The 60,948-nt window shown below is 43.4% G+C and overlaps 1 protein-coding gene across 1 annotated transcript; it reads left to right on the top strand.

Annotated features, from left to right (window-relative positions):
- Positions 1 to 29,846: 29,846 nt before the first annotated feature.
- On the top strand, positions 29,847 to 60,706 carry MMP2 (matrix metallopeptidase 2). The gene is made up of 13 exons (XM_035119444.2): positions 29,847 to 30,258; positions 36,543 to 36,769; positions 38,781 to 38,929; positions 40,963 to 41,091; positions 41,658 to 41,831; positions 46,592 to 46,765; positions 47,259 to 47,432; positions 49,715 to 49,870; positions 50,685 to 50,814; positions 53,514 to 53,650; positions 56,804 to 56,963; positions 57,783 to 57,892; positions 59,138 to 60,706. Exons 1-13 carry the CDS (start codon positions 30,055 to 30,057, stop codon positions 59,239 to 59,241), a joined length of 2,028 nt encoding a protein of 675 aa, XP_034975335.2. The 5' UTR covers positions 29,847 to 30,054; the 3' UTR covers positions 59,242 to 60,706.
- The last annotated feature ends 242 nt before the right edge of the window (positions 60,707 to 60,948 follow it).

Genomic DNA, 60,948 nt, shown 5'->3' on the forward strand with positions numbered 1-60,948 from the left:
CTGCTCTTTAGTGCTCAGTTGGAGCAAACAGCAATTTGGGTTTCCCCCGGTTTGCCATTTGCTCTGGTCTATGTATTATTTTCCCTTGTAAAGGGACAGAACAAGAGGGAGGCCACTCAGACCCTTCCTTTTTAGGCACAGCACAAGCAGAAGTCTGAATGAGCCCTTGTTGTTGTTTAGTCGTTTAGTCGTGTCCGACTCTTCGTGACCCCATGGACCATAGCACGCCAGGCACTCCTGTCTTGCACTGCCTCCCGCAATTTGGTCAAACTCATGTTCGTAGCTTCGAGAACACTGTCCAACCATCTTGTCCTCTGTCGTCCCCTTCTCCTAGTGCCCTCAATCTTTCCCAACATCAGGGTCTTTTCCAAGGATTCTTCTCTTCTCATGAGGTGGCCAAAGTATTGGAGCCTGAGCTTCACGATCTGTCCTTCCAGGGAGCACTCAGGGCTGATTTCCTTAAGAATGGATAGGTTTGATCTTCTTGCAGTCCATGGGACTCCCAAGAGTCTCCTCCAGCACCATAATTCAAAAGCATCAATTCTTCGGCGATCAGCCTTCTTTATGGTCCAGCTCTCACTTCCATACATCACTACTGGGAAAACCATATCTTTAACTATACGGACCTTTGTCGGCAAGGTGATGTCTCTGCTTTTTAAGATGCTGTCTAGGTTTGTCATTGCTTTTCTCCCAAGAAGCAGGCGTCTTTTAATTTCGTGACTGCTGTCACCATCTGCAGTGATCAAGGAGCCCAAGAAAGTAAAATCTCTCACTGCCTCCATTTCTTCCCCTTCTATTTGCCAGGAGGTGATGGGACCAGTGGCCATGATCTTGGTTTTTTTGATGTTGAGCTTCAGACCATATTTTGCGCTCTCCTCTTTCACCCTCATTAAAAGGTTCTTTAATTCCTCCTCGCTTTCTGCCATCAAGGTTGTGTCATCTGCATATATGAGGTTGTTGATATTTCTTCCGGCAATCTTAATTCCGGCTTGGGATTCATCTAGTCCAGCCTTTCGCATGATGAATTCTGCATATAAGTTAAATAAGCAGGGAGACAATATACAACCTTGTCGTACTCCTTTCCCAATTTTGAACCAATCAGTTGTTCCATATCCAGTTCTAACTGTAGCTTCTTGTCCCACATAGAGATTTCTCAGGAGACAGATGAGGTGATCAGGCACTCCCATTTCTTTAAGGCACTCCCATTTCTTTATGAGAATGAGCCCTAAGTTTGGTTAATTTCAATGGGGCTATTCTGAATAAAACTTAGTTGAATACCACCCTATGCTTTCTTTTGTGTGTGTGTTTGTTATGTTTTATTTATTTATTTTAAAAAAGACAAACATAGAAATGGGCCCCAATGATGTGGTTTGCAATATATTATTGAACATGGGGCCTCAAGGTCTACAAATCAGCTAAGGTTTGGCACGAGGAACCAAAAGGAAGCTGGCATATCTCTCCACCAGGAAAGAGTGTGAATGCTGTAAAAAGCCAAGGCAAAGATGACCCATATCCAATTTGCAACAAAGCACTGGAACTCTGGCAAATGGCTGATGCCAGATCAAAGATGGCTGGCAAGGACCAGTGCAACTCACATAGAGCTATGGGGGGGGGGAATAGAGGGTAGAGAGACCAGAGGATCAAAATATTGGCAGCTATTTCCTTGATGTTTTTCCTTTCCAAATCAACTGGGCAAATGGCAAGGAAGCCTTTCCCGTCCAATCTCTGCTCCCTGATGATCAGTGTTCTGTAGCTGTAATTACAGCCTTACATTTGTATATCAACTGACTAATATACTGGGCACATTCTATTGCATTGGGAAAACATTTGCATGAATACCAGGCTCCAAAACCCACACACAGCCATAGAGTGCTCAGAGTGCAGTCCACCCCCACCCACCCCCAATAGCTGGCCTGAAAAAACTGCTGACTGCCAGGAGATGTTTGTCAGTGAAACCTTGGAAGTGGACACCTCACTTTTTAAGAAGGAAAGATGGTGAAGAGGGTTTCATCAATCCTGCATTTGTTCATTTATTTTCCCTTGCTGCTTTCTAACTCCTCTGATTCACCTCACCTTAATTTCCGTAGGTTCTCAATGGTGACATCTGCTAGGAGCAGGCAAATTCCCAGCCATCAATCCTGAACTAGTACTAGCATTGGTGCTGCTACAGCTAAGTAGCTATTGGCGGAGGTTGACCTGATGCTGTTGCAAAATGGGTGCTGCCTGTGCTCTTGCTCCTGAACCTCTCTAACATTTGTCCAGCTTATGCATCTCTAAAGGAGCACATTATAAAGACTCAGGGTTGTATCCAACGCTAGTCCAACTCAAAAGCAGACCCATGGAAGGTGATGGACATGACTCGCTTGGTTTCATTAATTCAATGGGTCAACTTGGAGGATAATGTAGTTGGGTGCAATGTAGAGCACATCTCTAGTGATTCAGCCAAAAAAAAGGTCATTGACTCTGGAAAGAATAGCCTTCCACTTTGAACCATTCAGTGAAGAGTCAGCACAAAACATTGGGAGAAATGTAGTAGACACAGTTAAAGGAAACCAGCCAGTCATTTGCCTTTCCAAGGGGCTGGTGTGGTATTCAGCAGAGAACATTTCTTTTCCTGAGAGCTTAGTCCACCAAAGGCCATTAGAATGGGAAATCATGGGTCTAGTTTTCCAAACTAGTTAATCTATGGGTGGTGTGTTCTGAGTCCTTTGGGCTTTGTGGAAACACACACTATTCTCCAAAGGACTCCTACAATGTCACGTTATATAACCTGGATGAATCCCAACTTAATTAAATTGCCCAGGGACCAACTCCCTGTGTCAATATAATATTGGGACAGGCTGGGGGGAAGCTCTCCATTTATGTGGATGTGTCATGGCTCAGTGGCTGCTGTTCTGTCAAGCATCTGGCAGAGTCGTCTCATCCGATTCATAGGAACAAGCTCTGCTTTTGCATTTTGGAATTCGACAAAAGATCACCCAGCTGCCAGTGGACCATCAAAGCCTAAAGACCAAATAAGTGCCTGGACTGTCTCCAACAGCCCTTTTGCAGGCCTTATTATTACTGACAATGGAGTCAGAATCACAAAAGCGGCAAGACTGCAAACGTAACCGTGTGCCAGGGCTTTGAACATCGTCGGCAGCTGTTGCGACAGGAGTTTTTGCAGGCAGGAACAGCCACGATGGTGGGCAGCATCTCCAAGCAGATGCCTGCAAAAACCTGACCCCATTTTAGAGCTGCAGGACAAATCTTTCTCTCTCTTTCATATTCTTACTGGAATGTGAAATATGAACAGTGAAAGATGCCGAAGGGCTCTCCAAATCCGGAAGAGGATTTGTGCTTCCATGCATAAGCTGTGGCTGCACAACTTCTTCTCTCTTGCCTGGCAAGAAGCAGGGCAAATCCTAGCAACAGCCTGACTCAGAATGACTTCCTATGGGAAGGGTGGGGAGTCTCAGGCCTGGAGGCCATACACAGCCCACCAGGTCTCTCTTTATCCCCAGGGCCAGGCGACTGACTAGGCCCCTTTTATCTGGCCCCTGAGTCTCTCCACAAGCCACACCCTATCCCTGGCCCTATTTGGTGCCTTCCTCAGTTACTTTTGTTTGACTGGATTGTGATCTTGAACTGATGTAATGCCTCCTGTTTGATGGGATGGGGGACTCTAACTTTCCACAGCTGAAAGAAAGTACATCAGTTGCCCGACCCACGTCTCCCATTGGCATGTGGTCCCCAGAAGATTGCTCATGAGGGAATGAGGTCTTTGAGCTGAGAAAATTTTCCTCAGCCCTTCAATTGGTGACTGACCAGATATTGTGAAGTGGTCCATTGGTGCAACACACGTTCTTACCTTTTGTTCCTGCATTGCAGGGTATTGGGGTGCAGTCCAACTCTTGGGGTGCAGTCCAACTCTAAAATTCTAAGATTCTGTATTCATAGAACCTAGCAGTTCAAATTCTATATTCATTTCTATATTCATAGAACCTAGAATTATAGAACCTATAGAATTATACCTATAGAACCTATTGAATTCTATATTCATAGAACCTAGCAGTTCGAAAGCACATCAAAGTGCAAGTCGATAAATAGGTACTGCTACATTGGGAAGGTAAACGGTATTTCCGTGTGCTGCTCTGGTTTGCCAGAAGCAGCTTAGTCATGCTGGCCACATGAGCTGGAAGCTGTACGCTGGCTCCCTCAGCCAATAAAGTGAGATGAGCGCCGCAACCCCAGAGTCGGTCACGACTGGACCTAATAGTCAGGGGTCCCTTTACCTTTACCTATATTCACTACCTGCCATCTTTGTTGAATGCTGTTTGTCTCTCCCCATGCTGCTCTTCCAGTTCTCTCTCCACCCAGCTCAGAAACTCTCCATTGACTGAAATCAATCACACTCTATGCTGCCTAGCATGTAAATGCATTATTTTTCCCTTTCATCCCCCTTCCCCCACATTTAATAAGAGAAAACAGAGCCTGTGGACTGTTTTGGCATAGTTTATATGACCCCTGAACCACACCACATGCGAGGTAGCAAAAATTGCAAGCAAAAATTGCAACCCCTTTAAAACATGGCCAGAAATGTGCACTTTGCAGTGTGTGTGTGTGTGTGTGTGTCCGTGTGTGTCCGTGTCCCCACCCCCCATTTCTCTATCTCTCAATCTCTAGCTCTTATTTTAAAAAAGGAAATACAGCCTTTCCTCAAAGTTTACACTATCTGTGTAATTTTGCAACTAAGGATTAGAAAGGATTAAGTCATTGCTAGACTGTGTCTCCCAGGGAGTGTTGGCAAAGATATTTCTTTCACACATTTCCAAGATGAGTCAAGGCTTTGGACTGGTTTCAATAGAGGTTGCTTTGTATACAGTATCATAAAGGAGAGTGTGGCCCAAAATTGTAAATCTAGTTTCACAGTTTGCCCATCCTTACTCTTTTAAGGGGGGGGGGGGACCATTGTGGAAATCATCAGTGGAAAACAATCTCCCTTTCGCACATAGAACATATCGCATCCATTAAAAAGATATATATTCTGCGTGTATTGTATAAATAAGATAGTAAACCTAGACACAAATAACACCTCAGAGCCTGCTCTAGCTACCCTTTCCTTTACTCCCGCTGGATCATTTACCATCAATATCCTGCAGGAAGCATCCCAGCAGAGCAGGGATAGTCAATATGGTGCAACTCTCATAATTGTCAACCATTGGTCATGTCGGTTGGGGCCAGGGATGCCATAAAGCCACATCATCACCATGACAAGCCTCCTCCACTAATATGTCATGTTTATTTCATTTATTTGATTCATAAATTTTATGTATTTGATTTGTAAAAAGACCAAACCTTTAAGCAAAACATACCCAATAAAATTATGAATAAAAACAGTTAAAAACAACAATTTAAAAGCCTACCTTGAAAAAATATTAATCAAATGATAAGCTAAAAACCAGATTAAAAGACATCAACATTCTACGTTTGTAGGCTTGCCTAAATGAAAGTGTTTTTTATCAGGTGCCTAAAAGAGTACAGTGAATATGCCTGCCTGATGTCAATAAGCAGGGAGTTCCAAAGGGCGGATGCTGCTACACCAACAAATCAATTTCTTGCAAATGCAGAATGAATATTACATGATGCTTGTAACAGTGTCAGTTCTGCAGACTGAGAGCAGCTGAGTTAGCACATATGGAGTAAGACGATCTTGCAGGTAAGCTGGTTAGGGGCTCTTTTGTTAATCCAATGCATTTTTATTTATTTATTTAATTGAAAGTGATTTGGATCCATAGCAAACATTTCTTCTGTTCATCCTAGAATACCCACTGTCCCTGCCTCCTGCTTCCCTCCACTTTTGAAACTGCAAAATGTGACTTTGCTCTTGAAAGCCATTAAGGAGAGATAATATTTCATTCAGGTGAGCAATGCCTTTCCGCTTGAAGGGGGCGGGGGACCACCATTGTGAGCTTAGTACAGAATTTAATTTGATGTATATCTGCAGGAAGTAAGCCTGACATTAAAAAAAAATATTATTTTTTAAAAAGTAAGAGCTCACAGCTGGGTTCAATATGGGATTTGACACTGTTTTCCTCTAAGCTCTTTACCAAATGGGTACACTTTCTGAAATAGCCACATGTCCAACTTATTATGATCTTTCCTGGGGGGGGGAAACAACCCCAGAAATACCTTTAATCTGAAATATGACATTCACACGCTTACTTTGCGAAAGAGCTGACAAAATACGAACGGTTTTATTTACCGTGTGTGCACGGTTTTATTAAAAGCCGGGCTTCTCGTCAAAGCACCGCTGTTAAGTCATGCACCATCAGTGCGCCCTGCTCTTCATGAAGACAGGCAGGATATCAAAGCAAAATGCATACAAACACAGAAATGGAGAGGAATTTGAGGGCTGAGCTGTAATCTGCACCATGGCAGTGGCTAAGGATCACCACCAGTGATAAAGGAATTCAAATCTGGGCCGCAGAACCAGAACAAGCTCTTGGTGGCTCAAGCAGCAGGGTTGAAAAAGTTTCCTCTAGCCATTAGCTCTCATGCAGCCACAGAGGGTTGTGTGGGGAAACAGCTTTCCATGCATGCAGCTTCTGGTTAAGCGACAGGCGAAGCAAGAGGCAAGGAGGAATTGTAGGCAGATAGGCAGGATTTAAAAGACTCTGGTGCACAGCTCTGTTCATAGTGTTTGCATGTGGTTGTTTCTAGAGATCTAGAGATGCTCCTGGGGAATTCAAAGGAATGGTTGGGATCTCATCGGCATGGGGCTCTGCTGGATTCCCTAACAACACCCCGTGGAATGCCGTGCAGGAGAGAGAGGAGGGTAGAAGAGCAGCAATGGATGGGCTCCATCCCCTCTCTGTACCTCACATAGAAAAGCAGCTGGCTGCTGCAGGAGGCACATTAGAAGGCCCATCTAATCCAGTACCCTGTTCTCAAAGTGGCTGACCAGATGGCCCTGGGAAGCCCACACACAGCACCTGAGGCAACAGCACTCTCTCCACGTGCGTCTTCTAGCAACTTGTATCGTGCCTCCAACAGTGCAGGTACAACAAACACTCCACTCTTCTACCATCTCCCAGCAGGCTGGTAACCTGTGTGGACTTACTTAAAAGGCTTCTGTAGCCTTGGCTGCACATATCCCTATTTAGGTCAGGTGTGCATCCTGCTCCCTTCATCTTCCAGTTGCTTTGCTTCATTAGGTAAAGGGACCCCTGACCATTAGGTCCAGTCGCAGACGACTCTAGGGTTGCGGCGCTCATCTCACGTTATTGGCCGAGGGAGCCGGCATACAGCTTCCAGGTCATGTGGCCAGCATGACAAAGCCGCTTCTGGCGAACTAGAGCAGCGCACGGAAACGCTGTTTACCTTCCCGCCAGAGCGGTACCTATTTATATACTTGCACTTTGACGTGCTTTCGAACTGCTAGGTTGGCAGGAGCTGGGACCGAGCAACGGGAGCTCACCCCGCCCCAGGGATTCGAACCGCCGACCTTCTGATCAGCAAGCCCTAGGCTCTGCGGTTTAACCCACAGCGCCACCTGCGTCACCTTTTGCTTCATTAGAGTCACCCAGAAACAACCACAACAATATGCTAGTGAGCTTTGCTGTTGTTTTTCTTTTCAAACCTACAGATATAAACCCATATGCCAAGTTATACCTATTTGATTGGTCAGTCAGTTGACTGATATTGCTTTAATCAGCTGACAGCCCTAGTAATAACAGGGGTGGGGAATAGAGAGACCGTTTGTTTGACTTTGCATGATTTTTCATGCCTGCTTTAACCATGAGTGTTTGAAGTGGGCTGGGATGAATGGCCACAATCATGCATATCCAGCCAAACAAGCCAGCCAGCTGTGGACACACTGGGATATTTCTTGTTGGTTATGGGAAGATGTGCCATAGGCCAGTTTATAGAGCTGGTATGGGGTCAGTGTGCTCCCCACCCCCACCCCCACATTCCCATCATCCTCCAGCTTGCAAAATCCAAGAAATATATCTCCAGAACACAAACTGATTCTGTCATTTGGAATTCTGTTTCAGTGACTCTATCCGGTACAACAGAGCCTCACAGTCTGGCTTAAAATCTGGCAGAAATGGATTTTGTCAGTATATCTACCCAGTATGTGATGCCCTCTTGAAGATGCAGTGAGCACCCCAAACATCAGCCATAGTAAGCATTACGCCTGGTTAGGCCAACATTTAAGAACAGGCCTACAAAGGCCTCCTGTTCCCATCTGGCTGACGTCTTATGGGCCTTTTCCATAGAGTTCTTTATCCACCCCTTATCCGCCCCTTATCCCTTTCAAACATCTGGTGCTTGAGCTCCATCAGTGGCTCCTGCCTCCTGCCTCAGTTGTTTTCATGCCAGAGCATTGAACATCTTGTAGTATCAAGGAGGACACCAGCCAAAGCACCAGCTTCCAGAGGGGACACCGATCCAGTTTTCCCATTGTCAGCACAATTCCTCCAAGCGAGCGGTAATCCAGTGACACGCTTGTCTGATGGGCTTCTTGCCATCCGTGTACATAGCCAGAGGCATGACCTGAGGCTCTGGGCCATCCCAAGTGGTACTAACGAAACCTTCCTAGCCAGAACTCTACCAGGCAACTCTGGGCATTGTTTGGGTCTGTAGAGCCAGGAAAGAGAAGCTTCTGCAAAATCATTATCCAGGAAAGCTAACAGCAGGGGCCAAACAAAGCATTAGTGGAGATCCGAAGCAGCTAGTAAAGTATTTTAAAAATGGAAGACGAACCTAAACTTTTCCAGAAAAAATGGTGTCGACCAAAACAGTATTCATCATATAATCAAACTGGCGTGTCTGGATGGGTTATTCCTCCCATTCTCCAAACTGGGCATGAGACAGGACCAGCCAAAAATTGTGCCTCCTCATTCCATGCACAGGAGAGGCTTTTGCTCAGTGGTAGAGTATCTGCAGGGTAATGCCAGCTGTAAGGAAGGGGAAATGGCACAACAGAGGTTTTTTGGGGGGGGGCTATTGAAGGGTGTAGGGCATATATCAGCGCTATAGGACTGCTTGGGGGCAGCATAGGGTTTTTTAAAAAATAAAGATTTGCCCTAAGGCTTCCGATAAGGAGTTTGCAAGGGGATTGACTGGACTTTATCCCACCTCCTCAGGCGGTCACTACCCAACCTTCCCCTTGACTCTCTGAACCCTCTATAAACACCAATGGGGTCTCTCAATAGACCTTAGGAAAGGGTCCCAATGGATTTTGGGTTCTGTGCTATTTCCAAGTGCTCACCTAAAATATATTCATGTGATTCCTTTAAGGCTGAAACGATCAAATTAAACCAGCACTCATTAACACTTACCACTCTAGGCACAATTCCAGGCTCTCCAGATCCACGTCTGAGCTGTTGCTGTTCTTATTGTTTGTCCTGGGTTTTATCACTGGGTTGCTGTTTGCTCCAATTTCGTGGTAAAATGTGGGTTTCCCTGGGAAAATGCTGCCAGGACAACACACACACACACACACACACACACACACCCCTGCTTGGAAACAGACCTGGAAAGTCTGGACCTGCCCCTCAAAAGCATGGAGCAAAAGTAAGGGCTTATCAACACTTACCTTTCCTATACTCTTTCCAGGCATGGTCCACAATTTAAAGCTCTCTGTTCAAGTACTTTTTATTTTTTTCGCACTAGAGCTTTCCTGGCAAAAAACCCACTCTTTAAAGCTCAATCGGAGCAAACATCAATCTGAGGAAAATCTGAATTGATGTTTGCTCCGATTCAGCTTTAATGAGCAGGTTTTTGTGGGGGAATCTCTGGGCAAAAAGAAAAAGAAAAACCCACATGCAGGGCATAAGGTAAGTGCGGATATGCCCTAAATGTGAATGAATCCATAGTTCATTAGTTCAGCTGTTTCATTCTTTGTGTCCACTAGATGGCATGAGGAAATCATTCTCTTCGTAAGAATGCATTCCCGACTTCATGCTTTGACTGCCTTGCAAATCTGCAGACTTTTTAAAGACAGATTGAGTATGAATAGAACAATCTATCTATTTTGCCTTTCAACATTTTAATTTGTTTCCCTGAAAACTAAGGTTCCCCAACAAATTATGAACAAAATGATCACATGAGGTATGATTATATGCAACACATAACATCTAAAGCTGTTTATGCTGAGTGTATATTGACATGTGCAAGAATAAGGGCAATTATCCAATGAAATAAAAGGTGATTTAACTCATTAATCTATCAGCTGCATTTGCATACATCTAAAAAAAAAAGACTCTGTGGCAGGGGAACTGCTTTTCATGTGTAAATTCCCAGGTTCAATCCCTTGTCAGCTGGACTTCTGTAGAGAAGGGCATCCCAATGCTGTATCCCATTTGTGGACCACACAATCTTGAGATCCTTTCCCCTATTGCAAATCCAAGAGTGATACCAACAGAAATGTTATTGGCAGGTGGTGTTGATGAAAACGACAGATGCTCTTTCTCTCATTTCCCCTTTGAAAAATCCCTAGCTTACCAGCTCAAGAAGAAAACCTAGTACAATTGAATTAAGTAACACTGGCAATTTCCTTTTGGACTTTTACAAGGACATATTTAATAATAGAAATAACATTTTAAATAAAAAAAAGTAAGCTCTTCAACAACAACAGTTTTGACCAAGTATCTGTGAGTAATAGCCTGGATTCAAAAACAGAGTTACATAAACTTAAACCTTTGCTTCAGGTGTATTGAATATACTAGGGCTAAGACTAGGGACCCAGGTGGCTCTGTGGGTTAAACCACAGAGTCTAGGGCTTGCTGATCAGAAGGTCGGCGGTTCGAATCCCTGCAACGGGGTGAGCTCCCGTTGCTCGGTCCCAGCTCCTGCCAACCTAGCAGTTCGAAAGCATCTCAAAGTGCAAGTAGATAAATAGGGACCGCTCCGGCGGGAAGGTAAACGGCGTTTCCGTGCGCTGCTCTGGTTCGCCAGAAGCAGCTTTGTCATGCTGGCCACATGACCCGGAAGCTGTCTGCGGACAAACGCCGGCTCCCTAGGCCTATAGAGCGAGATGAGCGCCGCAACCCCAGAGTCGGACACGACTGGACCTGATGGTCAGGGGCCCCTTTACCTTTACCTTTAGGGCTAAGACTGCATCATAAATGTACACAAGTACTCAATGTGCTTTGCTTTTTAATACTAGAAAATGAAAGAGGATAAAAAGGAGGAGAACTCCTTTAGATCAGACCAAACCTCCACCTAATACAGGATCCTACTCCAATATTTTATGGAAGTCCTTGAGGTCAAGACCTCTCTCTCATTGCTTGCCACCTCTAGCAACTGGTGATAAGAAGGCTGCTGCCTCTTAAGGTGTTATTGGCGCCAATTGGACCCACCCTACAGGAACCTTCATGATCCCCAATTGCAGATTTTGTATATATTGGAAACATTTATACATCACCTTTTATAGTGAATGTTAAATAGTGCTGGGCCTCATTTAGATCCTTTTGTGTGTGTGGGGGGGTGTCATCTTTGGGTTGCATTATTCTAAACAGGATTAGATGATGACAATGATGCAATGAAACAACAGAAATCTAAGCTGCCACCAGAGGGCACTTCATACTAAGTTGTCACTTCATATTACTAAATTTTTTTTTTTTTTTTAAAATAATTTTTATTCAATTTCCAATTTATCCGATTAAAATAATAAAAAAAACATTCTTTTATACACAACATTATAAATTTTCATCTAACATTTTGCTCTGCCGAGCTACGACTTCCCCCCCTCCCTTCATGCGGGTTTCTTGTTTACTACATTTTTGCAGTTCCTTTTTGACTGTTTGGTCAATTCATAGGATTTATTTCAATCCTGCAAGTGTTTTTAAAGATCTACAGTTTTTCTCCATATAATCCACATATTTACTCCAGTCTTTTTGAAACCTTGTCTCCCCCTGGTCGCGGATCTTGCAAGTCATCCTTGCGAGTTCAGCATAGTCCATCATTTTAATCTGCCACTCCTCAATCGTTGGAATTTCTTGTAATTTCCATTTTTGGGCTAACAAAGTCCTAGCCGCGGTTGTCGCATACATAAACAATACTTGATCTTCTTTTCTAATCTCTCCTCCCATTATTCCTAATAAAAATGCTTCAGGTTTTTTTGGGAAAGTATATCTAAACATCTTTTTCAACTCATTATATAACATCTCCCAAAATCTTTTTACCTTATCGCATGTCCACCACATATGATAAAATTCACCATCTCTCTCTTTACATTTCCAGCAAGTTTTGTCACTCATTCTATACATTTTGGCTAATTTAACTGGTGTTAAATACCATCTATACATCATCTTATACACATTTTCTTTCAAAGCAGTACATGCTGTAAATCTCAACGTTTGAGTCCATAATTTCAACCACGCGTCATAATCAATATTGTGCCCAAAATCTTTTGCCCACTTGATCATCACTTCTTTTGTCAACTCATCCTTCGTATACCATTCTAATAACAAATTGTACATTTTTGACAGAAGCTTTGTTTTGCCTTCTAGCACTTCTATTTGGAATTTGGACCTTTTGTCCTCAAAACCTATTTTCCTGTCTTCCCTAAGAACATCATTTATTTGATGATATTGTATCCATCCTGTTAAAACTCCTTTAATTTCTTCATAGGGTTTAAGTCTCCATCCTTTATCAGTTCTTATCAAAATTTCCTCATAAGTGGCCCACCTCCCCTCCATATTTACTTTCTTCACTGTTAATACCTCTGCTGGTGAAACCCACCATGGTTTTTTGGTCTCTAACAGCATTTTATTTCTTTCCCACACCTCGTACAGAGATCTTCTTATCACATGATTGGTAAACCCAGTATGAGACTTCTTTTTGTCATAACATAAATATGCATGCCACCCAAATCTATTGTTAAAACCTTCCAAATCTAGCAGGTCAGTATTCTTCAACGTTATCCACTCTTTAATCCAACACATACAAGACGCTTCATAATAAAGTCTTAAGTCTGGCAGGGAGAAACCACCTCTTTCTTTTCTGTCTACCAAAATTTTATGTTTTATTCTAGGTTTTTTCCCCTGCCAGAGAAATCTTGACAAAATCTTTTGCCATTCTTGAAATTGTCTTGTACCCTTCACCACAGGTATAGTTTGAAATAAGAATAACATTTTAGGTAGGATATTCATCTTAATTGCTGCTATTCTTCCTAAGAATGACATGTTCATATTAGTCCACCTTTCCAGGTCTTTCTTTATTTCTCTCCATACTAGTTCATAATTATCACTATATAAGTTAATGTTCTTTGCTGTCATCCATATTCCAAGGTATTTTACTTTTTTTGCCACATCGAACCCATATTTTAGGTGTAACTCTTGCTTTTCCTCTTTCGTCATATTCATTGCCATCACCTTTGTTTTCTGTCTATTTAATTTAAATCCTGCTAATTGTCCAAATTTCTCAATTTCTTCTATAGCCGCTGCAACACTTTCATTAGGATTTTCTAGAGTTAAGACCAAATCATCCGCGAAGGCTTTCACTTTAAATTGCTTTGCACCTACTTTAATTCCTCTAATAGTTGAAAGATCTCTTAATCTATTCAATAGTACTTCCAGGACCATGATGAATAATAAAGGGGATAAGGGACACCCCTGTCTAGTTCCTTTTGTAATGTCAAAATATTCCGTTAATGTGTTATTAATTATCAATCTTGCTTTTTGTTCTGAATATATTGCCTCAATCCCATTCAAAAAAGAATCTTTGCCAACCATTGCTTCCAGATTTTTCTTCATAAACTGCCAAGATATATTGTCAAATGCTTTCTCCGCATCCACAAACATTAATACTGCTGGCTTATCTATCTTGGTTTCCAGATATTCTATTACATCTATTATATGTCTGACGTTGTCCTTTAACTGTCTACCAGGAAGAAAACCAGCTTGATCCTTATATATCATTTCATTCAAAACTTCTTTCAATCTCTTGGACATAATGTCTGCAAACAGCTTATAATCGTTGTTCAATAAAGAAATTGGTCTATAATTTCTGACTTCCAAGCCATCTGCTCCTGGTTTTGGAATCAATGTAATATACGCTTCCTTCCATGTATTTGGGATCTTTCCTCCTGCAAGAATATCATTCATCACTTCTTCTAAAATCGGTATCAGCTGTCCGTTTAAAACTTTATAATATTTTGCTGATAATCCATCTGGTCCTGGGGCTTTTCCTACTTTCATTCTCGTTATTGCCTGGTGTACTTCTTGCCTTGTTATCCTATTATTGAGTTTCTTTCTTTCCTCTTCTGGGATTTGTTTCAATCCATGTTTGCTTAAATAATCACTAATCTTCTTCTCCTCTTCTTTCTTTTTACAATACAACTCTTTGTAAAACTTTTGAAAGGCTTTCTTTATTTCCTTTGGCTCCTCAGTCACTTTTCCTTCCATATTTATCTTCATTATCATATTTTGATTTTGACGTTTCCTTAATTGCCATGCCAATAATTTTCCTGTTTTGTTCGCTAATTCAAATTTTTTTTGTCTCATCTGCTTTATTTTCCATTCTATCTCCTGACTGATCAACATGGAGAATTGTGTCTGTAGCATCTTTATGTTATGTTTGATTTGTTGATTCTCTGGTTTATCTATCAGGTTTTTCTCATTTTCCATGAGACACTTCAGGATTTCCTCCTTCTTCTTTTCTTTCTTTCGTTTCAGGAAACTATTTTGCTGTATTAGAAAGCCTCTCATTACTGCTTTACTTGCATCCCATACCATATCAAGTCCAGTGTCTTTATGTAGATTCCAATGAAAATAATCTTTCAGGATATTCTTAGCTTTTACTACCACCTCTTTATCTTCGAAAAGCTCCTCATTCATTCTCCACCTAAAGGAATTCTGGTCTTTGCTTTTCATTTCCATGAATATTGAATTGTGATCTGATAGTGTTCGTGGTATTATCTCTATTTTACTCACCCTGGGTACTAGTTCTTCATATTACTAAATTAAAGGGAAGGAGGGAAGGAAAGGAATGGGAATTGTGATTCTTCCGGGAAATGTTGGAAGGTATTCAATGCAAAGGTTACAGCATTTGCGGCTTTTTAGTTTGGGAAGAGGTGAGTAAGAGGTGCAAGGTGCGGAGCAAGTAAGCAGATAAAAGGGTTTTTCCCCCCTCCCTCCCTCCCTTCCTCATAATACATGAGGAACATCCATTTAAGCTGATGAAGTTGGAAGGATGAAGACAGATAAAATGCTTATTCACATAGTGCATAGTTTTGGAACTGGAGGCAGTGATGGCCAGCAAAATGGACAGCTTGAAAAAAGAATTGAACAGATTCGTGGAGGAAAAGGCTATCAATGGATACTAACCAAGATGTCTACGTTCTTCCTCCATTGCCAGAGGCAGTAGTCATTCTGAATATGAGCTGCTGGAAATTTCAGGAGCAGAGAGTGTGTTTCTGCTCAGATCCTGCTTACAGGTTTCCCACAGGCATCCAGCTGGCCCCTGCGAGAACATAATGATGGTCTAGGTGGACCTTAGGCCTGATCCAGCAAGACTGTTCTTGTGCTGTTATGATCTTACCAAGCAGCACTTTGTCATTTTAGCATGTTTATGAGCACATGCTAATGCAACCCAGAACTCTCTTGTTTCCTATGTTGCTATAGTACTGCAGACGTTTGTGCCATAAATTGAGCTGCACAGCTTCTCAAGCCAATGTGTTGTGGGCTTCGATGTTCCAGCAAGAAGCACTCAGCTGGCAGAGCACCAGGAATAATATGTACACTGAGGGTGGTGCTGCAGCCTTATGAAAGCCTTGGACCAGCGAGAGTTCTAGATGTATTTAAAAATAACATTAACGTGCATTGAACAACCACCAGAGACTGGCCTGGCTTTCAAAAAAGAAAAAAGAAAGAAAAAAGGTGGCTAGAGCTAACATAAATCTCTCTGCACATATTATTCAAGAGACTTTGTAACACCTCAGTTACTTGGCCCATGGCCCGCTGTTCAGTTGTTAGACACAAAGGAGTGAGGTATTTTCACCCTGGAATAGGACACGAGCTGATTCCTATTCCCCCAGCCTTGCTGGATCCATAGTGCAAACAGGAACAGAGAGTAACCGCAAATGCCAGGTGACTTGTCTTCAACTCTCCCTCCAAATAGATGACTTGGTGAGAAGCCGCCACCACCTCATTTTTCTCTTAACGAAACTGCAAGGAAACAGCTTTCTGATTTCCAGCTTACACCATAAAGCAACTGGCAGCTCTTGGATATGAAATCCTGTTTGGCTCTCTGGGTGCTATGCGCATACGTGTGAAGCCCTGAAGAGTTCTCAGGCTCCTTGTGTGAACCAAACCATCAATTTTGTAGTCACTTTCTCCTTCCAGGTGCTCTAAACATCGCTCTGCACCCTGTGACAGGGAGCTAAACTTCTGCCAAGGACACCCAAGGCAAGTTTGCACCCAAAGCTTTTAAAAACAGGCAAATGATTCTCAGCTGGCAGGCTTATGAAAAAGTCAGAAATTATTGGGTAAGAATGTGTTTAAAATATAGGGTCATCTCCAACTGAGGGGACCGACTGAAATTAATGCACCTAAATTTGTCATGTGTGCTCATTTCAATGAGTCTGCTTTGAGTATTGACTAACATCGGAGACAACACATAGAATATATGATCTGCTACTCCATAACTTTTAGACTATTTGAAATATGACAAGAACACTTTAACCCAGGGAAAATGAACGTTTTTTCAGCCTGAGGGCCACATTCCCTTCTGGATAACCTTCCAAGGGCCACATGGTTAGGGATGGAAAGACCAAAGGCAAAAGTGGGTGGAGCAATGAATGAAAATTTTGCCTTCGTATAGTAAGCTAGTATCTATCTCCCATGAAGACAAACAAGAATACATTCCAGCCACACAGAAATACTCTGGATGCAGAATATGGTAAGCAAAATGCCTGGCCTGGGAAGAGGATTATGGTCTGGGCCAGATAGAGAGGTTTTGGCTGTTTGCATAAATTAGACCTCAGTCTCACAAGGAAGTGGGTTTCAGACTAAAACTTTATTGTGAAAGCTCAATTGAAGGGTATACATTACATAAGAGAGCTAAGCAGAGAGTCTTGGGATCTAGAAAGAGGAAGCTGATGGAAAATGTGACAGGACGCAGGAAGTCTGATAAAAGAACTTTCACTTACTGCAAGCCACCTCATGTGAGCACACTTGGAACTCTATTTATTTATATTATTTTTATTTTGCTGAACAAAATTATAGCCCCCTGAATAATAATATAAATAGATAGAAGAGTATATACAATGTCCATAAGAAAATCTAGATAGAACCAACAGGCTCCAAAAACAAGTAGGGAATAAAATTTTGTTGTTGTTGTTTAGTCGTTTAGTCGTGTCTGACTCTTCGTGACCCCATGGACCATAGCACGCCAGGCACTCCTGTCTTGCACTGCCTCCCGCAGTTTGGTCAAACTCATGTTCGTAGCTTCGAGAACACTGTCCAACCATCTTGTCCTCTGACGTCCCCTTCTCCTAGTGCCCTCAATCTTTCCCAACATCAGGGTCTTTTCCAAGGATTCTTCTCTTCTCATGAGGTGGCCAAAGTATTGGAGCCTCAGCTTCACGATCTGTCCTTCCAGGGAGCACTCAGGGCTGATTTCCTTCAGAATGGATAGGTTTGATCTTCTTGCAGTCCATGGGACTCTCAAGAGTCTCCTCTCAAGAGTAAAATATATTATTAAAAATATAGATAAAGTCGACAGAGTTAACGAACCACTATGCACAATAAAATTATATGTCTGAGTTTGGGACTGCCGAAACAAAAAACCAAAAAAGAAAGATTTTTGCAGGCATTGAAAATAACACAATGAAAGTGCCTGCCTGGTATAAATAGGTCTTGCCACTAATCTAAAAGCAACAAGGACTTTATTTAATGAAACAAAACATATTTCCTCCTATTTGGGTAAGTATAAGATATCCCGGTCCACAGTTCTATAGAGTTTTAAAACAAATGTAATTCCCACCACATTCTTGAGTGAATACATCTCGGGGGGGGGGGGGAGGCAAAGCTTACATGCACACACATCCATGGCTGATACATTTCCAGATTTTTTTTGTTTTTTGTTTTTTCTTTTTCTTGTACTCTATACATATAAAATTAGGATGCAGGAAGATTTTACATGGAGGTTTTTAAAGGAGTAGAATGACCAGATTTGTCATCTTGAGACCCTTTATTGTACTGGGGGATTTAAAACACATGATTGCGGAAGCCCCAGACAGTATTTTATGGATTATAAAGTTCCCCTTCATAAAAATAAAAAATGGGGAAATGTGTGTAGTTAATGTTTGATCAAAGGTGATGGAAACTCAGTTTTCATGATTTTGTTTCAGAAATTACTGCCCTTGATATGAGCACTCATCAATTTTTATTCTGTAAGTTGAATGGCTTTAAAACTGAATCTTACAAATGTCGTGAAGATGAAGATGAAGCCATGCTTTGATCCACCTCTTTGTTATAATATGTTCTATGAATTCATTTGGATGACCTTGATTTCTTTCATCTCCAGAGAGGGCAGATATATTCCCCCACCCCCCAGATCTGCCAAAACTCAGTTTTCCTTTCTGACACTTTCTGAATTTGGAATTTTCTGCAGCAGAGGTATTATGAACTGGATGTGGGCAGATGTGGGCAAATTTCAAACATTGGGACTCCCTCCCATTGCCCCAACCCCCAAGACCACAAAACACAGCCAGGTGCAAAATTGTGTTGGGTGTGTGTTTGTGCAGAAGCCCAGTGTCAGATGCTGTTGGTATCTGTGCACAGCTTCCCTGTGTGTTGAGCCACTGAACTAGGGTTGCCAGACTCAATAGTGGACAGGACTTCTGTGCCTTTAATTGCCCTGCTCTCTTTTGAGTCTGGAAACCTTGAAGAAAAACCAGCAGACCCTTTGCTTGGAAATTAAACAAAGGGTCTGCTGGTTTCTCTTTAAGGTTTCCAGACTCAAAAGAGAGCAGGGCAATTAAAGGCACAGAAGTTCTGTCCTCTATTGAGTCTGGCACCCCTACACTGAACTGTAGGCAGAAACTTCTTGGTGAAGTACTCTCAGGCCCTGGTCTGGCTCCATCCATCCTGGTCACTGGCTCCTCCTGGGATGGACAGTTGGTTGGCTTCCTGTTCCAGCTGAGCCTTGCTTAAGCAGCCAAGTCTTATTGAGCTCTTGTGTTCCCCTGTATCATTTGTTGTCCTTCATTCATAGTAATAGAAATAGTAATGCCCTTCAGGATCAAATCAAATTAATGGTCCAGCATTCCTTTCTCACAGTGGCCAACTGGATACCTCTGGGAAGCCAACAAGCACCACTCTCCTGCTTAGGACCTCCAATAGTTGGTATTCAGAGGCACATTACCTTTCATACTGGGTTTAGTTCACAGTCATCCTGGCTAGTAGCTGTTGATAGCCAATTCATCTAATCTTTTTTTAAAGCCCTCTAACTTGGTGGCCATCACTACACCTTGTGATAGAGTGACCACCAACTCGGATGGCTTTAAAAAGGGATGAGACAAGTCCTGGTTCTTCATGGCTAAACTGGGATTTGAACTCTGGTCTTCCAGGTCCTAGTTCAGCTCTCTAACACCACACCAGCTTCAGCCATTCTTGATATTCAGGCTAATATCTCTGGATGTACCAGACTTTCTTGAATGTAAAATTTTTAAAAAATAAAATCAGAAAGACTACAGTGACTGGGTTTTTCAAATGTTGAAATGATATGATGCAATCTTATGGCTGACTCAGTGAACAACTATGTCTGACACAGGATTAAATGGGATCTAGGCTCTTGGATTTGACTGCTGCATTAAAAGTCAATTTTGCTGAGGTGCAGGATTTATATTTCCTTAGAAACATGCATATATTGTTAATTAAAAGCACCCGTGTCCTAACAGAAGCCAAGAAGGAAAAAAGTCTGAGAGGAACATTTGGTAGAGTGTAGCCTTCTGCATTCACCTTTATTATATTTACTCACAGGAAAGCACTGTATATATTTAATGAATGAGAATATAAAGGTGAATGTAGAATGGGGAGAATTATTGATAAGTATCACACAATGTTTTTGGAACATCTGAATGGTTATATCAATACTATGTTGTATTTGCCAGGAAATTATAAAAGGGAAGCAGAGCCTGCAACAAAATGTTGCAGTGTGGAGTGCTCCTGTTCAGAGTTTCATGCCCCTTTCCAGGAAACTCCATTCCATTTTTCCTTTCATTGAGTTTATGTTCCCAGCCCTCTTCCCAGCAGTCATTCAGCAATCCACCACTGCTAAGCATGCTCAGTCCTCATTGAACAGTTCCCACCCCACAAACACACATATCTAAAGAATTTGGGGTTTTGTCGTTCTCCAAATTTTGTGATTCCCCAAGCTTCTGCATTAATGGTTCTGTCTTGGCTACATAAGGATTAGCTATTATTATTATTATTATTATTATTCTAGTCTATATATATACTGTATTTGAAACTGATTTTATATATTATTTGTTTTAATTACTTTTATATGTGCAATTTCATTTACATGTGATATGTGTGTGTGTGTATCTATCTATCTATCTATCTATCTATCTATCATCTATCTATCTATCTATCATCTATCTATCTATCTATATCATCACTTTGTGATGCTTCATAGGAAGTAATTAATAAATGGCATTATTATTATTATCAATGAATGAATGAATGAATGAATCACCATTCTCAAGGCAATTTACAATCCTAAACTTTAAAAAAAAAACAGCCAAAGATGGGTTTTAAAAGAATACAAATAAACATCCAAGCCAGAGATCTAAAAGCAAAACAAAAAACCCAAGTTTCCACCCAGCTGGAATAGTTTGTCAGAACAATAACGTGTTCCATGTTATGCTTTGCTTTGCTTTTTTTAAGTACAGAGAGTGGGAGCCTGTTGTTTGATATTAACCTATATGTTATATTGAATACAGAGATGGGTGGAGCCACTATTTTCGGCTTTGTAAAAAGTTCCCCCGCAGATCTGGATTTCCCATCTGAATTCCTTGCTACATCTCTGCTACTCATTCCCGGAAGCCAACTCAAACCCATGCCTGAAAGCTGCTCATTTTGCACAGAACTATAAGCTGTCCTCTGTTCAGGGCACATGAGGCTAAAGACCAACTTGCCGCCAGCAGACGGGCAGACCAGAAGGCTGACCACAAGAAAGATAAGAAATGAGTTGTTTTGAATCAAACTATCGGTCCACCCCCCCCCCCTGCACATTCTGACACTGAGCAGAGTGTAGCACAGCAGCAGAGCACATGCTTTTCATGCCAGAAAACCACAGGTTCAGTCTGTGCCCTCTCCAAATGAAAAACGAAACAAAACGAAACAATAAAATATTGGGTGGCGGGCAAGACTTTGGGGCCAAGATCCCAGAGAGCTGCTGCCTATCAGAGTAGGCAGGGCTGGGCTGGATTATCCAGCTTCCTCCAACTAATAACTTGGGAATAACTTTCCAACAGCAATAGTTGTTTGACCCTGGAACTGACTACCTTGGCCATGGTCTCCCCATCACTGGAGGTTTTTAAACAAAAGCTGCCTGGTCATCTGCCAGGGACTCCAGCTTCGATTCCTGCATTGCACGAGGTTGAACTAGATGACACCTGGAATCCCTTCCAACTCTACACTTCTATTATTCTTTGATTCTATGTGAAAGAAATTGGTTCAGATCACTTCTTAATTTGAATGTACTGGATTCCTACTGCCCGAAGCAGCATGTGAATGTAAGCACGTCCTTTAGAATTCACACTCCGCATTCACATTCACATTTTGCAATGCAGTTCTCCAAGACCAGCACCCCTAAAAATGCATCACAAAAAAGAGATGTATATCAAAATGCATAATTTTGTGAAAGCAACATTTAAAAATGTATCAGTTTAGGAGAAATTGCTTGCAATGGGCAAAACTGCATGCAAAATACAGTGGTATCTCAGTTTACGAATTTAATCTGTTCCAGAAGTCCGTTCTTCAACCGAAACCATTTTTAAACTGAAGCACACTTTCCCTAATGAGGCCTTCCACTGCCGGTGCCCTTCCACCATTCGGATTCCATTCTTAGACTGAGGTAAAGTTTGCAAACCAGGACACTACTTCAAGTTTTGCAGGGTTCTTAAACCGAATAGTTCGTAAACAGGGCTGTTCTTAAACCGAGATACCACTGTATGTATCTTGGGTGCAATGAGCATTAAAATGCTAACCAATTTTCTGTTGGATTTTGCTTTTTGCTTGCAAATGGATGTAGAAATGTGGTGAGCTGAAGAATTGGGATGGGGGGGGGAATGAGAAATCAAAAATTGACAGATTTGTCCATCCCTAAGTTAAAATGCAAAGGAGACTCTGCATATATATTATATATATGAAAAATAGCTGTAAGCTGCGTACAGAAAACTGAAGCAACAACAGACTACTTAAACAAAATACATGTATTAGAAAAATACACAGTTACATATAAAAATGTTACACACACATACACACATTTATTTTCTTTCTGACAGACCCTCTCAGCCTCTGAGTTTTCAATCAGGGTCTAACAAGCTTCATACAAAATCTCATAATGAAAAGGGTTACTTGAAACAAGGGCTATTACCCTAGCCCAGGCATCCCCAAACTTTGGCCCTCCAGATGTTTTGGACTACAATTCCCATCTTCCCCGACCACTGGTCCTGTTAGCTAGGAATCATGGGAGTTGTAGGCCAAAACATCTGGAGGGCCGCAGTTTGGGGATGCCTGCCCTAGCCTCTCACTCTAGACTGGCTTTTTATGGGCAGGGCCAAGGTGGATGGTAGTTCCTCAGGTCTTATTCAGCTGCACTCTCCACACCCAGTTCCAGGTACAGCAAGTTATCTGTTTTCCCAGGGGTCCAAAGGATGGGAAAAGGGCCCCCCTCCACTCACAGCTCTTTCTGCACCCTCTGTCCTCTCCTCTCCCTCCATCTTCTTTGATGCTGACTGCTGCTATGACACATGCATGCATCACAGCCAAGATGGCCTCCTGAAGTTTGACCTCACTTGGTATATAATATCTGGGCCAGAGGAACACTTGCAATCCAAGTCTTCTGAGTGTCATAACTCATCAAGCAATAAAGCAAAGTCAAAAGAATCAGAGCGACAATCGACAAAGCTCTGTGCGTCATTAATGAATGATGAGGGCAAGAAGACAGAAGATAACTTTCCATGCATATAATAATGACGGCTTTGCTTGTGATTCTCTGTGTCTCTTCATGTTTAATAAGACGTATTGGAATTAAAAATTTAAAACCTAAGGCAATGCATTCCATAAAAGATGAGGGGGCAAGTTATTCTCTCACCAGAGTTAAGGTGTCATCATTATGAGGGCCTGTATGGAGCATGGTGCACTGCAGACTGGTGCCTGTTGCAATTGGTAGGGTGGCAGGCAGGGAGCCCAACAGTAGGTGGCGCCAAAGACAGGTAGAGCCAACTAATTCTGGTTTTGCAGCCATCCTCCTCTCTGCTGAGGAACAGCACTGAGACTAAGGAGGAGAAACCTGACAGGCAGTGCCACCCCCTTGGCTGGTTGTAAGTAAAAAGACAGGCAGGCAGCTGGGAGCTGACTGAGGGTGGACTGAGGTTGGTGGGGCCGTGCCTTACTGGTCTCAGAGAACCAGGCTCCACTAGTTGTTCAAGTAGTACAATGGGATCTACAATAAGTAGGGTAGGAGTTGCAGGTTTCTCAGACCTGATCACAGAAGGACACACTTTTTCTCAATTAAAAATGGAAACACAATTTCACTCTAGAACTGCTTACTTTTATATTATAGTTTAGAAGGCATGGATTTCCTATCTCCTGGGTTTGAAGAAAGTCCTCCATTTGGATTCCACGGCTTTCTGCTCCAAATCCAGTTTAAAGGTAAGGAACCATCAGAAGGAAACTGCACGGGAAGGCACACAGCTCATGCTGGTCACAGTCCTCCCCGCTATGGCATGCAGCACAGCGTGTCTATTTAAATTCATGTAACAGTTTCTCATGCATGCGTGCAAATGCTATGCAAATCTATGTCCTTTTTTTGGTGGCTCCTTTACTCATTTTGTGGCTACACTAATTGCTGTTGTCACAGGGTGGTCAGGGAATTCTGTTTGGTGGCATCCCACTACAACAGTGACTTGTACAGCAGTTGTGGTCAGGGAGCAAAAGCAGGGGGCTGTTGCAACTCACATTGTGCAAGGACCAGATGCCCTAACTCTCCTCTGTGAAGAATATTTGCAGCCCTTGAGACTTTTTTGGTTTAGAGCAGGCATCCCCAAACTCGGCCCTCCAGCTGTTTTGGGACTACAACTCCCATCACCCCTAGCTAACAGGACCAGTGGTCAGGGATGATGGGAACTGTAGTCCCAAAACACCTGGAGGGCTGAGTTTGGGGGTGCCTGGTTTAGAGAACCTCTGTCTGGTTGAGTCTGCAGCATACCAGAATGAAAAAGGGAGAGGCCCAGTGGCAGTGAGGTCAGCATGGTGCAAACACACCAGCAGAAGTATAGGATTGGATCTGCCAGTTTGTTTGCACCATGCCAACCTCACCTCCGCCATGCCCTTCCACCACCTACAAATGCCGGCTGGAAAAGGTGCTTAACCAGCTGCCTAAGACTACAAATAAATGAGGCTTGATATGCACCAGTGTTGCAGGGGATAAGTTTGGTTATATGTGTTTTTTTCTTTATATTTGTTTTCTTATCTTGAAGATCAGTAAAAAAAAAAAGAACTGCCAGATAATTTTGGTAAGGCCCTCTAGGAAATGCAGCCTCCCTGCAAGATGGACTCCGTGTTCCCCAATCTAACCTGGATGCAGTATAATTCAGTTACCGGTAAATAAACATGGAGTTTAATCCAGCCTTAATTTTTAAAAAAGAAAAAACTTTGCAACTGGCTGAGGTGAATCTCATGATTTTACCTTAATATCTTAGCTATGCTAGGGGACTCCTGGAAAAACCCTTTGGTGTTGTTCTTGGCACTGACCAGTGTGACTCACCCCAAAGCTATGGAGCATCTGCTCATTTCATAAGCACTTTTGCCTCTGCCTTTTATATACACAGCTGGGGACAATTTCTCCTTTTCCATTTAGCGCTGCGTCTTTTCATCACAGGCTATTAGCCTTGCTGTTTTGATTGCTTCGGGGACAAGGGCATGCAATTCTTTTAATACTTATACTTCCAGCACCATCACAACCGAAAGCTTTTGTCAGATGCCCCCCAAACAGCAGAAAAGTCCCTTTCATCAAATGCTCCAAAGTCGCAGTGGAGTAATACCATGATTAAGGCCAATTAAAATGTGAGAATATAGCAAGCAAGCCTTCATGGGGTCTCCAAAGCTCTTCCATGGGTTGAATGTTTAGCAAAAGCAAAATTTAAAAAGTGGTGGCAGGGGAAATAGAGGCAGGAAGGGGCCCTCCAGACACCCTCCTTATTGTGCATTCATGATTATTTGTGCTCACAGTGCTGTTGGGGCAGTCCTATGTGAGCCCGCTTTCAAAACTACTTGCATCTGCAATAGTTTCAGAGCAGGCACACTCCATCCTTCCCAATCGGTCCATGTCCCAGAACTTCCTTCTGAAATACTGCAACTTCTAAAACCACAGATGTTCTGGTTCATTTTCATTCTGCTTCTGTTGTGCTCTAGCTCCTGGGGCAGCAATAATGTGGCAGCATCGGAGAACACTGAAAAACAAAGTAAAGTAGAATATATTCAGCACTCCATCACTATTATTGCGTTGCAGACACAGAAGACACACTCCAGCCAGGCAAAAGCACACAAAGATGGGGCAAAGCAGAGCTGGGGAAGGGTGTGACTGAGGAGGAGGTGTTTCCTAGGAGAGTAATTAAAGACAGTTCCATATGTACAGTTAAAGACAGTTCCAGTACAGATGTAGACTGGGATAAAGATCTCCTTTTAAAGTGTTGGAAGAGGAAACACTTTACGAAAAGGCCATAGAGATGGTGCTTGTCTAATATTTAACAGGAGAGAATTACAGTGGCATCCTGATAAGGGAGTATCTTATTAGAGTGCAGTGATTGATTGGGTATATAAGGAATATACCCAAATGTATCACTAATAAGTAATATATATGATTGTGTGAAGGTCCACTGACTCTCAACATTCCAGTGCTAAACCGCTGTATGGCAATTTCTCTTTGATTAGATTCTCCCCCTCCCCACAGCCAAAATAAGAAAATGTTTTATTATAGATATGTCAATTCTCCCATTTCCCTGCAAAATGTTTGCAAAATAATAATTCACTTTACTTCTTAATTTTATTCTTTAGTTTCAAAAAATACCTATAACATCTCCACATATACCCACCCCCAGATATGTTCCATGCATGTACAATGCAACTAATGCAATCAAGCATTAAGTAAGTTTGCCAATACTTTAGAATTGGTTACATCAGTTAGGTCTGTTTCTACTTGAACCATAGGGAGCTGGTGGTAAGAGAACACCATTGTCCATTCCAGTGTATTGAATAGACATGGACCATGCAGTTTCTAAACTGTCTTTGGTCTCGGTGTTCCTAATTAGATTCTTCACCTACTGGAAAACTCCTGAAAGATAAGGGTAGAGCGAGAGATGACAGAGGTCCTTTTGGTCATATTTGCACCTTGTGACTCCAAGACAATAGGGGAACTGTTTGCCAGATGAAAAGCAGATTCACTCCTCCCCACTGACTCTGACGAAGAGTAATTTGCATGCTGTCTGTAACACCACTGGTCAGAGGGATTTGGTTTCCCATCTAAGGCAGAACACTCTTAAATCCTTTGCCATTTCCACTGCTACCCATTTGATTTTAATTAAAGCACTGCCATGAATTATAAAAGAGCAGATCTTCAAAGCCATTAATTACAGCCCCCTTGGTGTCTTTGTGCTAACATTATAATGACAAGTGGGGTGGGGGGAAACACACAAGCTATCAACATGCAGTGGGAGATGGCAGCTAGAACTACCCAAGCAGAACTATTATTCTGACATCCTTGGCATTGGGCTTTCTGATTGGGAGAGGAGGCACATCTCCTGTGAATATGGGCAGACCTGCAAGGGGGATTCGTTCAGTCTGGGAATGGCATCTGCCTCTATGGAGCACCTCTTTGGAAATGGGTCAATCCATGACAGGGATGGGCTCATCTGACTATTTGGGTTTCCCTCAGTTTTTAATTTTTCCACCAGTCTTCATTTCTCCATATTTCCATATTAATTTGCAATTTTTTTAAGTCCTCATGAAAATTCACCAGCATTTTATTGGGAATGTCTCCTAACATATACTTTTTTTTTTACAAAACAATTTCCCCTAAATATATATATAAGTTGTATTCAGCAATATATGCATGTTACCCTAATATATGCATTTCTTTGAGGGGGGATGACTGGAAAACTATGTTGCAAAATTCAGAGAAGCATGAATTTTATGTTTTCCATTCTATTAAACTGATAAGAACAGATACTAAACTTGATCTAAGCCAGGCATCCCCAAACTGCGGCCCTCCAGATGTTTTGGCCTACAACTCCCATGATCCCTAGCTAAGAGGACCAGTGGTCAGGGATGATGGGAATTGTAGTCCAAAACATCTGGAGGGCCAAAGTTTGGGGATGCCTGATCTAAGCCAAAAGGCTGAGAAGTGATGTGTTTTCCATTCTAATATTGATTCAGTAGCTGCAAATTGTTGCTGTTGCTGTTGTTGCTACCCACTCTTCCTATCAAAGGAGCCCAAGGCAGCAAACAACAAACAATTAAACAATTAAAAGATCTTTAAAAAATGTTTTTTTTTAAAAAAAATGGGAAAGATCTTGACTTTAAAGGCTTGTCTTCAGGAGGTACTAAACAGACAACACTGACGGTGTCTGTCTAATATTCAATGGAAGGTATTCCAAAGGTGCCACAGTGCTACAGACCTAATTCCTACACTGTGTGGATCAGACCTCCTGATAAGATGCAAGGGGCCCTCAGCTGCAGAGCACAGTGATGGATCATAATCATATATTTATTTATACTCCACCTTTTTCCCTGACAGGGACTCAAAGCAGCTTACAGATAAAAATGAGAACAGCTTAAACATACAAACAAGATGTATTGGGGTGAGACAATCCTTCAGCTATTGGGCAAGTATTCAGATGAATTAGGCAGGTCCATAGCTGCCAAGTTTTCCCTTTTCTCGCGAGGAAGCCTATTCAGCATAAGGGAAAATCCCTTTAAAAAAGGGATAACTTGGCAGCTATGGGCAGGTCCTCCATTAATTGTGAACGGAATCAATTTCCCTCCTCCCTTCCCTAATGCATATACACCTTTGCAGAATGAATCTGTGGAAGCAGGAAAGTCAAATAAAAGCACATTTGGAGTTTCATTGCTGGGAGCTGCAAGTGGGGAGAGCAGAAGAGTGCTCAGCAGTGCCGGATTTATGTATAGGCTAAGTAGTCTATACTAAGAAGTCTAGGGCCTCTAAATCTAGGGGGCCTCAACAGCATGTCTGCTCCCCAGCGGGCAGTCTCCCCTCTCCCAAAATTGCAAACCCAAGACTTCAGGTGAGGGCGGGGCAACTCAGGCCAGTGGGGTCCAATTTGAAGAAGTGGGGCCCAACTTTAGGTGTTTTTTTTTTGTAGGGCCACAATTCACAGCCAGAGTCTACAAAATCTTAGAGATATAAATAAAATACATTTAGTTTGCTCTGGTGCAGGGGCCCCCTTAGGAGTAGCATGCGGGGCCCAACTGCTCCAATTGCCTTAAGGTCAGCCCTGATGAGACTGGACAAGCCCTGTACCTTCTAGGTCCCTGGTGTCACTATTCCGAGTACAGACTCAAGGATTTGTTATGGAAATAAAGGGGGGCACTTATTGGAAATCAGTTTTGTCACCTCCCCCCCCCACAAACCCTGGGACGATGAGCCCAGCCAGTCGCATAAGAACTACACTACAGCATGGCCATAAACCTGTACATTCAACCGCTGAAATACACACCCAATACGTAGAAATAATGCTTATTCCACAAAATGTTTACAAAGCTCAGCTATTGCAAAAGTTTTTCAGTGTTAATTTCATGCATTTTTAAAAATCACCATGGTATTTAACAATAACATCTTATGTCCTTTAGAAGAGAAATCGTGAATTGCAGAATTTTAAATCCCCATCACCATCCTTGGCTTCACTCAATTTTGTTTATAACATTCTTCCATTTTCTTCTAGTCATGAGGGTGGGGGATGGGCCTCACAAGTGGAATATCCTAGGACCTGTTTTCATCTAAATCTGGCCCTGGTGCTCTGGTCCTGTTTTTGGCCATAGGTATCTGGCTGGCCCTGTGAGAATAGCATCCCTGGTCACCCAATGGTCAATCTAACCCAGCTGCCACTAGATCTACAGGTCTTAGGGATAGATCAGTGCCAGACATCTGCTGCACAAGATCCTTTAACTGGCACTTAGCATCTAGGACCAACCTAAGAACATAATGACTCCATCTTCGTCCAGCTCCGACTCAAGGAAGGGAGCAACGTCCATATCCTTGGAATGACTCTCCTTCAATCGGAAGCCACAACTCAAGGGACATTTTACCAGTGTGGCTGGGCCCAGCCGGCCTCATTATCCAGTCTCAGAAATGCTGCTTAAGCCCCCCTCTGTATTCATCTCATAAACAAGCATATAATTCCTTCAGCAATGCATCTGAGCTGAAACTTTACCCAAGTTGTGGTATGGAAAGACATAAACTGGTCCGTCAGCTCTTGCCTCTTTTTCTTTTCACTGTTCAAAGAGTGATCTGTCTGTTGCTACCTTAAAATCCCAGCAAAACACACATCTGGTAACTGCCCCTTCTCTTCTCCCCCCGCCTTCATGTTTCCACTGGTTTTTCAGACTTCCTCTTGCGGTGATTTGGAGACTGCGCATCTGGATTTCTTAAACATACAAAGGAATTGCTGGAGCAAGCAAAAGCAGAGAGAGTCCTGAGGAAAGTTAAGATGTGTTGATAAGCAGCTGATGGGACCTTGCAACTCAAGACACTGACCGTGCCAAGCTCTTTACGAAGACAGGGCTTCAGGGAAATAATACGAATCGAAGCAAAATGAAGATGCACATCTCCTTCGGCTTTGCTGGTTGCATGCTTAAAATCCTGTCGATCCACATCTCCATTTTTCACCCAGCCTCAGCCCCACCACCACCAACCTCGAGGCTTTCAGAAGACATACCAGGCAGAGAACTGATCCCATCACCCATCATAAAATTTCCAGGGGACATTTCTCCAAAAACTGACAAAGAACTGGCATTGGTAAGTATGTGTTTGTTTGTTTGTCGTCTTCCCCCCAACACACACCTATTTCCCTTTGAATAGTGTTTTGCAATGTCTTTCTTGCTAATTCTCTGATTCTCTGTAACCCAATAGCTGCTGCTTTCCATCTCAAAGGTTCCTGGGTGGGGAATAGGAGCTGGCAAAATTATCAGCTTTCAGAATGTTGAAGCAAGCTCTGTTTCCCCTCATAAAACTTTTAAAGTCAGGCCAGAAGTCTGTATTTTTGAATGGCTGCCCTATGCCTCTCCAAACAAAGTTCATCAAATTGCTGAAGATTTAACAGGGGAAGGGGGATTGTATAGAAAGTAAATAGAGTTTTTAAAATTTTGTTTACGAAGCATAGCTTAAGTATAGCCTGAAAGACAATTATTGTACACAGTCGGCTTTGTTTTTTAGCAGATATAATGACTAGTCTCAACCAAGATCTGCTTTTAGCAGTAACTGCCCCTTGAAGCTATTCTCAAACTATGTTCCATCTCCATTTCTGAAGCTGCACTGAAAAAGTTCAAGAGGATGTCTTAGACATTATAAGCTAGTTACAGATTTATTTTGTCTGTGTTTATTTGATCTGTCATAAAAAGTGACCTTACAGAAATGAACATTTTAGGAAAAAGGGAACCATTACATGTGCAATGCAATCTGATGCATAACTGAATTGTGCTCTATGGGGCTTAGTCACAAGTAGATATAGTATCACAGCCTAACAGGGTAACCCTATGGATGTTTACATGGACGGAATCCCATTTATCTCAATGGGGCTTACACCCTACTACTAAATGTATCTTAGGCTGTACATCAGAGTGGTGCAGTGGTTAGAATGTCAAAATAGGACCTGGGAGACCAGGGTTCAATCCACACTTGGTCATGAAGCTCATTGGGGCAGTTGCTGCCTCTCAGCCTAACCTATCTCATAGGGTTGTTGTTGTATGACACCTGGAGCTCCTCAAAGAAAAAATGGGATAGAAATGCAATCAATCCATCTTTACAAGCGTGTAAGCCCCATTGAGCATAATGGGACTTCCTCCTGAGACAGCATGCAAAGGTCTGTGCAGTTAGGGCAGGAATAGCCAATGTGGTACCATCCAGATGTTGCTGATCTCCCACCTCACCTTTGACTATTGACCATGCTGGCTAGGGCTGATGGGTCTTGGGCCCCATCTGTACCATACATTTAAATAACTATCCTACCACTTTAAAGAGTCCAATATTTTCAGGCTCTAGATTGGCCCCACCCAGCCAGGCTGGTCATTGGGCTGTGCTAAGGAAAGGTCAGCATAAGGGCTTCCTGTTCAGCCTGGAACCTTGTCCGAGCAACAGGCTGTCTTCACCCTGGTGCTTTTCTGTGAATCCTTTGGCTTTGATTTCGTGGCTCTCCTTCAGACTCCTCAAATGCTGGGTCGATTTGGGCTATCTGAGCCCAAGCCCAGACACCATCACCACACAAATTGGCTTGAGTTGGTTTGGGATTCAGGTGTTGGCTAAATCTGGTGCACAGCCCTACCACATTCCCTTGTGGGTGGCCTTCCAGGAGCCACATGTCAGGGTCAAGGAAGATCAGGGGCAAAAGGGAGTAGTGCAATCAATGTGACTTCATACAGCTACCGTGTTTCCCCCTTTTTAAGACACCGTCTTATTCTTTTTTTTTACTCAAAAAAACACACGGTGTCTTATTTTCAGGGGGTGTCTTGTACCTTAAGGCCTCCTTGGAGGGGCCAGGCAGCTGGCTGGGGTGCTGCTGGGCGCTCTGTGCGGCGCTGCAGCAGCAGCTGGGTCCAGGCACCAAGGCAGCAGGCCGCTGGCTCAGTGCTTCGTCCGGCGCTGCGGAGCGCTCCGAGCCTCTGAGAGCCAGCAGGACGAGGAGGAGGCTTGCCGGGTCGTCGACCTAGCAGTGTGCGCGGAGCGCCCCGAGCCTCTGAGAGCCAGCAGGACGAGGAGGAGGCTTGCCGGGTCGTCGCCCAGCAGCACGCGCGGAGCGCCCCGAGCCTCTGAGAGCCAGCAGGACGAGGAGGAGGCTTGCCGGGTCGTCGCCCAGCAGCGCGCGCGGAGCGCCCCGAGCCTCTGAGAGCCAGCAGGACGAGGAGGAGGCTTGCCGGGTCGTTGCCCAGCAGCGCGCGCGGAGCGCCCCGAGCCTCCGGCAGCCAGCAGCAGCAACAACAATCCCAGAGGCTCGGGGCGCTTCGCGCGCGCTGCTGGGCGACGACCCGGCAAGCCTCCTCCTCGTCCTGCTGGCTCTCAGAGGCTCGGGGCGCTCCGCGCGCGCTGCTGGGCGACGACCCGGCAAGCCTCCTCCTCGTCCTGCTGGCTCTCAGAGGCTCGGGGCGCTCCGCGCGCGCTGCTGGGCGACGACCCGGCAAGCCTCCTCCTCGTCCTGCTGGCTCTCAGAGGCTCGGGGCGCTCCGCGCGCGCTGCTGGGCGACGACCCGGCAAGCCTCCTCCTCGTCCTGCTGACTCTCAGAGGCTCGGGGCGCTCCGCGCGCCCGAGCCAGCAGCCTGGCCTCTCTTTTTTTGCCTGCCCGAGGCGGCCTGCCGCCCCGCCACTGGAACCAGCGGCTTGCTCGCAGAGGCTCAGGGTGCTCCGCGCGCACTGCTGGATGCCGACCTGGCAAGCCGCCTCCTGCTCTTGCCGGCTCCCAGAGGCTCGGGGCACTGCTTTTCTATACTCTTGCCGCGGCCAGCGTGCTGGGTCCCGCTGGCTGGCTGGGGCACTCAGCGGTCTCGCTCCTCGGAGGTATGGCTTATTTTCAGGGTATGGCTTTTATTTCCTAAACACTTAAAATCCTGCTATGGCTTATATAATGACTACGTCTTAAAATAGGGGAAACACGGTAGGTACATTCCAGCCATGCAGAAGTCAGTGTTTGCTACACCCACCCACATCACCTCTCCATCCAGGCATGATCATGCAATCCAAGCCAGGCTAAAGCACTGGAGCAGACTAAAGAGCACTGCTGTTGAGGGGTGTGGCTGTCCCATCCTTGAGGCAGGCACCCCAGGACATAGAATCTGCAGGTGCCCACTGCCAGAGAAGTGAGGGGCAGGCAGCAGCTTCTGGTGAGCCCCACAAAATTGTGTGGAAGCCTCTGGGACATCTTATGTGATCTTCCTGGAACCTGCAACCTCACAACCCCGGTAAGTGAGGATTTGGCAGGGACAGCAAGCAGGGGTGAGAAGAGCATACAGGGCAGCATCTTCCCATTTCTCCTCTGGCTGTGAAATGGGAGGTGCCACCACTGGCTTTGGGAGAGGATGCAGCTTAAGGAGAGAGAGCCCTGGAGTTGGTAGCCAACACTGTCTCCCGTGGAAGTGAGTTCCATAGTTTAATCATGCACTTAACGAAGAAATGCTTTCTTTTGGTAAGGAGGTACTGCTGTTGAGCTATGGGCCCATCCAGACTGGGGATGGTTGTTTTTCGCTGGTGTAATCTACAATATGTCATTGACACAATAATAATGCATCAGTGGGGGATATATACTAGGTAGCCCACACATCGTTTTGCTTTATTTGTTGTCCTGCAATGCTTCCCCATTGTTGCCACATTGTTGCCATCTGGTGGGGCACACTTGCATGCTAGTGCAACTAAATTGGGATGAAACCGCAATAACCCTGGAATATTTATGTTCTGAAAAGTAACAGGATTTCAGCAGGAAGTTATAGGGTTGGGGGGAGAGGGGGTTTATTGGTTTGTTTTCTACTTGTTCTTATTTGTATTATATATCTTGTGGGGGGGGGTTCTTGTATTTTATGTTGTGAACCCCCCTGAGATCCACAGATAAAGGGCGGTATACAAATTTAATAAATAACAGCAGCAATAATAATAATAATAATAATAATAATAATAATAATAATAATAATAATAATAGACATGCGGTGATCATAAGTGAAGCAGCATGTCCATGCCAAAACCTTTGCAGACACAAATGATATTGAGAGCAGGACCCCGAGACCTTCATAAGCACCAAGCATCATGGTGATGACCAAAGTGTATCTGGATGAACCCTACATAACTCAATGTTGGCTGGGGTTGCTGGGAGTTGCAGTCTAAAACATTTGCAAGGCAATTTGCAAGGTATCAAGGTGGAGAAGCCTGGTGCAAAACACAAAACTGGAGCTTAGTGTTTGGGAGGTAGCTTTGGTAGTGCGACACAACAGAGTGTTTATTTTTGGGGAGGGGGTTTGGACAAATCTGGAATGCAAATCCCGTAGGAAGTAGCTGTCTATTTGCTTAAGGAAGGGAGCATCTGGAGGGGACCACATCGATTGCTCCTGGGTTAAGTTATAAAGCCAAGAAAAACATTACTGGGAGGTGGGCAGGGAGTAACACTGTTTTTCTGGCAACTGTTTGAAAAAACAGAAGAATCCAGCCAGGCAAGCTTCCCCCCTCCTTCCCCTGGTGAATTGGCATGGCAACTCTAATCCCACCCACACTGTGCTTAGTGGACTGTTGCCCTGATATTATCAGTGACTTGAATAAGGTGCAGAAAAGGGCGGTCAGAGGGATGGGGCACCTTCTGTGCTTGGAGAGGTTAACAGCACAATCCTATGCAGGTCTACTCAGAAGGACGTCTGAGTTTGGGGAAGGGCTGTAGCTCAGTGGTAGAGCATCTGCTCTGCGTGCAGGTCTCCAGTTCAATCTCTGACATCTCCAGGCAGGGATGGGAGAGACTCCCTGCCTAGAACTCTGGGGAGCTGATGCCAGTCCGTGTAGACAATACTGAGCTAGACTGACCAATGGTCGGACTCAGGACTCAGCTATACAGCTGCAAATGAAACATTTTAAGTGTGTTGTAAAGTGCTTTATGAGGTATGCAGGTGGTGCTGTGGGTTAAACCACAGAGCCTAGGACTTGCTGATCAGAAGGTTGGCGGTTCGAATCCCCACGATGGGGTGAGCTCCCATTGTTTGGTCCCAGCTCCTGCCCACCTAGCAGTTCGAAAGCACGTCAAAGTGCAAGTAGATAAATAGGTACCACTACAGCGGGAAGGTAAACAGTGTTTCCATGTGCTGCACTGGTTCGCCAGAAGCGGCTTTGTCATGCTGGCCACATGACCTGGAAGCTGTACTCCGGCTCCCTTGGCCAATAACGCGAGATGAGCGCCACAACCCCCGAGTCGGTCATGGCTGGACCTAATGGTCAGGGGTCCCTTTACCTAAAGTGCTTTATACAAATGTGACACTAGATGGTGATGCTGAGCTATGGCAAATTCAATATATTTTTCAAAACGTTTTTTTTAAAAAAGCATTTTCATAGCGTTTTTAATATGTGTCTAGAGATTCTACCTCAGTATAAGGCAGCTTTATTTGTACCTATCTTCAGCTGTACTGAGTGGGCTTACTCTCACGTAAGTGTGTATTGGGTTGCAGCCTAAAGTATTTGGAACTTTAGTTTAGGCTGGGGTGGGTGGGTTGGTGGAGAGAGAAATCCACTCAGTTTCACATTTTAATGCAAACCTACCTAATGTGAAATGCAAGTCAATGCACAGAATACAGTTATATTTTGAAATTATGTGATGCGTTTCTCAGACTAAAAACCATACACGAGGAAGCACAGATGGTGGAGAGCTGTACAAATATCCTGTATGCATGGGTTCATGAAAATAATGTACCAAATGTATTGTATTAGGGAGAATTTGCCTGCAAAAAGGTGAGAGATGGGGGAACTGCATACTAAAGTGTATATTAGCAGGGATGTGCACGAAAATGTGGTTAAATAAACATATAAAAATGGGATACACACACACACACACACACACACACACACACACACACACACAAACTGATCTAGAACTGAGGCAAATTGAGCCCAACAACTTCTGGAGGGCACCATATTAGCTACATCTGCTGTCGGTTTTTGAAATCTGCATGAGCATCATCAAGTTACGAGCAATAATTTTGACCCCTATTTCCCCCTCATGCTACTCCCCTCCCCACCACACTTTTCACCTACCATCACCTGTAGTTACAATGCTTTGCTAGTGACAAGTACAACTGAAAGTGTATAGTCCATTGTGTCTGAAACCCTTGCAAACTTGTCCACAATTCATTGTTCCTTGGGAAATATTTACCAGCTCACCTATTCACACATTTTCATTACATGTGTGTGTATGTGTGTAACAGCTTAACAATTCCCATCTATAAAAGCTGTCCTCTCTGGTCACCTTGAAATAATTCCTTCTCACCACTGGTGAGCCATCAGAGAAGTTTCCAAACTTCTTCGAAATCCTGTTGTAACTGATTGTGCTGTTCTCTTTTCTTTTTGGTTGAAGCAATACCTCAACAAGTATTATGGGTGCCCAAAAGACAACTGCAACCTCATGGTGCTGAAAGATACCTTGAAGAAAATGCAGAAATTCTTTGGGCTTCCTGAAACTGGAGAACTGGACCAAAACACCATAGATACAATGAAGAAGCCCCGTTGTGGCAATCCGGATGTGGCCAATTATAATTTCTTCCCGAGAAAACCAAAATGGGAGAAAAATCTCGTCACATACAGGTATGCATGCATATTATCAGGCAAAACATTCCATGTTAGGGTGCAATCTTAACCTCACTTATCTGGGAGCAAGTTCCATTGAGTAGACAGGCATCATACTTGGTTGTCCCAAGAAGGAAGCCATTTTATAACTTCTAACAGTTTAGCAAGACCTTCTTACCAGGTCTGTTCTCATTTTGTATTTTTTTGTTGTGAACTGCCCTGTGATCTTTGGATGAAGGGCAGTATACAAATTTTGATGATGATGAGAGACAGAGAGATCAAGAAATGGAAGTAGATTTGTAAGAGTAGTTTCAAAACATCCCCTCCCCTTTACTTCAAATGTATAGGAGGGAAAAGCAAAGCATGAATGGGGTACCTCTGAGACGCCAGTGTTGTACAGGACAAAGCAAGCCTGGGGTGCAATGTAACTTTCCCAGAATTGAAATCTCAACACTAAGAGATGTCATACTCTTTACACAGCAGGAGCAATCCTAACCCTCAATATCCAGCATTAAAAAGAGGGGGAGCATCTTTGGCCATTATTCTAGAACACCATGAGTTCTTCTGGGAGAATAATGGCTATCCCTTTCTTCCGAATGCTGTTGTTCCATACAACTCCACAGAACAAAACACCACAGGCTCCACTTTGTCTGCCTCTCTCTCCTTTTGCTTCTTAAAAAATAAAATAAATATAGTTGTTTTTTAAAAAAAAAATCTGGCACTGAGCTGGAGATGATATTAACCCCACATCGATGTTATGCCTGCAGAAAGAAAGCCGAACCAAAATTACGCTGCGATCTGGACAGCAAATTGTTTAACAAGCACTTCATCGTCCATTAAAGTCTGGCGGGATCAGTCTTAGGCGGGAGGAAGTACAGCAGGGCTCTTTTAATGATTTCCATATCTATTTAAGTCCCGTGGCTCAGCTTTTTAGTGTGTGCATCCTTTTCCAGTGCCTCGTACAGACAGTGTTGCCGGCCAGAAATTAATAATGGCACACAAGCAAGTGTGTGTGTGTGTGTGTGAGAGAGAGAGAGAGAGAGAGAGAGAGGGAGAGCAATTCAGTTTGCACTTATTTGGAAATAAGCCCCATTGAACACTGTGGAACTTGCTTTAAAAAAACAAAACCCAAAGGCTCAGGCTGTACATTTCGTAGGAACTTTGGCTTAAAACACAGATGGGGAACATCTGTGGTCCTCTAGATCAGTGTTTCCCAACCAGTGTGCCTCCAGATGTTTTGGGACTACAACTCCCATCATCCCTAGCTAGCAAGACCAGTGGTCAGGAATGATGGGAGTTGTAGTCCCAAAACATCTGGAGGCACACTGGTTGGGAAACACTGCTCTAGATGTTGTTTAGCTACAGCTCCTGTCATCTCTGAATTTGGGCTTGCTGGGAGATGGAGTCACCACCAGGTTCTCTATCCCTAGCTTAAAAGGTTGCTTAATGCTTTCTTTCAGGAGCATTCCAGAGACATTGGCCCAAGCTTTGGGTCTTTCCCATTAAGCCCCAGGTCCCCGAGCTTCTCTTCCTTTAAACACTATAAAAGAAATTGTTTAAAGGGGTTGTTGCTCACGGTGCAAATTGCCATGCCAGTGAGATCCAAGGCACCCCACTATCTTAATTTGCACATATAAACTAGTCCTGGATCTCTCCAGGTAGACCCAATCTGGCCCAACCTGTTCTAGCCAAATCCCAAATTAACCCCAATCTGCCCGATTTGCTTTGGGATTTGGCTATAGCTGGTTCACAGCTCTAGTAACATAACTACCACCATCACCACCATCAGCAGCATTATAAGAACACTGTGCAACAGGGAATTAGAACAGACATGAATCCTTAACACACATACACCCCCAAAATGATGAGTCTTATGTTAAAAGACTGATTAGTTAGCTATAGGGCTCTTTGTATTGCTTTTTACTGCACGAGACTTAGCATGGCTGCTATCCCTTTGGGGGATTTTCTCCAACTGATCCATACCCTTCTCTGTTTTCTCACCCCACCCCACCCTACTTTTATTGTGAAGGATTTTAGGCTACACCCCAGATCTGGACTCAGAAACTGTGGATGATGCTTTTGCCCGAGCCTTTAAAGTCTGGAGTGATGTCACACCATTGGAGTTTTCCCGAATTCATGATGGTGAAGCAGATATCATGATCAATTTTGGACGATGGGGTAAATATCTCCATACAGCATTGTGGATAAAAAAACCTGAGGGACAATACAGCTCTCTGTATGTAGACCACCCACCCATAGAGCACTTGACTGGATCAGTCCAATAGCATATATATAATATATATAGTGCACTTCAGAACTGTTCAAATTCACCTGGTACAGTCATTATCTCAGTTGTCCTTACTAGAACTCTATGAGGGAGGTCAACAATACTATTGTGCTTGACTTGCTGAAGCTGACAGAACATCAGGTAGCAGAACTAGGAATGCTCTCAAGGGGTAAGGAGGAAAGAGTAGGGCCCAAGGGTGGTTTGGGATGGCTCTGAGGGCAGATCAGAACAATTGGGGGAAGGTTTAGAGGCCATGACCAGTTCAAAACCACCATCATGATTGGTGGGAGAGAGACAGCCACTCCTGTCTTTGAGGCCCTCCAGAAAAGTGGGGCATTCTTTGTGGGTGTCTCCTGCAAAGTGTCTTTGATGCAATAATAAGGCATCAGTGGTGGATTTATACTGGGCATCATTCCACTCTATTCATTATTCTGGATTGCTTCTCTGGTATCCACCCATTGTTGCAATTTGGAGGAGGACTATAGTGCAACAAAAGTGGGATAATACCACCACCACCACCCTGGAACATTTGGGGTATAAAAAGACAGGATTTCAGGATACAGGTAGGTAGCCATGTTGGTCTGCCGTAGTCAAAACAAAATAAAAAAATCATTCTACTAGCACCTTAAAGACCAACTAAGTTTGTTGTTGGTATGAGCTTTCGTGTGCATGCACACTTCTTCAGATTCTTCAGATTTCAGGAGGAAGCTAACAGGACATGTACCAATTGGAAATGAAGCAATATGTCTGCCCCATAACATTTGCATGCTCAAACAGGATTGAAAGTGAGATTGCCTAAAGCTGCCCTGGTGCCATCCTGACCACAAATCCTCATGAAGGAACAATGAAAGAAGGATACCTGGAGGGGCCCTTTATTTCAACTGACCTGAATGTGGGTACTTGGGCACATGCAGACACCCAAACAGGCCCATTTTGTTTGTTTGCTCCATTACAATGGCATAATAGAATTGATGATTTGGAAGGGAATCTGGTCGTCCACTGTGAGAAAAGGATGCTGGGCTGGATGGGCTTTTGGCCTGATCCAGCAGAGCTCTTCCTATGTTATTAAGTCTGCTCCATTCTTCTGGGATTCTGCCCTTCTATCCCTAGGAAGGGGTTTCACTTCTCAGCTATGCTCTGCCAGTGTGCCTCCGGCTGGCCTTGCTCTAACCTAAGGCACACATAGCTGAGAACTCAGGGTTTGGCTGGGAGCATCTGACATTTGTTTCCAATGGCAAGGGATCAAACCCAGAAAGTCCTCAGTGATGCAAAAGTGGTCACCGCAGGCAGTGTCGATGGCCAGGCTGCTGGTGAGAGACTGATGAATAACAGGGTTATGCCCTTGCCAGGAGGCTGCTTTTCCAAGAAAAGCTTTCGGTGAAATAACGGGAGAAGCCAAGAACTCGGCCTTTACCCGAGGAGGAAGGAGAGACTTGAAATGACTTGGTGCAGAAAATACACACGGCTTTATTCACAGACACCCAAGGGGGGGGGAGGGAACCAAGGTAGAACATCTGCTTTGTATGCATAAGGTCCCAGGTTCAGTTCCTGGCATCTTAGTATAAGGCAGTTTCCTGTGTTGGTGGGGAGACCACAATAAGAAAGGCAAAAAAGGGAAATGCAGTATTTATTTATATATTTCAGGGGTGTGTTTTCCCGCTACTGCCAATAGGTCCCAGAGAAGATTTTTCATCAATAAAATGTAAATCAGCACAAGAGATTAAAAATCAAATATAATAAAAATAATTCTCAAACTCTAACGCACACAAAGTAAAACAGAAAGGGACGCATTAAATGATTCATCAGCCCATAAAAATTGTAGAAAAAACAACCTAGCTATTTTAAAGAGGGCATGATTATTCAACCATTTTAGATAATTGTTTTCCTGTATTTAATGCCACTTGATTTCTTCTTTCTTCTGCAGAGCATGGTGATGGGTATCCTTTTGATGGCAAGGATGGTCTCCTGGCTCACGCCTTTGCCCCTGGACCCGGGGTTGGTGGGGACTCCCATTTTGACGATGATGAGCTTTGGACTTTGGGTGAAGGACAAGGTATGGCAGCTGCTGATGGATTCAAAACATCGCCGAATGTTGACTGTTGCCGGAAAGACTGGACAGCATAACAGTGTAGATCAGCCTCCCCCAACCCAATACAATCTAGATGTTGTTGGACTCCAGCCCCCACCATCCCTGACCACTGACTATGCTAACTGAGGCTGATGGGAATTGGAGTCCAAAATATACACATGACACCAGGTTTGGGAAGGCTGGTGTAGATTTAGGGCTGATCCGTGTTGGTTCAGGGTGATAGGCTAATATTTAGGAACTTATTGAAAATACTATAATTTAAATGCTGAAGCCAGCACCGCCACTGAGCAATGGCCGATGTCAGGAAGGCATCAGAAAAACAATATAAAAAAAATAGTGGGTCACATAAGGTCTTCACAGATTAGCTTACATTAATGTATTTCCAGGTGACTCTCCTGTAGTTCAATGTCTAAGCAAGTTCTGCTTTTAGCTGAAGTGTTCTTTGACACCCCGCTCTAGAAATTCTGCTGAGAAACTCACATTTATATTTTGACCCCTCCTGACAGAGTATCTCTTATTTCCCTTTCAAGTTGTTAGAGTGAAATACGGCAATGCAGATGGGGAATTCTGCAAATTCCCATTCCTGTTCAATGACAAAGAATATAACAGCTGCACAGACGCAGGTCGGAGTGATGGATTCCTTTGGTGTTCGACAACATACAACTTTGATGCGGATGGCAAATACGGATTCTGTCCCCATGAATGTAAGTTGACTGACAGAAACAGAGAGCTGTGCTTTGTTTTAATTTGGAAGCATATTGTGGCCTTTCCCAGATGACTTTTTGCTTGTCTTTAGTTTCCCATTGGAAATACGGGGTCAATGGTTGCATCAGTGTGCCTCCAATTGTGTAAGTTGGCCAGGTCCCTTCCATGCAAAATCCCTTTGGAGACATCAGAGTGCTGGACATGATAGTTTTGGGGAGCACTTGTGGTATTATAGTACTTTAAATAGAAGGTGCAAATGTGGCTGAAATATCACCACTATCAACATGAAACCAATCAGCTTCTTGCTTTTAAGATTTCTGCCCACTCCATCCCAGATATTTAGCAAAACTAGAAAAATGACGTATTTAATCATGTTTTGTTTGTTTGGTGTTGTTTTTCCAAAGCTATGTTCCCCCATAAACTTGACACACAAGGGGATTCCCACCACAAGTGATAAGATGTCCCCTGGTATACTCCAAGAAGCCAAAAAAATAGAGACAGGGGTCAGCAAGGCTTACTGAGCATGGGCTGGATAACTCCCGCAGAGATCCTCCATGGGGCGGACCAGCGCCGCGCGCCGCCGCAAATCGCTTCTGTGCATGCCCAGTTGCCAAAAATCGTGTCTGTGCAGACATGATTTCTGGTGCTGCGGGCATGCGCAGAGGCGATTTCTGGCATCTGGGCATGCACAGAAACGATTTCCAGAGTCGCAGAAGAGAGTCCCCGCACCGCGCTGCATGGGTTTAGCACAGCACATGGGGACTTGCCAAGTGGGCGGCTCAGTTTGGGGGCGGCTCATGGACAAGTTAAGTGACCCTCGTGGGCTGCTTCTGGCCCATGGGCCTTAGATTGCCAACCTCTGCTCTTACTGATGTAAGATAAATTTACTGGAGCATTATGCCAACAACATATAATTTGGACTTGTGAATCCCCACAACTGGTTTTCTGAGGCAAACCTCTTTCAGCAGTGGTGTTGCTAGTAGCCATGATGGCTATGTACTCATGGATAGTTTTATCCCCTGTGAATTTATCTACTCTCTTTTTAAAGCCTCCCAAGTTGGTGGCCATCTTGTGGCAGTGTATTCCCTTGTTTAATTATGCACTGTGTGCAATGCTAAAATTTGTCTGGTCTGAATCGCTCACCATAGAACTTCACTGGATAACCTAAGTTTCTAGTATTATGGAGAGGGGGGTACTCTTGGCTTGCTCCTTAATTCTTTTTTAAACTAGAATGGATGGAGTTTGAACCTGGGACCACTTGTGTTCAAAGCATGCATTCTGCCACTCTCTGCTAGGAGAAGTGGGTCAGGAACCTGAAGAATGGTGGTGCTAGCACATCACACTAATAAAATCTCTGCAAAATAAGAACAATGCTTTATCTTGGGCAGGTACCAGGAAATAGACCCTACTCATTGTAAGTACAGTAGAAAAATATGAGATGCGCTTTGATGAGTTGCATGTGTCCACTTCCATATTGTAAGACAAGAATTATAGAGCTCTTATCGGTCTCTCAGAGAGATATAACTGTATGTTGTCAAAGATAGGAAGAGTGATATGAGACCATTAGATCCCAGTTATCTTCATTCTGCCACATTTTGTTGTACGGGAAGCCTTGAAGCTTTCAGAGGCAGAAAATGATGTTTTAAGCTCAGCTTTTTCTTCTTCTTACAAAGCTCCTCAAGCTGCCCAGTTTTTAAGCAGAGAAAAAGTGATGCTCTATACTTTGAGAAACCACACATTCAAATACTGGGGGGGGGGGAGTTCTGTGGAATCTGGCAAGCTGAGCTTCTATTTGGTTCCTTGCTCTTGTGAGCTGTGGATATAGAAAGCCAAGATTTACAGACAATTTCTCTCTTTGAAATTTGGAAGGAATTCTTAAAGGGGAAAAACTTGTTCACAGATTGTAAAATTGGTGCGGTCTGTTGTTCTCAAGCCAGGATGTCAAATGTGGAGACAATTTTTAGGAAGGAGGAAAGTTAGATGCTAAATATATATGTATCTACTTTCTCTCTGCCAACACTCTTTGCTCCTCATAATAAAATATCTCTCTGGCTGGTCCTGTAGTAGGAAATGATGTCCTTGTTCTCTTCCAGCACATTTTCCTCCAATTTCTTATACACTAGCAGCATTGCCAGATCCCTTAAATGTCAAACCTGACACTTGGGAGGTGGAGCCTTGGAGCTAAAAGGTGATACTTGCATAGCTGCCAAGTTCTCCCCTTTTTTAAGGGAAATTCCCTTATGCTGAATAGGCTTCCTCGCGAGAAAAGGGAAAACTTGGCAGCTATGTACTTGGCAGAACTGGGGATGGAGACTGGTGAGAAAAGGTGCAGCCTAGTGGTACACAGGGAGCACAGAAGGTTGGCCCAAGCTTTATACCAATGTACCACCTACTAAGCTACCAGGAAATGACTCAACACAGACAATACAGAGACTGCAGAAGGGACAGATAGTTTGAAGGAGAATACAAGCTTTTTTAAACAGCATTCTTCATTTTATATTACTCCTGCTTGATTCTTAATGATAGCTCACACCACCGGAAACATGGCTGACACCTCTAAATGGAGCCAGGTGGATGAGGTGAGGTGGAGAGAATTTCAGAAGCAAAGAAGTAGCTTGCTCACTTGAATCTTTCCGCTCATCTTTATAGCCTTCCTCCATCTTCCATGGAGGCAAACCAGTGGCATTATCGCAGTTCGGGTACACATTCAGGCAGGCAAAAGCACCCGAGGAGGATGCAGAGCAGGGTTGGTGTGTGTGTGGTCTTGGAAGAGAGGCATAGTCAGAAGAGGCCTAGGGACCAGATAGAAAGCCATGTGGAGCCACATCTGGTTCTCAGGCCTGAGGTTCCTACCTCTTTTTAAATACTAAACCCCATGGTCCTTATGTTTCAAATGAGCACCTTCCAGCTTGCATCCTGACTGGGACAGAGTGGCTTCTTTCTTTATGGTTGCCATATCACTAAAGACTTCTCTGCTATTCACACAGCAAAGAAGGCTAACGAAAATAGCAGAAAGACAAAGGACTGTTTGACTTTTCCCTGTGTCTTCCTGTGATCAGCCAGGAGCCTACAGTCACTCCAGGATGAAGCAACATTGTACTCACTTTCCATATGTTTGTGGTGGATTTGGGTTTCTTTGTTTTTTTGCAACTTGTCCATGGCTAATAAAATGTGCATTTGAAAATGTGGAGGCGTACAGCTGGAAGAAGCTTAAGTGGAAAGCGAGTGACTCATCTTAGCTCACTGATCTTTTTTTTTCTTTGCTCCAGCAAAGATGCTTTGCAGAAAAGGAATTCAAACACAGGCCTTTGGATAACATTTCTTCTCCTGCAACTGCTTTGCCCTAGATCAGGAAAAGTGGGGAACCTCAGACCCAGGGGCCAAAAGTGGTTGGCTTGTGAGCAGAGGATTCCCACCTGTGGTGCATTTGAGGTCTTCCCTTGGTGCTCACTCTCCCCTCTCTGCCCCATTGGTCATTGAGCTGAAAAAGAAAGTTGAGTGACTCTCTTTCCCACTTTCTCTTTCAGTTCTGTGTGCATTTCAAAGCTCAGAAGAGTCTTGGATCTTACTTTTGCCCAGATCCCTTGGGAGAATCTGTACACACACACACTTTCTCTCTTTCTGTCTCTTGGGAGGGAGTTGATCTGAGGGAGAGAGATGATCAAAAGACGTGGTGCCCACAGCATTCACTCTAAAATCCAAATGTGCCTACACTGAACTAAAAAGGTTGACATCCTCTGGTCTACAATGTTTAACTGGACTTCCTGGCAGACCAAGAATGATTCATGGGCTGCAGGTTCCTCACTCCTAGAAGGTTGCTGGTCGAATCCTGGACAACCACTCTCAGTCAATGTCAACTGTTCAATGGTAGCAGCTTTCCAGAGTTTCAGGCAAAAGTCTTTGCCAGCAGTACTTGGAGATACCAGAGACTAAGCCTGGGACTTTCTGCACTCAAGGCACACACTCTACCATTGGGCTTGCATCAAGTTATGTAGCGGCAAATTCAGAAGTGCGGGATCCCTTCATAATTGTTGCAGGCTAGATTATACAGCTTTCTAAGAAGGTTCTAAGATAACCTTACAATTATACAACAGTAAGGGGTGCATTGCAACAATCAATGCAGATCTCCATGTGTTGCCTTTCAGCTAGATCTACTATTTTCTGTGTGTGTACATGGACAAATGTTTTTGAGCGTTCCAATATCTTCTTTTGGGGTGACTTGAGCTGTGTTTTCCTTGAAGTTCTATGGTATATAACAACTTGTGCACTGTCCTTGTGAAACAGAAGCACCTAGTGTTTTCAGTGTTCTTAAATGTTCAGCTTTGGAGCAGACAGAATAACCCTGTGGTGTTCTTAGAATAGAATCATAGAGTTGGAAGAGACCACAAGGGCCATCCAGTCCAACCCCCTGCCAAGCAGGAAAACCCCCTGCCAAGCAGGAAAACCCCCTGCCAAGCACCTTCTCCAGAGTGACCCCAGGAGCCAATCCTCAGTAGCTGACTTACCTCCTTTCACTCTGATTGGCTCCAATCAGAACAAAGAGCGAGAATACTTCTTCTCAGTGGCTGAAAAGCTCCCCTTTCATGCTGATTGGGCAGCTCTAGGAGACGGGGACCCTACTGCAGAAGTAGTAATAGGTATTAGCCTCATCACAGATTCCAGACCGCTATACCTCTGGCCGCGTAGCCACATGTGCAGTGGATTAAAGCACAAATGATATTTTCCAAATGTTTGAAATGTCTTCCTCCTTCTTCTGCAGTGCTATTCACAATGGCTGGAAATGGTGATGGGCAGCCGTGCAAGTTCCCCTTCAAATTTCAAGGCAGCACCTATGATAGCTGTACCACGGAAGGAAGAACAGATGGATACAGATGGTGTGGGACCACTGAAGATTATGACCGAGATAAGAAATTTGGATTTTGTCCAGAGACAGGTAGGGTCATTTTGCTATCGCATGGGTAGGTTTATGCGAATGAAAGCAACCTCTCCCCTATGACATTGGTGACTGTGTGTTAATGCTTCTTTCATTACTCTTCTCTTTGGAGAGAGGACTTTTTCAGGTTTCTTAATCTCCTAAGGATGGGAAGATGGAAAGAAGCAATTGTTACTTTTTCATGCCGGATGATGATGTATGGCAGTGGTGGCAGGTGCCCTTTGGGACTGGTGGGGTAGAAGGCCCAGGGACCACCAGTAGGTGGCGCTAGAGCCAATGACGGGCAGAACCAGAGTCATCTTGTTCCCGGCTGAGTCCTGCAGGGGCAACACTGCAAAAAATAAGATGTGGATAAACTGAAGGAACCAAAAGCTGAAACAAACTAGAATTCCAGGAGCGCAGACAGAATGGCAGAGTGAATCCACAAAATAATGAAGGGACTGAATGGGAAGGGGAGAAATCAGCTCTTATTTTTGCTTCTTCTTTCCTGCAGCAATGTCAACGGTTGGTGGAAACTCTGAAGGAGCACCCTGTGTTTTTCCTTTCATATTCCTTGGGAATAAGTACGAGTCCTGTACCAGCTCTGGGCGTCAGGATGGGAAGATGTGGTGCTCCTCAACTAGCAACTATGACGAAGACCGCAAGTGGGGATTTTGTCCAGATCAAGGTAGCTCTTTTCCTCATATTTATTATTTATTATTGGATTTACAGCCCGCTTTTTCTCCAAGGAGCTCCCAGTGGCATACATGGATTTCCCTCTCTTCATTTTATCCCCACAAGAACCCTGTGAGCCTGAAAAGTTGTGACTGGCCCAAGGTCACCCAGGGAGCTTCATGGCCAAGTGGGAATTTGAACCCAGGTCTTCCAAATTCTAGTCTAACTCCCTAACCACTACACCACACTGGTTGTCATATATGCATACTAGCTCCAATCCTCAAAAGTAGGAATTGGGGGTGCACAAATCACTCTAGTTCCAGCATGGATGGGGATAAATTTGACACTGTTAGCATTTAAAGGTGAACCTATGTATTTTGCCCTTTCTCAAACAATATACAAATTGAATCAATGCCATCCTTCAATATTTGCACTTCTCTGAATTTTGCATTGTGGTTCTCCCATCATGTAATGTATACAAAAATGCCAAAGCGGGGGGTAAAGTGTGCATAAATATACATATCTTTGTGAAAATAACATGCAAACATATATTAGGGGAAATTACTTTGCAAAGATATGTACTCTATATTAGGCCAAATTGCACACAAATGTGTGTATTAGGAAACATTTGGAATAAAATGGTGGTGGTAGTGGTGGAAAATGAGGTGGAAATATGGAGAACTGAACTTAAATATTGCAAGATGAGAAACAAAACTGCTGGTCTCCTCCCACCCCTAGGGAGACAATAGCAGAGCTGCCCTCTGGGGTCTCCTGGGGTCTACACATGCCTGGCATGATTCAGAGTGGGGAGGGTGCATTTTGTGATTCACCTCAGGTGCCAAAATGTCTTTAGCCAGCCCTGCATGTGAACATCCCACTATGTCCCTGTGTGGATTTGGTTAGGATGATTCCAGGGGTTCCAGGGAAATCCTAAAAAATATGCATCTTAAAACAGTCACCAGAGCAAAAAAGCAAATTGAGGTGAAGCATACTTAGAGTTGTTCTGCATTCCTCCTCCTTCTTCGTCTTGCTTTTAACAGCATATAGCTACTTGGAGCAGCTTCCGAATGTGGCACCTCAACAAGGGCAGATAAAAATTATTTCAAAAATAGTGCAGGAAGTGGCTGTGCACCATTTTCTTCTCTTTTATTGTACATACAACATACCCTCATGCTTTACAGCTGGGTGCAGCCATTTTGCTGTGCACACAACTCTCCTTCCTCTTAAATATGTTGGTCTTTGGGGAAAGCTTGCAAAACAGATTGAAGGTCCAGATTGTGGTTACGTTTGTAATCAAAACATCTCACTTAGGCACTTCTCAGAATTAAGCCCTAGAATATTATGTAGAATAGATTGCAAAACAGCAAAACATAAAACAAATGAGTCGCCTTCACAACAGGAAGAAGAGCTGTCTCATGAAATTTCCTAAGTGATGACCTTTGAAGACAGGAACATAGGAAGCATTCAACTGAAGGACAGAACAAAGTTTACAAGCACAACTGTGGTTACACCACTCACATGTGGTTATTTCCATATTAAATTGAACCCTGCTTTTTCAGTAATTCTGATAATGTGGAGTAAACCTATACATATTTCTTCTTCTTGTTGTTGTTCTTGTTGTTGTTGTTGCTGCTGTTCTCATTCTTCTTCATTATCCCTGGAAAAATTACAACATACAAATACAATGTTAAAAACAGCTGAAACCAATTTCAGTCAAGAAAATAGGGTGGGTCCCTAAATATACACTTGTCAAAGGCTGTGGTAAAGAGATTTATATTCAACATCTGACACAAGCTACACAATGAAGGTGCCAGATACACCACCATGGGGAGGGAATTCCACAGCTTAGGGGCTACTACCATGAGTGTATGTAGGGAAGGAGGTGGTCTTTCAGATATTTAAGGCCTAAGTCGTTTGTGTATGTCAGAGGCCAGGGCACAAAACAAGATCCCACTCTGCTTTCCACACTCATTCAAAGATTTCTGAAAAGAAGCTATAGCAGTTGAATGATACTGTAAATGCAATGCCACCTCTTTTCCTTTGTGCCAACAATGAAGTGTCACCTGTCCCCGGCCTTTCTCTGCTGAACACCTGGAATATTTTCAAACACTCCATAGCACCTCAAAAGCTTTGCTAGCACAGCTAGGCTATGTCTGATTTCATTACACAGAAGCCGGATCTCTTCCAGCCCCTAGCAGCAGAGCTTTTAAGGAATAGTCAAATTGGCTCTGCAATTAAATATATAGATAGCATTATGTTCAAGCCGCCGAAAACCTGGTTTGTTTTTTCTTTCAGGCTACAGCCTTTTCCTGGTTGCTGCTCATGAATTTGGTCATGCCATGGGACTAGAGCATTCTGAAGATCCTGGAGCACTCATGGCCCCCATCTATACCTACACCAAGAACTTTCGGCTTTCCCAGGATGACATCACGGGAATTCAGGAACTTTATGGTAATGCTTCCACTTGTCCAAAACACATGTGCTACATTTTGGCTTATACCAGAACAGATACTGTCCAAAGAAGCTTAGCTGGTACAAAAACCCCTGAGACATCTCAGGTATTCTACCAGATAGGCTGCTACAGATAGTGTTTAAATAAGACTGAATATCCCTTGCCCCAGGGTTGGTCCTACCATTAGGCTGAGTGAGGCAGACTCCTTGGGCAGAGAATGCTGAGGGGTAAGAAGCAGGGACAAGGTGCTGGAGGACAGATCTGTGCCCCTTTCATTCTGCCCTGGGACCCATAGGCTCTCAATTGCAATGGACATATGAACCCAGGGACATAAGAAGTTGCCTTTTTACTGAGTCATACCTTTGGTCCATCTAATACTGAGTGGTAGCAACTCTCCAGGATTTCAGACAGGGGGCAATCCAAGCCCTACCTGGAGGTGCTGGGAGTTGAACCTGGAGCTTTCTGAATGCAAAGAAGATGCTCTGTCACTGAGCTGCAGCCCTTCTTTTTACCACTGGATCATGCTGCCCCATTTCCAATGCTAATATAAGATACATCTGCCAGTCTGGTCAGCTTCTGTCTATGGAGCAAGGGAGTAGTCATTTGTCCTTTGCCTCATGCTTCAAATGGTCACCCCTTTCCACCCACCTCTATTTGTTGCCCTGATCCTCAGGCACTACATTTTACTTTCACCAGAAATAAATTTGGAAATGACATGTTGTTGTTGTTGTCCTCTTGTTGACTTCTCTCTTTTTTAAAAAAGGAATATTTTTAAAGACCTCATTCCATTATCAACCTTCTCTTTATTTGCAGGAGGCTCTACTGATGTTGGTCCAGGCCCAAGTCCAACACTTGGGCCAGTTACCCCTGAACTATGCAACCAAGACATTGTATTTGATGCTGTTGCTCAACTCAGAGGGGAAATCTTCTACTTCAAAGACCGGTAGGTGGGAGGAAATAGTCTGTTTTACTCAAGTTATCTTGTACCGAAGCAAAAGCAGAAGCCGAGGGCCTATCGAATCAAGTGTTATTCATGTTGTTGGGTTTTGCGGGGTCAGTCTGGATAATGCCTTGAGTCAAGTGGCATAGATAAATAAATGAAGAAGAAGAATAGCATCTGATGAGCTACATTCTTTGAAGGAAGGGACTTTTGAAGATAAACTGAAGTTGGCATGTTTGTCATATCTGGGACTTCCCGTCTCTCTTTTTAATTCTCTACTTAGACTAGCTCTTGTTTTGCTATGGCAATAAACATGTTAAAAGTATTGTCAGCAGAACTACCAAGAGAAGGAAAACCCCAGTTCCAGTGTTACAAAACTGGCAAGGATGAAAATGTCAGTGGATATTGCATTGTTCCAGACATATAAGAACTGTGTACATTTTTTAAATGGCCAGATTTGTTCCAACAGTTTTGGAAGCTGACCCAGTTATGTGCGGCACAGAAACATGAGAGGCTTGGATGCTTTGACTTAAACCAAATAACCCATCCAGGCATGCTCGGGAAAGGGAGCTTTCAAAATCCAAGCCACTTAATAGTTGGTGTCGGCTGCATGCCCAGAAATCTCTCCCCTGTTGAATTTTTCAGCTGGAGTTCTCTTGGATTCTCCTGAAGTACTAAAATGGCTCTTTCTAACTTGGTAACTCTGGCTTGCAAAAGAAAGGCCCTGCTATCTTGTCTCATCCCTCTCTCAACTGCAGAGAGACAGAATGGTTCCATACCTGAGACCAGGGATTGGGATCCTGTGGCCCAGCAGAAGTTTATGAACTGCAGCCCCCATCATCCCTGACCATTGGTCATGCTAACGGGCTGTTTGGAGCTGGAGTCCAGCAACATATTGAGGGAAACAAATTGCCATCTCCTCTTAATACAAGGCATTCAGTAAATTAGTTGCTTGTGAGATTAGCTCGCTGGTGTCAGCTTCCCCCATCCCTTTAAACAAAATATGAAACCTTAGATGGAATAATATCTAAGGTAACTTTTCTGCTCTGTCAATGGAAAAACTTATAGGGCTGTATTCAATGCAGTTCAAGGTTAAATTCACTTCATGGTATACTCGTTCTACTGGTGAAATGTCTCGCAGTGCAAGAGAATGCATGAGCAGATTGCTGGTAACTTTGTTGTACAACAGATGGCACAATCTCTTGTGCAATGAGTTTCTGCCAGTGCAACTGTTGTCTTGGTTTCATCTACTGTTGAACATTGAAATTCGCCCATCCACTAGCACAAAAGCCCTTGCACTAGTGAACGGAGTACATTGGGTACAACCCAAAATTTGCTTCCCCTGTGATGACACGTGACCACTGACCTATGATAGTATCTCATGCATCTTGGTATGCTCATGAACATCAGGGTGGTCTAGGTGGGTCTGTTGGCACAGGATGTTCAACAGCTTCTGTTCTGTCCAAGTGACAAACCTTGGGAAGGTCCTTTGTGATTACTTCTGCCCATGTGGCTGTAATATTAATTGTGCATGCTGCAGCCGTGTCAGCTGGGGCAACAACAGTAGCAGCAGACGAGTGCAAAGAAGATCGCATTTTGCACATAAATTGTGCTGGGAAGCCCAGCTAAGTCCATGTTCCAGTTACAAATCATGACTTTTCTTTTTCACTCTGCTGAAATCCAGCCTCCATTCCACAAAATGCAAAACTGGATAATGCTGGTAGACAAGGTTCTAATACAAGCAACGAATTTTCTTGACGTTCAGCAAATTGCAGCCTCATCTTATTGGGAAGGGTTCAGCAAACTTGTTGCCTACTAAAATGGCCAGCTGATACAAGGCCGTTTTGTGTGTGTGTCCTTTGAACAAAATTAACTGCTTATCAAGCAAAGTTTGGGGGGAGGGGCAGAGAGAGAGAATCACAATGGTGCTTTTGTTAACATCTTGTGCTTCTCCACTCCCTTTACACACACACACAATCAAACGCCGCCACCGAAATCAAACTGAAGTTTTTTAATGCTCATAAATCGGAAGGAGGCACTGCCTTATACATAAAACAGCTCCTAAATTACCAGCTTTATTCCTCTGATGAGCGGTTTTAATGCTCCAGGCTTCATTTACAGCCAAGCTGTTTGATAGATGATCATTAGATTTGATCTTTTTGGTTGCTACAATCATAATCATCCAGAGTAATGCACCCAATACAAATGTTGGCATTTGCCAAATGCGTATCCATCTGTTCAATGTGCAGCGACGGGGATGGTTGAAAGGGTTTAAGTGCCTTGTAAATGGGTTTATTTGCTGGGATAATTGAGGCACCAAATACATTCTTTTTTTCTGTTCTGCAGTAAGAATTAATGTAAGTGCTAGAGAACTTGTTATAAACCATAAACGGCTGTGTGCGGCACATTAAGGTGTCTATGGGACAGAAATGCCTCCCAAAGAAAGGAAGGCTCACCAACCTTTGATGCATTTTTGTTAAAAAAAAAAATCCTAATCATTATATGTTTGTGTTGCTAATGGATTGTGTGTGTGTGTGTGTGTGTGCGCGCGCGCGCTCACGTGTGTGTGTGTGTGTGCACACACACACACACACACACACACAGGCACTTAAATGCACACAATCACCTTTGCCAGGGGTGATGAGAAACAGATGTGCCAATGAATCAGCCCTTTGTAAACTCACTGTGATTTTTCTGCCTAGATTCATCTGGAGGACGGCAAACCAGCGAAACAGGCCAAGTGGTCCTTTGCTGATTGCTACGTTCTGGCCAGAGCTCCCAGAAAAAATTGACGCTGTCTACGAGGCCCCTCAAGAAGAGAAATCAGTCTTTTTTTCAGGTAGGCTTGGCTGGAAGGTGTAGCACAGTTTGCAGAAGTATGATATTCTGTATCCTTTTATTCTGTAGACCACCTTCTTAAATGATAAACTCAGGATGGCTAGCTTGGGGCCCTCCCGTTGTTGTTAGACTACAACTCCCATCATCCCTGGCCAGTGGCCAAGCAGGCTGGGGCTGATGGGAGATGTAGTTAGGCAACATCTGGAGGGCTAACCCTGACTTAGAGGGGGAAAGTCATGATGCCACACAATTCATGCCATCAAGAAATGCATGAAAGACCTTAAAAAAATTAATAACAGATCAGAATCCTGGTGTTGGGAAAGGGGGCTTTAACCGTTTAGCCCATTATAGTCCTGTGTTGGAACTTCCTCTGCCCCTTACTATGCCTGCTGGTTGTTTACTTATTATTATTATTATTATTAAGCAAAATGCTTCTCTCTGAAAGTAAAAAATTATATTAAATTAAATATAAAAGCACTGCATGCCCCCTTTGACTCACAAATCAGCTGGTTGTGGCACAATCTTCTTTCTACCTAATGGTAGGGCTGCACCTGTGACCTGGGCTTTTCATATTTTGCTGCAGCAACTCCCGGCTTGCTGTTAGGATAATGTGAAAGGGACCCCAGAGTTCTGGGACAGACCAACAGGCCACCCCCTATGAAGAGGAATTGACTATTAAACCTATTGTGTCCTGTTTTTGTTTTTCATTTGGTTTCGGGTTTGTTTGTTTGTTTCAAAGTATTGTAATTTTTTCTTGATTTTATTATTTTATCTTTTTGTAAACCGCTTTGAAGGTTTTCCTTTTTTAAAAAAAAACATCAAACAGTGTATAATTTTAAAGAAATGATTAAAATAAACCACCGGGAGACGCTCTGGGAGACGCTCAGCATCACTAAGAAATCTCAGCTCCCAGGATTCTCTGGGGGAAGCTATGACTGTGTAAAGTGGTGCTATCATGCTTTTAAATATATGGAGTGAATGTGGCCTCAAGGGGCAATGCAAGTGAGGGAGAGATTGCATTTCCTGTTGACCGTTTATGTGTGTGCCTATTGATATCGGCTGAAGTTGTGCTGCCTGACCTAGTGGAGCTGGGAGGTTGTTGTCAATGTTTTGAGTAACTGAGCCAGCAAAAAAGAAAAGTGTGTTGTTATCCATTGCAACATGACTAAACATCTCCAGGCATGCTAAAGGGGGGGGGAAGGGAGGGAAAATGTATGGCTAGATGCTGTTCAACAATTTCTTTAAAGGGAAGGGGAAAGTCTGATAATGAATTCCACATGGCTGAATGGCCGCTGAGTTTGGATTCCATGATAAACTGGATGTAGCCGAAACACCTCATTTGTCTGTGTCCAAGCATTACATCCCCACTCCCCCTGTGGGACCGTAGGGTGAAGTAGGGTTTTAAGTACTGTTTGCTGAAGAAATTTAGTTAGCTCACTATATGGAATAATCCAAAACAATGCAAATTGGCAGATTGCTAAGAGGTCAGCAAGCAAATCTGTGCGTTCCAAATGTTATCAAACAAAAACACCCCCAGTTCCTATCTCAAGTAAGAGTCATGTGGTGGGCCTTTGCCCAATTTAAAATAATGTACAGGCTAACCTAAAACTAATAAGATGACTTCTTTTTCTTTAAAAAGAATGTGTATCCATAACCATTCTGGTTGCTTGGGCACATGGAAGCTATAAAATATGTAGGCTATACCAGTAAGATGAAACAATAACAGGTTTGAGTTCTTGGTTTCTGTTTATACCAGGCATCCCCAAACTGCGGCCCTCCAGATGTTTTGGCCTACAACTCCCATGATCCCTAGCTAACAGGACCAGTGGTCGGGGAAGATAGGAATTGTAGTCCAAAACATCTGGAGGGCTGAAGTTTGGGGGTGCCTGGTTTATACCATTTGCAGTGTGGCATCCATCTCTGAACCACTCCTAAAAGTGCAGGCCTCAAGAATGCTCAGTTCCAACTTTTCTAAAGAAACACTTTTTTCCTGTTGCTCCTATATTACATAAGACTTTCCATCTCTTCTTGGGGGGGGGGGGTGACAAAGGCTCAAAGTCAATGTGGCTCACTCTCAAGGAGAGGACTGCGCTAACAGCACTACTCAAACTCAAGATCCACCAGGTTGAGAGGGTTTGGATATAGCTAGTCTTGGGCTTTCCCAGCTCACCCAAAGCTATACTGGCACAGGGGCAGACTTAGGTATTTCAGATTTCAGCAGTTCCCTGTGCAAGGCCAGAATTCAGCCCTCCGCATGCCTCTCACCTTCCATTCTGCTCAATTCACTACATCATAGTTGTGGCGCCCTGCAGCACCCCTTAGGCTTGGTGCCCAGTATGGCAGAACTGGTAGCGCTGCCCTAAATCTGCCTTTAACTGGTATAATTCCCTCACCCCAGCTGAGCCGGAGATATGCTGGTGCAAATCCCTCACCTGGCTGAACTTCAGCCAGCGGAATTTACACCAGTGTAAATCCCCCCAAAGCGCCATTCCAGGGGTGTGGCAGCGGCATGGCAGGGACAGGACAGAGCAAGGAGAGACATCTATTCCAAACCCCTTTCAGCTCGGCCCTGTGAGCTAGCAGCCCAATGGAAATTAGCCAGCAACAAGGGTAGTATAAGTGAAATTCCAAGTGAAAAGTGTTTGGGATAGGGACAACTTAATCTGGTGAAAATCACATTGGGTTGCTCTGTTAATTTGTCTCTCTGGTACACAAACTATGGTTGCTTCCAGGTGAGTGTTCTGCTGAAAATTCATCTTGCTTCCTTTGAAGGGAGGTTATATGGCATTATGGTAAGCAATTGTTACCCCATACTTTCCAGTGAATATCCCCCATTGTCTTCCTTACCACACAAAGTTCAGCTTTTCTGGAAGCAGGTTAGCTGCATCAAAGCACCAAATCCACTTCAGTTGCACAACCTAATTTTGCCAGAATGCAACTGTGTATCCCACTCACAAAACAGAAGCACCCTCGAGCCCCAGCTTTTGAGCTGGAAAAGTTCTGAAATGAACTTTTGGCTCCTCTCTACCCATTCCCCCTTTAGCTAAACTGTGAGGAAATCTGAGAAGCTCAGATTGAGGTAACCCTTTCCCCTTCCCGCTAACCTCATTTGTAAGTGAGATCATTATTAAACTTGATGCTTTTGTTTTCACAGGAAATGAATACTGGGTTTATTCAGGCTACAACTTGGAAAGAGGTTATCCAAAGAGACTCACCAGTCTGGGTTTACCTCCTGACGTGCAACATGTCAATGCAGCTTTTAGTTGGAGCAAAAACAAGAAGACCTACATTTTTGCAGGGGACAAATTTTGGAGGTAATACCTTTTCAGCAGGCAACCAATGGCTGGACACTACAATGCTGGGCACTTATTCCCTGCTAAGATTCAGATTTCAAGTCATTTTGCTTTTACATTGATGGAGACCAGAGCATCTCAGTTGCAGGAGAGTCAAAAGCAGTTTAGATTAAGGATCTACAGTTGCTTTGAATGAATGAATCTCGAATCACATATAGAAGTTGGGGATCTGTGCCTTAACAGAGCAAAACTGAGTTCCCGTGATCACAACAAGACAAGATGGGGCTTCAGGCTGATCCATAGCTCTCTGTTGACAGTGGCTTAGAGAAAGGATAAATAAATATAAACTAAACCATATGGAGGAAAATGAAACACTTTTATTTCCTTCTCCCCAACCAACCCCAAATGGCATGGGACCCAGATATGTATTCTATTAAAATTAATTGGTTCCCCCTAAGATTGCAGTCCTCAAGCTTTTTCTCAGGCAAAAACCTTTTGCCAGGCTTTCTTCAGTTTTACTACAGGCTCATATGAAGCTGCCTGCTAGTGGGACAGACCATCGCATCATCTAGCTCAGGGATAGCTGATGTGGTATGTGCTACCTGTTCTTGGACTCCAACTCCCATCAGCCTTGAGCAGCATGGTCAGTAACCAGGGATGATGGGAACTCTAGTTCAACAACTTCTGGAAGGAACCTATTGGGCTACCCCTGAATCTAAGCCATTATAGTCTCTTCTGAGCAGCGGTGATACACATGGGCTTCGTGGAAGACAGCAGCTTGTGCCATTAGTTATTTGGTATAACTATCGCAAAACTCTGCTTATATTTAATATTTCACAGGTACAATGAAGTAAAGAAGAAAATGGACCCTGGCTTCCCTAAATTAATTGCAGATGCTTGGAATGGTGTTCCAGACAACCTAGATGCTGTGTTTGATGTGAGCGGAAGTGGTAAGTTGCCATCTTGTTCCTAGTGTCAGTTGCTGTTGCCGCTGCTGTTGTTGCTTCTGGGGTCGATTGCTCCAGTCTGCTGCATGAATCCTCAGAGACGTTCCCTTTGGAGGTGGTCACCAAATCGGCTGATGGCTTGGCGTGCCGCCTGCAGCCGCAGAACAGCCTTTCTCTTCAATTAAAATGTCCCACTGCTGCAAGGAAATTTAGGAAGCCTGACCTTTCCTGAACTTTTCCGGGCTGTCTAAATAACTCATCTCCAGCAGAGTAATCAAAACCACTTTTAATGCAGCACAGATTGTGGTTAAGAACTGCTGCATTCATTGCTGTGCCGGCAACCAAGCCTCCCCTTGAACTGAATCTCCCGAATAACTAAAAACCTTTCATGGGGGTGGGAGGGAAGAAAGATTAGACTGGTTCAATTTATATCAATTTTTTCCCTTTAAAATAAAATAAATAAAATAAAATGGTAACTTAAAACTTCTGTGTGTGGGGTGTGTGTGTGTATTTCCCGCAAGTAAATACTCAAATAGAAATTCTCAGCGTCCCCATAGAATCACAGTTCCCATAAAGCATATTTAATGTGGCTTATGTTTGTACTTCTGAAGCAGCTTAATAATGATTTTTCTTAATTATTATTGTTGGGGGAGAGGGTTTCCTAACCCCACAAAGGTATAACTCAATGGTTCTCAAACATTTTTGGGCCACCATCCTTTTGCTTCCGTAAACTCATATCCTGTGCTCCCTACCCTATAAAAAGCTTTATTCAGTTTGCATGGCCCACTAAGGAAGATAATAACACAATAAATTTCAAAACAGTAACAACTAATTGCATGTTTGTTCACAATCCAGTTAAAGCTATTTAGCTTAATTCATTCAACAAACTAGATGAACGTGATCCAGTGATACCAGCTTTTCAATGTCTGATAGTCCTTTACACCTCCGTTGCCCCCACCCCAGCCACCCCCTTGCCTCTTAGTGGTCTCCTATGCAATCTCACTGCTCCCCAGGGGACAGTACCACTCATTTTGGGAACTACTGCTGTAACTGGATGTCACATAGCTTGAAAGCCCCGGGGTTAACTAGTCATAATAGTTGTTCTAGACCGAACAAAGTTCAAAAGCCTCCAGCCAACTTCAGAATCATTGAGTTGAACCCCTTTCCTTGCTTTGCTGTGGTTTTTGTGAGTCCCATAAGTTTGTTTTACATGACACTGAATTGAAAACACTTACTTCTTCTTTACAGGCCACAGCTATTTCTTCAAGGACTGGTATTATCTCAAAATGGAAGACCAGAGTCTAAAGATTGTTAAAGTTGGCAATGTGAAATCTGATTGGCTGGGTTGCTAAGCAGCATGTCGTCTTAATAATGTCAACTACAGCAAAATCTACACTTTTTTGTTTTTGTTTTGTAAAAGTCTTATGTCTTACCTGCAATTAGAGATAGATCTGTATGCTAATTCATGGGCCAGTCTGGTACTGGCACCAAGTCACTAAGTACCACTATTTGACAGAACTTATTATTATTATTATTAAATCATTCTGTTTAAGCATATGTACTTAGAAGCAAGTTCCATAAAATGCATGGAATTTTCTTTTAAGTAAATGCATTTAGAATTGGGGCACAGTAGGTCTTTGTTTCTTCCTCTCTTCATTCATTAATTTAAGACTTTTGCAACTTTTTGGCATGCAGCAAGTTATGTTTACTTATGTAGCCTGATACTTGCTACATTTTTCTGTGTGTGCAGATTGGTGCTAAGGACAGAACAGCAAACTCTGAAGGAATTCTCACCTGGGCAGAGATCAGATGTTTGAATGTGCCTGCATATAAATAAATGAATCCTGCTGTACATTGAAAGCTAGCATTGCAAGGAGAAAGCTAAGGTCAAACATTCTTCCTGACATGCTAGATTTCCAAGTGCATGGAGGTTTGTTTACTTATATGGGAGAACATACAAACACTTGACCTCACAGCTGCAGTCTGAAGTGGTGCCATCTAGCAACAGATACTTCACATGGAACTGCTGGTTATGTAACTTAGTTCTTAGTCACTTGATAGTCAATGGATTTCAACATGTCTTGGTGAGGCCATAGTAATGTACACTACTGGAGCCAAAGTAAAATTGTACTGTCTTTCAAAATCCAGCTCCATCCCCCCAAAAGAAAATACTCAAGTTCTTGAAATGGTTGTTTGCCATTTAAAACAGATCAGTGCACAAATATCCACCAAGAAGGGCCCTCAAAACTGTAACTTGGATTTCAGAATTAAAATGTTGACACATGGATCCTTTCTGAGCTTTAATGTGTGTTTTCTGTTTGGTTTTTAAACCCAGCTTCAGTTCAAGTTTGCCAAAGGGTTGAATGCAATATTCTTTCTACTCAGAGTTGACCCATTAAAATAGATGGACCTAAGGTAGTCATGACCGTTAATTTCAACAGGTCAACTCTGGGTTAGGACTAATGTTGCGTCCAAGCCATACTCACTGTCTGTTAATAGTTCCACTCGTGTCATTCCCTGGAAAACTTCATTTTTTTCTTTACATTCACATTTTTTCACACACCAAAGTGGAAAGACTGACCAAGGGCACGGGATGCCTAGGAATTGGTTGGAACATGATGGGATCAACAGGGACAAACTTGTATGAAAAGTATTGTTTTAAAGTACTTTTTACTGGAATGCCTTTACCTTAAATTAGCAAACTGCTTCTTGCACTTTCTTTCCTATTACAACCTCCCCCTCCCTTTCTTTTTATACTGTCAGAATGGCTCAGATATTTGAAGTCGACGTCTTATATAGAAATGCCAAGTTTGGACATTTTAACTTTGTTTTACTTTTCCATTCTTTACTATATCAAGGTGATTCCTCTTCTCTCTGGCTTCATTCACACGGCAGTTCATTCCATTTCCCCAGCATTTCCCTGTTAATTTCCACATTATATTTCAGCTTTCACGTCACACAGAAAGCCACCTAAAGAAATATAGTGATATACAGTTCAAGTTTAGCAATTTGCTTCAAGGAAAGCAAAATGTTTGCAAATAACACAGAAAGTTGCACAA

The sequence above is a fragment of the Zootoca vivipara genome, chromosome 6 (assembly GCF_963506605.1).
Source record: "Zootoca vivipara chromosome 6, rZooViv1.1, whole genome shotgun sequence".
In the NCBI taxonomy this organism is placed as follows: Eukaryota; Metazoa; Chordata; class Lepidosauria; order Squamata; family Lacertidae; genus Zootoca; species Zootoca vivipara.

What these genes read in the sequence shown, in the direction of transcription:
- MMP2 (XM_035119444.2), top strand. Translation starts at nt 30,055, where the DNA reads ATGAAGATGCACATCTCCTTCGGCTTTGCTGGTTGCATGCTTAAAATC. An exon ending in AAAAATCTCGTCACATACAG is followed by an intron (nt 36,770 to 38,780) that starts GTATGCATGCAT and finishes TTTATTGTGAAG; the next exon opens with GATTTTAGGCTACACCCCAG. An exon ending in GTTTGATGTGAGCGGAAGTG is followed by an intron (nt 57,893 to 59,137) that starts GTAAGTTGCCAT and finishes TCTTCTTTACAG; the next exon opens with GCCACAGCTATTTCTTCAAG.